The following is a 72,089-nucleotide window of genomic DNA, read 5'->3' as shown; positions in this document are numbered from 1 at the left end:
GAAACATTTGTGTTTTTGAAAATTGATACAGCCAATCCATAATCAGTTATGTCCTGGAGACATTGTATCGATCCTCTGGAGGAAGAAGCATTATGTTTACCTAAGTGCTGATTTATGGGCTTTACATTGATTCGTTTGTTTGGTTGGTTGTGTTGTTGTTATTTTTCCGTTCTTTTTGTGCGTTTGTCTCTGTGTGAGGGAAGCAGCTTAAACAGATGGGAGCCTCTCCTTTCCCAAATCCCTCTGGTCCTCCACCCTGCAGGACCTGCACAGGTGGCATTGTGGGGACTCGGGCTCTTTGTTCTCCCCGGTGTTTGTTGTTTCTCAATTTTTAGTCACTTTGTCTTAAAGGAACCGGAAACTTCAAGATCTTAATTTTCATATTTTTCCTCTGGTTTGTTTTCCTGTTTATCCATTTAAATGTGTTACGAGTTGCTCAGTTCTGGAGCGATCGTGTGCAGAAACGTCTACATTAACATAGTGGGAGTAAATGACAGTCCGTGTGTGGTGTGGAGTGCCTTCAGCTAACCTGTCATGTAGTGCAGTATATGACCAGTGAAAATGCGGAGGGTGTCTGTTGATTGCTGTGTCAATGTGTCTCGTGAAGGCCGGGTTAGATGTTGTCGGACAAGATGCTGAAACCCAGATTGTTGTCATTCAGATATCCAGGTGTGTTGGTGTGTATGTGATGGATAAACGCACTGTATAAATACTAGAGATGGACCGATCTGATATTACGTATCGGTATCGGTCCGATACTGACCTAAATTACTGGATCGGATATCGGAGAAAAATAAAAAATGTAATCCGATCCATTAAATATCACGAAAGCACCTCACAAAACTTGCAACACGCCGTAACTCACCTCAGAACGTTAGCACGTCGGAGCAGTATGCATCACGTGATAGAGCGGCTGTGGCATGCGGGACCTGTCGGTGGTCTGGATAGCATGTGGAGCTTCGCTAGCAACCCGGCATTTCATCTCCGACAAAGTTATCCCCGAGAGAAGTAAAGCAAGTGTGTAAGTCCATCTCTGAATGTTTGTAAAGCATTCCTGCGTTAAGCTTAACGAGCGACTGCCTCTCGCTCTCCGGCTGCTACTTCAATCATGAAACTGCTTAATGATCAGCTGATCGGCTTTTCTGTTGCAAGTCTGTGTCTCTAGTTTGCTTTTGGCCCACTTTGCACCAGAAAGAGGAAACCAGCGGCTGAACAACAGCAGCACGTTTAAGCTTGATAAGCTGTTGTTAGAATGTATTTAATATTACTTTCTACACCAGGATCTTTTTCTATGTAGCTGACGGCTGGTAACTGTGCAGGGGCGCATCTAGCAAAGTTTAGCCAGGGGGGCCGATAGGGCATGAACAGGGAAGACGGGGCACAAAGACATACTTTTCTTTCTTATTCTCATTTAAAATGTCGAGCTTTTAATAAATAATTATCTGACACCCAAAGTTTTAATTGTAAAATGAATAGAAGTCAATTACTGCATATAGTAACTGTTAAGTCTAATATACCCTAGTAAGCTATAGTACTTTTTCCTTTGGGAAGGTACCATCTGTGCAGTCTGCAATTTTGTTGAAGAAAGATGTTGAATCTATTTAATATTTCTTGAAAGATAATTGATCTCTGTGCATTTTTTTTTTTCACACTGCATCAAATTAAGGTTGATTACGTCGATTAAGCATCATGAGGTGGAGCGTGAGGGGTGGTTCCCTATTTTTTATTTATTTATTTTTGTTGTTGCTGGGAGTTGGAACCCTATTAGTTAGGTTGCTTAATATTTACGCTAGGTACTCTTTAAAATACCAGAATAGGGAGGATGGTGTAGGTTTAAGTTTATTAGATTGATCAGTATTGCTGAACTATGAAATATTTTTTTTTGCATACAGGTATAACAGAATAGCTTTAGTGTAGTTGTTGTTTTAAACTTGAGTATGAACTTATACAAAATGCAGCAAGATATTTAAAAAACAGTTTTGTTGATTAAAAAATACTATATCGGATTCATATCGGTATCGGCAGATATCCAAATTTATGATATCGGTATCGGACATAAAAAAAGTGGTATCGTGCCATCTCTAATAAATACCAGGCCATTTGTGTATGTGTGGTAGGAAAAAAACATGCATAATCTGTAGGCCTATTTCATTTTAAAAGCATGTATTAGTGTTTGTATACTTAAGGCTTTGAGTGGTCAGTAAAACTAGAAAAGCATGATTATAAAGTATCTGTTTAAAACCAGGAATTAAATCTGGCAACAAGAGAAAAAGTGTATGTAAAGATTTCAGAGCACCATCATTAAGACACAAAGTATCCGACTAAAATTACAGCTGTGTGTTTCACTGAGTTAATGAGATGCTCAGTGCATTGTAATGGTGTGTAAGACCAGCTGAAAGAAATTCAGCCTCATTCTTTCAGCGGGCGCTAAATGGTCTGAGAAATTAAAAAATAAACATCAGAACATGTTTCTAATTGGTAAGTAGGACCTGTGTTGGCATCGGGTCTTTAGGCTTTTAGGCTCACTGTACACAGAAGTCTGAGGAGTCTTCCAGGAATGAGGGGACTATTTTCTAGAGGACCGATTAGGGAGTAGATGGTTATTTTGTACTTGCAGCCCTCTTATCTGGAACATAAAGTTACGGTCGTGATATATCCTGCTGAGAGGTGAATCACCTTCACAGCCTCGCTTTACTATACAGGCCTCTGGCTCCATTATGTTCAAGAGAAGGCAAACATTTCTACAGCAGGCATCTCCAATAATGTTCAGCTCACACCAAAATAATCCTGACATGTAAACAGCACCACAGGAAAACCTGAGCGCTGATTGCACCTTGGTGAAACAAGCCTAGACACTGGCAACATTTTCTGTTTCCAGTTTTGTTCAAGTTTCACGTCACCTCTGAGAGTAAAACATGAGTGTTTGCATACAAGTTGGCGTCTTCCATGCAAACTACAGGTGACAGCAGCAGTCTGCTAGTGATCAAAGCAATGATGAGGTTTTTGGTGCGCCAGCATCTTTGCAACCTCCAGCAACCACTCGTCAATCAGTTGCCAAGGGGTTGCCGACCAGTCTCTAGGCCTGATGATTGAAGCCTTGCGGATCACCTTGACCTTAGTAGTCTCATTAAATTGACTTTAGTTCCCTTATAAAAAGAACAGCATGTGTGTGGTAGAGTTTTTACTATGCAAATCACTGACACAGTTGCTCCCACACCTGCTGGGACCCCAGAGACTGGCTGGGCTGTGTGCCGATGTCTTGTACAGTCGTTGCCTGGAGGAAGAGAGTTCAGTGTAATTACAATTGCATCACCAGGAAAGCTACAAGAAACATAATTAGTCACTGATTGGAATTTAAATAACCTGTCTCTTTTTTTCTGTTTATTTCAGTGTGGTGTTTTTATATGGACGTGGTTCATTACACTCTGTTTTTTGTCTCTCAGGTCATAAACACAGGGGTGAAGGTGTGGTCTCGCAATAGTGAAGGAGAGGAGTTTGGCTGTGCCTTTAGACTGGCTCAGGAGGTAACACACACACACACACACAGTTTTCAGGCAGTCACAGTTCAGTCCTGTATATAAATCTGTGTTTCCATTTGTTCTTTGGCTGTCATCTTGACTAAAAGCTGCATGATTTGGAGACTGTTCAGTCATTCATCAGTGACGTGATGCACAAAAACTTTATAGTTCTATTATTTTATCAACTTAAATATACTTTGAGGTTATAATACATTTAATTTAATGTTCAAATATGCAAGAAATCCTTCCTGCTGTCTTTACTGTTGCCAACGCAGAGCTGTAGCCGAATAACAAGTGAGCCAGACGGCCGATTTCACACTCAAACGAGTTGATAATGAATTCATTTTATATGCTGCGTGTAACTGGAAAGAGTTTCTTTGTGCCGATTGTCAGCCACATGTACTTTCTGTCCTACCAGGGTATTTACACTCTGCAGCCATATATACGCTCCAGGATCATTAGGGTGAGTGTGGAGGACATCAAAGTGCTGCTGACCCAGGAGAACCCCTACCTCAGCAAGCTGGAGGATGAAGCACATGCACAGGCCCAGAAAATTGGTACAGTCAAATATAGATATGCTCTCCAACTGTGTGTGTTCGGGGAAAATATATCCAGGGTGCACACTGGTCTTTAAATTGTCTTAGATATACATTTATGGCGTCAGCGTATTAAATCACGGGACATTCAGTTTGGGTGGGTCGGATCACTCTGAGAACGCAATTATTTTTGTTCCTCGACACATTTTAAGTCACTCGCCGTGGCTGAAGTTTTAGGGTCGTGCTCGAGAATCCCATCCATGCGCCGATTCAGGAGGCGACACCAGCAGGAAAACAGTGATTCACTGGTTCATTTTGACCCTGTTGAGTTCACAACTGGGTTTTACTGTCGACCTTTAAGTATGATTTTTATGATGTAATTTTTTTCCCCTTCCCAATGGAAATGATGTAAGTTAGGAAGCAGCAGATAAGTGACAACGAATGAAAGTGAAAATGGAATCAGTAATTCTCATCAAAAAAATATTTTTACAGATCAACTTTGACCAAATTCCCACTCCCACTCTAATATATCCCACCCACCCACAGTGTTACTCATGTCACCTGTCAGTGGTCATATTTTATGTACGTTTTCCTGCCGTATAACCTAACGTCACGGTAGGTTGTATCACTTTCTACTTCCTGTAAAACTTTAGTTTTCTCTCCACAGGAATGGGAAGCATTGTGCTGAAGTACATCCCAAACCCAAAGTAAGCGTGTAACATGTTTTTAGTGTTTCTGATGTTTGCATTTTGAAGTGACAGCCTGTTTTTTGTTTGGTTAAACTGTGCGACCCACCATCGTCCTTTATTTTTCAGTAACCCGGGGGAACCTCAGTGTCCCATCCAGCTGTGTGGCTGGAGGGGAAAGACGTCCATCCGAGCATTCGTCCCCCGCAACGAGAGGTTTCATTACCTCCGAATGTTAGGTGTGGAGGTCTTCAGAGACAAACAGGGCCTCGGGCAGAAACGGAGTGATGGAGAAAAGGACGGAAAGGAGGAAGCAGAGGATGCGGCAGAGAAGGACGAAGAGCAGGAAGAGGAAAGAGCAGCAGACAAAGAGGTGGATTTGGAGAACGGCAATGAAAATGGATCATCAGAATCAAAGACCGACTGTGGTGACAAAGAGACGAGTAGCTGAGAGTGTGAAGGTGATTGTAATGAGAAAGGACTGACTGACGTATCGGAGCTTTAAGAGCTGTTGACCAGGTCCACAACCACACGCCGTGGTACAGGAGGGTAACGCACCGCTACGGCTTCCTCTGCTCACCACACTGCCAGTGCACAAGGATTCCCTCCCAGAGATGCACTCCCGTGGGATTTTTCATTTATTGGAGCCTCTCTAGGAGTCAGCATTTTAGTTAAATGGCTTATATTATTTTATAAACTTTTTTTTTTTGCATTTTAACAAATATAGTCCACCGATAAGTGGAACAGATCCATTTCATTCAATTGCTCACATTTCAGGAGGTTTCTATTAATTGCTGTTTTATTTTTTACACCTGTAATTAAGCAGAAGTACGAAGCTGATTAAATGCTTAAAAGGTTCACTGTGTCACTAGTCAAGTGATTTCATTTTAAGATTAATGCGGCCCTGCTGATCTGCAAAAGGGCGCTTGAGCAGGGATTGGTTAGAAGTAGATGGTGAAGGTTGGATATTAAATAAACTCTTGCAGGTAAGTTACTTTCAGTGACATGCTTGTGGTTTCCAGCTATCAAAGACAATAAAAATGAACAAGTAACAAGTTTCCAGCTGGTTGTAGAACACAGGGCGCAGAGGCTGGGGCATAGACTGTAAATAAAAGATGGCCACATCCACCTTGTCGGTTTTAAGGAGCCACATTTGGATTACAGGCTGATGTGCCAAATTAAATCTGATACTGGCAAGCTTGGTGATAGCTACACATTCATTTATTTTATGGAGTGGAGAAAAGAATCCTTAAGGTTATATAAGATTAAAAGTTAGGTGGGGGTGGGATTTCACTCTGGTCCAAAATGGTTAAAAAAACAAAGTGTGTATGACATGACCAAAAAGCCTCCTGTAGATGTGTCTCAATATTATTTGAGAAAAGTATTTAAACACTGATGCATCATAATGCTGAGTTTCAACAACAAGTCCACTTCTTAAAGCGAAGGTCAAACCACATTTCAGGCAGCGGTTGCCACGGCGCCTTCACTTCACTGGCTGGCTGGACATTTCCTCCTTATGTTTATTACTCAGTCCAGCTGCCATGACAACAGCTGCCATGACAACCAGCCCCCTTACCTCTGTCTGGTGATAGAACAGAGGGACCACGGAGAGCATCCTGCACTCCTCCGCTCTTCTTGTTTTCTGCTCCAAACTGTCCTTAATCTGTTCTTCCCTTCTTTTTCATCTGTGACCCCTGAAGTGCAGAGTGCTGGGTATTACCTTTCAGGAAAGCAGCTTTCATGTCACTTCCTAAAGCTGTGGGTATGTAATAACAGTGTTTGCAGTGGTAAAAGGGGACAAGTATGGGATAGGAGTTGGTGTTAGATGTTAAGAACTAAACACTGATGCACTCACATTCCTGGGTAGCCGACTGAGTTTGGCAGCCAAAGCTAAACAGTCCCCACAGACTCCTGTTTTCAAGTACCGAACATCAGTGATGGACATGTTTAGCCTTGTACTGGTTATCTGGTACATTGTGGTCCTAAAGGATTGCACGTGTCTGACCATGTTGTTTACGCCAAATTCTTTCAAATGTTGCACCAGAAATTGAGACTCATCAGACCAGGCTTAGTAAATTTGGGTCTGGTGGTATTTGGTATGCTCTTCTGCTGCTGTAGCTCATCTGCTTTAAGGTTCAATATATGCAGTCGCAGATGCTCTTCTTCATAAGTTTGAAATGTTTGTTATGTGAACTTCTAATATTTATTTAGGTTATTAACTAGAATTTGCGATTGCTGGAGAAATTGCAGTGGGATTGTTGCTACTTGCAGACTGTGATTTTCTTGGATGTGTTTCTGTTAATCATAAGGTAATTTCATAATGAGAAACAGAACAGGTGTACCCAATAAATGTAAATGGCTGACATTGCAAAAGCAGTATGATTTTTTTTTTTAATTTTTTTTTTTTATAAATGCTGAACATTGTGCGATGTCGAGTAAAAGAAAAACAGCTCATGCTATACTTGAATCTACAACCTTCAGTTCAATAGAAGGGAAGTAGCAGTTTACCCACCGAGCCACTCATATCAGTAGGACTATGGCCAGACACAGGCCGACCAATCCACAAATAATACTTATATATGAGAAAAGCGCTTTCCACTCCTATTACAAACAGAACGTGATTCTGGTGGGTTTTAAAAGGTGTGAGCATCCTGACAAGATGCTCTACACATCTGTGGATTTTGGTGTGTCTAGTGCTTCAGTTGAGGTCAGGAGCGCAACTTCAAAACTGAGTTTATTTTCTTTCTCTCCAAAACTGGTTGGAAAAATTAAACAGGGAGTGAATGGGAGCACAGGATGGTATTCCTCTGAAACAAATGGCTCTGTTCAAAAAGTATACATTTCTGAGGAAGTGTTTGTGTGAAAGAAGGCAACTGTAGCTACATTTTGAGGCTAAAATAATGGTTGTAGGGTTGTAGATTTGAGTAAAAATAACAGAAAAAGTAGAAAGTACAGTGAAAAATAAAAAAGATGTGTGACATCGGTGTCTGTAGGGTCAGCAGTGTGGGAGAACATCGGCCCAATTTACTCCCACAGCAGAAAATTGAGAGAGGCTGGTCTCTCTATTCAAAGTCAATGTCAACCTACCGACAGAAAAAGTAGAATATTTCAGGAACTGTACAAAATTTCACAAATCTGAAGAAAAGCACGCAGTGCACGAATGGCAACTGGTGTGAAACTAGTTAGCAGAGGAATAATAATAATAAACAAAATGGCCACCGACAATAACACATAATGGGATTGTTAGCCAGTAATGCTAGCTAGCTTGGTAGCTGAAAATCGAGCACCTTATCTAAATATGGTCACTTCTGCTTCCAAAGAGCCAGAATTGCAGCAGCCAAATCGCTAACACTGTCTTCACAATGGAGAGTGTAGAAATCAGCGAGTGTCGCATTAGTTGCACTTCCATCCTTTATATACAGTGTGTTGGACATGAAATGTTTTATGGTAGTTTCACAGACACAGATCTACAGTATTAACAGTGTGTGTGGGTAAAGTGCTGACATTTAATTTAATGCGTTAGATGTTTGTATTCATTAAAATGCTATCAGTCAAGGATGAAAGAAGGGAAGGAAAAATGCTTCATTTTCTTCAGGCCGAGGCAGGATGGCACGTGAAATTGGAAAGAGTTTGGAAATGATAAGAGCCTTGAGAGGATGACGAGAGATGGGAGCATGGATGGAGGTTTAGAGAAAAGGTGGCGACGAATAAATTGAATCGGAGCGATAGCGAAAGGTTTGGAGATGAGGCAAAAGCCGTTACTGAGTCACAGTCCTGTGTGTGCGTTTTGGCAGCTTGAGGGATGCCTTTTAGCTGTGACGTTTACTGCCAGCTTAATAATGCTGGTAATAACATCAGCTGTGCTCAGGGACACACATTAACTTTACATCGTCTTTTCCTTCCTCTCCTACTGTAGCTCCCCACTGTTCCCTGTTTGCCTTTTACTTTGCAGTTAAATTTCCATTTAGTCCTTGTCTCAAACCTTATTCATACCACTAACCATGTCTTTCCATTTTGATTATCTTTCTCCCTCAGAGGAGCTTTGTAAAAACACTCGCGGCCTCCCAAAAGCTCACACTCTAAAATGTTCTCATACTGTCAACTCAGTTTAAGCTGCTGCTCTTGGTTTTCCCTGAGAACGCCAATTTTACTGAAGCGCTGTTGTGCTTTGTTTTTTTTTTTTTTTTTTGTGTGATTCACTGAGATTTTCTAGCGATGACTTTAATGTAACCCAACACTCGAGTTCTGTGGTTGTTTTCTGCCAGTCTCTCCCTTTTGTCTCATGTTTCTGTGTCAGAGAGGTCGATGGTTCCAGGTTTGAAACAACTGTCTGACTGATGTTTCTCATCCTCCACAGTTTTTGTATTTTCAGGGAGCATTTTAGTTTAGAATAGTTCTGTGAACCCTTCCCTTCTGCACTGTGGTGCAGATTAAAAGGTTTAGTAAAATGTCCTCATAGGAGTAAAGAAACCCTTCATCGTTTATTAATGATGTCATTTCTTAACCATACAAAAAGCAGGATAAGTGGTGGAAAAACTGCACCAGCAGTGCATCGGATGTGAAAAGTTGTAGCAGCTACAGAGACATTGTTCTGTTTCAGTTTTTATCAGAGGTAACAAGAAGCTTGAATATTAGGCTTTGGCTTTCTGTGAGTGGCCAGCAGAGGTGGGTAGTAACTAATTACATGTAATCAGTTACAATCACCTGACTAACCTTTTAGAAAAAAGTATCGCTACTCTTACTTGAGAAAAAATTCTGGATACTCTACTTAGTGTGAGTAACTTCAGTGAATGAATAAAAAAAACGTGTTTTAACCAAAACTGCATGCGACAGACACAAACCTACAGTTTATCTTAAAGTGAGACTTCTTGTTTGAACATGAGGTTTGTTGTTTTTATGTTATTCTAGCCACTGAACCTGTTGTGCCATTTGGAGATGTAGAGTAGAACTGGTAGGTAATGTATATGTACTCGAAATATTAGTTTAATAATGATGTGGAAAAGTGTTTCTTCTGCTTAGATTTATTATTTTGTAATCATGGTTTTGTTTTTCAGTCTTTAAAATACCAAAATTGGCGCTAAACTTTGTTTTTGTCTGTCTGATTATCTCATTTTTAAACATTAAATCAGACGTTATGATCAGTTACTCAGTACTCAAGTGGCATTTTTTACTAAATACTTTGCTACTCGAGTAATTTCTTGGCTACTTTTTACTTTTGCTTGAGTAAAACTGAGTTGAGGTAGTGCTATTGTTACTTGAGTCTAATTTTTGGCTACTCTACCAGTAACGTAAGTCCTCAAATTATAATGTGTGTTGCTATAGATCCTGTCTCCAGGACACATGGGCATACTGGGCCATCTTACTCACCCCTCTCTAATAATCTGATGGTATCTGAATGTGTCAGCTTCAGATGCAAATATCTGAAGGCATGCTACCCCATTAACTGCTCACACAGGATTTCAACTTTGCCACATTCGCTCCTGCATCTCAGTTGCTCAGCAGATCAAAAGATGGCCACTCTGTAAAATGTCCAAATAAGCCCCCCCCCCCCCCCCCCCCCAAAAAAAAAGAAAAAAAAACCAAACCCAAACTTTTGAGCTGCACAGATAACTGAAGAAACTTTGTATCACAAGTAACGACATAACTGTAATGTAATTAACACATTACTGTGCAACTGAAAAATGCAATGTGATTACAGTAATGCATTACACCCAACACTGAAAAATGAATCACTTGAAACTAGAGCCCAGCTGATGTTATAAGTCAATAAATGGTATCATTTATAACAGCTGATATATGAAAATGTAAAAAAAAGAAAATTAGTTATGATTTAATCAAACTACATCTGAGGAATATAATAAAATATCGACTGATCTATCAAAATATCATATTTTTAAATCAACAAATTTCGGTATTGGACAAATAAATCCTATATCTGTTCCACGGGCACGGTCAGTGATTGAAGGGTTGTTTTATTTTGAAGGATGCTGTAACAGGTTATTGCATCATTTGGCTGTTACACAATCCTTTGCATGTCACCTTGTACTAATTAAAGAAATGAATGATTTAAAACATGGCGGCTCCTCTGCCAACATGTAGTGAGAGCTTACATCAACATGAAGGGATTTACAGGAGTAAATGTGGGATCTAATCCAGATGGGAAGTATGCTCACAGTGTCCCTCCTTCACCTCTTTCTTTTCTGTCTTTCCTCCTCCACCTCCTCCTGCATGTCACCCTCACTTCATTTCGATGCTCTTGCATGCTTCGTGCCCTCTAGCGCTCAACCTTGTGGCCATGCATATATGTTTGGGATTATATAATCAAGCTGTTATGCAACACTAAAAGGGACTGAGGGAGGCAAATACACACACACACACACACACACACACACACACACACACACACACACACACACACACACACACACACACACACACACACACACTTAGAAGGAGAGAGAATGACAGAGAGGAGGTGGAGGAGGAGGAGGGCTGGTGTGTTGAGGGAATATAGTTTCATGTTTGGCTTAACCAAATCCCACTCATCTCACAAACTCACACACACATGCACACACAACTGCTCGCCCTTTTAAAATCCGCTGGTAAATCTCTGGTTATGGCTGTTGGCTCTGCCTGATAGTGCTATTGTGCAAAGCCGGAGTGTGACTGTGTCCATGTGTGCACGTGCACACTCAAAATACAACAATTTCACAGCAGGCTCTCGTCCCACTCCACACATGCACACGAGGCAGAGCCCGTCCCGTGCTATTTTCTTTCTATCTCTGATACACACTCTGTTCTTCAGTGCATGATGCTGCAGCTTTCACAGGTTTTAATCCTTTCATTTTTTTCTTCCCTCATCCTCTGTTTCTGTCCCATACGGGCATGTGGGCATGTCCTTGTATGCACATTTCTGATATGGCACGATTAATGCTGCCATATCAGTTTAAACCCTGCATCGCCTTAAATTCATCTCACCTAAATCCACATTGCACAGGGTAGCAGGAAAACTTAAGTCCTCCCCACAATTACTGGAACCAGCAGCTAAATAGAGCCCACACGCAATGTTTCTAACACTATACAAGGCTCCTAAAAGTAGCAACAAAAACGTCAAATGTTAGACAATACCATGTTATAATAATCAGAAATATACTGCTCAAAATAATAAAGGGAACACTTGGAGTTACATTGTGTTGTTTAAGTGTTTTTTAGCAGTATATATTGATAATAACATGCACTAATAATCGATAATTATTATGCATGTTATGTCATTAGTTTGTGGCTTTAAATATTCTTATGAATTATATATTGGTTTATGTAGTTTATGTTTCATCGATGAGAGAAAATAAAAATAAAAATCTGTTGACTTTGCATTTAACATTTTCTATATCATGTTTTGTGTTTGTTGTGTTGATGATTACCAAATGTTATGTAAATCAAATGTCTGTTCCCTAAGTTCCCCAAAACGTGTTGATCAGTATGTATGAAACATATATAAACTAGGGTACCAGGATTATTAACGTCGATTATTTTTTATTTTATAACATTCAAATCCTTAAAACATATAAATGTAATTACGTTTAGAAGCTGATCTCGAACAGCAAAATCACGTCTACGTCGCTGATGTTACGTGTACGTTACCTTACATATATGTTAGATATATTAAGTAGGTTGTGTTACATGTATGCGTTTGACGTTATGCATATGCTACATTATATTATGCATGTTACAATACATGTAAGTTGTTGATATCATACGTATGTTATCTGCACATTGTATTACACTTTTTACATACGTTTTTATTTATTTATTTATTCGTGTTTTTCCATGGTTGTCAAAGTTTCAGAATGCTTATCCAAATTCAATAAGTGACGCCACGTTGGATACTTTACACAGAGCACAGTCTTCTCCTAAAACTAACCAAGAGTCAATCGAACAGGGGTCATTTCTTACAAAATCTTTTCTAAGCCTGTCAGGTTGACTGATCTTATACATGGTGCCAAGATTTATCCTTCTCAGCAGTACAGCGAGAAAGATGGGGTAGTACGTCAAGATGACAGTTTGGGGTTAATTTTTACCTGTCGGTACCCCCTGAAGTGAGCCTGCTTCATCTCCAGAGCCCCAGAGCCGTCATCCCGTCTCTGCTGATAAATCGCCAAAAGAGAACTGCTCATAATCTCAAGTTAGAACACGGGTGGGCAGTTCATTTTACCAAGGGGACCACATGAGAAACTGGGACTAGTGTGAAGGGCTGCACATCTCTTTATAAGCTTATTGATACGGCCCTCCACAACAGTCCCAGTTTTTCATGTGGTCTCTTGGTAAAATTAACTCCCCACCCCTGAGTTAAAGTCAATTAAAATGCAGGTGAGGGTCAGGGAACCTGTGAACTGCATGCTTTTTAATCCGTGCATGCTCATGGGATCCTCCAGAATTAAATTAGCAGAAACGCCTCCATTCAGATTAATCTTTCCTAACAGGTACAGCTTAACTTTTCTACTCTTAACTTTGCAAAAAGAGGCACATACAGCCTTTTGCCATCACTTAATCCTTTAAGAATGCATGAAATGCTCTATATATAGCTAAAAGAGAGAAAGCTCGAGAGCATTTCTGTTGATGTCAGTGGAGGGAATGTATTGCAGAGTCTGATGCACTTTGTATGCAAATAATATGCATTCAAGAAAAGAAAAAAGAAAAAGCCTCCACTGTGTTACAAATGATCAACTTGTAGGCTTTAATTCAAAATCAGCCCACCTCAGCACTCTTTTCCTCATAGTTGGCTTCTCTGCGACTGCAGCCACTATCGTTTTTCTTTGGTGCGGGCCATTCAATAAAGCATTTCATGGCTTTTCTTTAAAAGTGCCTTGAAGCACTTCCTGCAGCGTCTCAGAGGCAATCTAAATGTGCGTATGTGAGTCACAGACTGTGGGATTTTCATTAAGTCTTCATGGAGGTTCCATGTCTATTATTATCAGAACTGATTAGAACCAATCGACCTGGCGCCAGTTGCATTTTTCCATGTTCAAACATGACCTACTTATAACCAGGAGGATTTATACAATATCCAGAGAATGCCAAAAAGACCGTTTAAAATGAAGACTCAAAGAAATTAAATATGAATGTTAGATAAAGTGATTGAAAAGTGATGTGAAAAGATTCAATATTTCATAATGTTACAGCACACCTCAGGTTATTAAACTGTGATATTTTGCTAAATGACCCAGTGACAAACCTTTCACAATATATATATATATATATTTTTTTTTATTATAAAAGATTAACTTAAATTAAGCTGTTTTTTCTTAGCAAATGTAGCCAATATGTTTAATTGGTGCACATGGTGCTACTGCTAGCTACAACATAGCAAGGATTTATCTCACAGGTGTCAGACTCCAGGCATCGAGGGCCGCTGTCCTGCTTGTTTTCCAACTAACCTGCCCTTGTAGCTTGTTATTGGCAAAGCACACCTGATCCAAGTAATCAGTAGCAGGTAGGGCAGGGATATCTCAAAAACAAGCAGGATGCAGGCCCACGAGGACTAGAGTTTGACACCTTTGAAGTCTTAACACTAGTGTTTTGTAGCCAGTGGTGGAGTTGAGGCCTAGCAGGCAACTGCTGCCTGTAGCCTTCTGTGCTAGCACACATGCCAATCAAAGGGGCCACACCCCCTGCTTTAAAACTAAACAAAATCCAACAAGGTGACTATTGACTAAATCATCCATTCGTATATAGTGGTGTGACACTAGCTATAGAGACCAAAATTAATTTTTGCATAAGGCTGTAAACATGTTTATTTTATCAGTGAAATTGGCCTTTTTAAGAAGTCACTTTTCAAGCCAGCCTCCAGTGGGCATTGAAGGAACTGCAGGGTTTTTTTTTTTTGCAATTTTTGTGAGATTGCTTTTGAAAAACAACAATGATCTTGATTGTTTAATTGATCAATTCAATTTTATTTATATAGCAACAGCAGTCGCCTCTAGGCGCTTTGTATTGTAAGGTAGATCCTACAATAATACATACAAAGAAAAACCCACCAATAAGCAAGCACTCTAGCAACAGTGGGAAGGAAAAACTCCCTTTCAACAGGAAGAAACTTCTGGCAGAACCAGGCTCAGGGAGGGGCGGGGCCATCTGCTGCAACTGGTGAGAGAAGGAAGACAGGACAGGTCCTTAATGATCCTTAATAAGGAAATGCAAACTTTATCTTAGAAGCATTTTTTTTTTACAAGGTGAGTTATTTTGTTCCTCTTGATTAACCACCTGCAGCTGAAGAATGAGTAACTTAATTTCAACACTGAAAGAGGATTTCTTAAAATCTAGCACCAGCACCAGTCATATAATTCCCTTGCAATCTGTGTCCTTAACCTTTTTTTATTTATTCATTTTCTTTGAAACATGGAGTTCTGTTGTTCCTGCTCAATGTCAAAATAAAAAGGACAGAGAGAGACAGTGAGAGGGTGAAAAAAGCCCAAACTCCAGTACAGTCAGGAGGTGATGTAGGAGGAAGAGGATGACATAAGAAAGAATGGCATGTGCAAGAAGGGCTGAAATATATCGGCGCTGGGATGATGGGATGGAAGTTAGGGGTTCTGGTGAGTTAAGGGATAAATGAGAGAAGGCAAGATGGATGAGGTTGATGAAGAGAGAGACAGAGTGAGAGTTGGAGGCAGGGGGAGTGGGTGGTGGGTGGATGGGGGGGGGGGGGGAGTGGTGGGGGAGTGGTGGGGGGGGGGTGAATAGTGGGTACAAGGCTTTATTTAGTGCATGCCTGCAGGTGTTGCCTAGTAACAGAGAGGAAACAGATCGAGGGAAGAGCTGGAGAGCACACCTCCCTTTATTTTCTTCATTCTTTCTGTTTCTGCTCCTGGCCTTAGTCTGTTCCAAAACCCCAACACAGGCACGCACACAAACAAAGACACACAGTCGCTCTCTGTGTGTATGTGTTTTTCTCCCTTAGACACTGTCACAGCAAAAGCCCTATCCCTCATTAGCAGTCAGGATGGCTGCTGTCCTCCTGTCACGAAAGAAGACGAGGAAAGGAGGGCAAGGAGAGGCAGGAGGAGAGAATTAAGGAGAAACAGACAGAGAGGAAAGAAAATGCAGTGTAAAACACACACACAGACACAGACACACACACACATTCATCAAGGTTGTTGCCATAGCATTTGTTGCTCTGTTCCTCATTTTGCTGTTTGAAAGAGCGTTTCAGATGGGTGTTCTTCAGTTCAAACACTCGTCATATCTATCCAGCACGATGCGTCTTAATGAGTCTGTTTTATATTCTGCATGGTACTGGAGACCTAATAAAACGAGCGAGGAAAGCAGCTCAGTAGACTGATCGATGTGCAGTTGGATCTTCCATCCAATCATGGCTCTTTCAAATTATTTATCAGGGTTTGACCAGTCTAGCTACCTGTAGCCTTGTAATCGAAGCTGATCAGGTATAATGTGTTTAATGTACACACACACACACACACACACACACACACACACACACACACACACACACACACACACACAGACACACACACAGAAATGTGGCCACATATTTGAAAGAAGTTTCCTGATTATGTCTAAATTGAAAAATCACGCTCAGAAACACACAAATTGCAGCCGTGATGTGCTTAATGATCCAGGGATAAGTCTAATGTCTGGACTACTAATGAGAATATCCTTTTTTTTCTTTTTAAATATTACTTCAGTCTTTCAGATGTAGCGAAAGGCTACATCCTCTATGACTGTCTGACTGCCGTCTGCTGCTCATGTTCATGCATGCATGTCTTGGTGGCAGGGGAAGAGTGTGCTTTGCATTTTAACATCCCACCGCTCACTGCAGACATGTGCAAAATGCACAGTGTGCTATCATTTCTCTGTCTTTCTGATTGTCCTCTTGAAGACAGAGGCATCATCCTGTGTTAAATCCCTGAAGTGTTGAAACACAGCTCCTTAAAATGCAAACTTTATCTGCTTTAAAGCTCACACAGGCACATCCCGCCCTAAAAGACATAATTGAAAATCAATGTAACCACCGCCAGTGGAAAGCAGTCAGGATTGATTGAATTAATCAAGGCTCGACCTTGATGCAAATACACGTACGCGTGCAGAGTCAAACGAATCCACACCAAAAAGCTGTCTGGCTCCACAAAAAGCTGGCTTCTTGTGAATACGCCGAAAGAGGCTAAAAATACATTTTTCCCACATGCACTGTGCCATATAAAATATTTATAGTGAGTCCTAGTCTGCTAAGTATGGCAGAGATGCTACACAGAAAGAGAGGGAGGAGCTGCCAAAGCTCGCTGTAGCTTCCATCTCGGCGCCAGAGCTTACATAAGAGCTAACTGCAGTTTGAAAGAGAGGAGTAGAGGCTTTACCCTCTCTATCTGTATTTAACACACACACACACACACACACACACACACACACACACACACACACACACACACACACACACACACACACACACACACACACTTGTTTAAACAGAGAGTGACTGAAAAAGACAGACAGGAAGGCAGAGGACTGATTCTACTATCTGTTTCTACAGGAATCTATTCTTGTCAGATCCCTTTTTATACACTACTATGCACGTCCTGATTTTGCCAAGCTTACAGTATGTGGGCGTAATTCGTCACCCAAGGCCAAATATAACAAGGGAAGAGAAACGTGTATGAGAAGCATCCAAAATCATAACTTGGACTTTGTCATTAGACAAGAACTAACAGACTTAAAAACTCCTTTGTCCCACACGCCATCAGACTGTTTAACTCCTCTCTGGAGGGGAGAGGGAGGGGAAACAGGAAACAGGAGGACAAAGGAGGGGGGAACAACTAAGCTGTAGTGCCTCTTCACCTCACTGTACAATACCTTGTGCAATACTTTTTGTAAATAGTCAACAGTGCAATAGACTCAATACTTGAAATGTGCAATTCACTTGTATTTTTATTTTTTATTCCTATTTATTCTATTTATCCCCTTTGTATATTTTATTTATATTTGTCTCTGTATTTATATATGTATGTGTGTGTGTGTGTGTGTGTGTGTGTGTGTGTGTGTGTGTGTGTGTGTGTGTGTGTGTGTGTGTGTATATATATATATAACAATTCTGTAACTGTAACTTCGGTCGTTGCTGTGCTTTTTTTTGGAAGTCGAATTTCCCAGAGGAACCCACCCGAGGGATTAATAAAGTTCTATCTTATCTTATCTTATCTTATCTTATTACTACATTATTTACATTGTTACATATGGATAACATCAAATCCAGGTCCTAGCTTGTAGCCCTGCACAGCAGAATATGCTGCTCTTACACTGGAATGCAAATGCAGTATTCAGAGTAAAATATTGTAAATAATACATAAAACATACTTTAAAAGATATTCATTTACTAAGTCTGTATCTGTCAAAATGATGATGCACAAACTATGTTTCAATAACTTGCAGAATCACCTTTAACAGCAAGAACTCAACAATAGAAATGATTTTCTATTTACAGACATTCAATGATGCACAGCTCATCTTAAGTTTTCATTTGTATCAGTCTCTCACATCATTGTGGAGGAATTCTAGCCCACTCTTCTTTACGACATTGCTTCAGTTCGTCGAGGTTTGTGGGCGTTAGTTTGTGCACAGTTCTCTTAAGGTCCTCCAATCTGACGTTGACTGCTATATCGTAGCACCTCGATTCTTTTTTCTTTTTCAGTATTTCTTTTGTAGATTTGCCGCTGTGCTTGAGATTGATGTCCAGTTGTAAGATCCAAACTGGATCCAAGCTACAAAGCAAGCTGAAATCATCACTCCACCACCGCCGCGCTTGACAGCTGATGTGTTTGGTTTTCTCCAAACTTGCCCAAGAACACTTTGGCATGATGTGGATCGAAACACTGACCTTCTGATTAGTACACAACATGCTTTGCCTCTCACAGTGAACCAGCCTCAGCTATTAAATTAGTTATTTGAACATGAAACATTTACACTCTTTAGAATGCTCACCAGGACAAAACTGTATAATTTGTGCTCCTCAGGTTCTATTTCATTCAATAAAATTGTACAAATTGTTACTGTTAATATTTTTGTTCTTCCAGATGCATGTGCAATTATAATATTTAACTGTAATTAAAGGTAGGAAAGGTAGAACACTACAAAATTACCTGACGATTTACACCAATCTACTTAAGTGTGTCTATTGTCTGGACAATAATGGGCTCCCATGCCTCATGAAAGATTACTCGTCAGAAACCTGACATGCTGGAATTCATCTAAAATAAAAGACCAGTATGCAGCTAGAAAGCTTTACAGTAGAAAACCCTTTTCTCCATTAAAAAGTATTGAATTATTTCAGAACAAACAAACAAGCACAACATGAAGAAGTCGAGACTTTCTGCCTCAAAGAGCCAAAAATAGCTGAATCAATGACTAAAAGTGTTTTTCAGATGTCAGTTCAGAACAATCCAATCTCTGCTAATGTCCTTCTCATACTCTGCCATAATTATGTAAAACAATTGACACTGATATCGGCTGTCTCCTGCGCTTGTCAATGTCAGTCTGTGCAGATGGTCTCAGTTTGGACAACATTTATGCCATGACTAAACGTGTGTTCACACCGAACGCGATGGACGCGAATAAAACGCCCCAAACGCCCCTAATTTGACGCGTGCACATTCGCGTCTCAACGCGTGTCCAAGAAAAATCCATCGCGCGTCAAAATATGATATTTTGACGCGCGTGAACCGGAAATGTGGGAGGAATAAGACAGGAATAAAAAGGACCCAGCTGCTCTCCAGAGCAGGAACAAGGCTGAGGAGGAAATGCTCCATTGGAGACTGGTGTGGCCTCTTCAGGGACACCAGGATGGCCAGCTCCACCGCCGATGGACCGTCCTGGGACCCGTCCCTCATCTGCCTCGGAGCCGTCCTCCCCTGTGGGCCTGTAAAACAGCACAAAACACAAAGAAATGAGAAGGCTGCTACTAGATTTTAATTTCAACATTGAAAAAAAAAACAAAAAAAAACAATAACAGGATATAATCAGATTGGTTGTAGATATTTAGTAAAGGTGATCACAAGGCAATCCCACCGACTAAAAAGGTATCAGTGCTTGCTGTACATACCTGTGGGTGCAGCAGCAGGAGCTCAGGGACTGGGGAGCCAGGAGAAGCAACAGGGGATGCTCTGCTGCAGAATCAGTTGGCTCTATCAATACAGTATTAAATGTTAACAGGTTGAATATAATAATCGTAGAGTAGACAGTTGTCCCTCATTTATTGCAGCAGGGGTTCTCAGAATAACTAGCCCCTGGCCACACACTTTATACACTTTTTTCCCTACACACATGAACATTGGTCACAGTTCTCACAATTGATTCTCAAAGTGCAAACCTTTGTAGATTGCAAAACGTAAAAGTATTATTATGCCGCGGTTTGTCTTCATCTGCCCGCCACTTTCGTGCGCCTTTTTCCCTCGCGGTGCAGGTGTGTATTTCCGAATGAGGCTCATAGTTATGGGTGTTTTTGTGCTGTTTTTTCTATTGGACGTGATGGTTATCAAAACCAAACGTGATAAATTTGGCAAGCACAGGAGACACGACACGGAGCAGATTTGTCAATCAGGCTGCAGAATGCAGAATCCTATCCATACATCTGATACACTGACAGGGGAAACAAATCCATTATTTAACACCACATTACCAAGTGAAACACCAGTGTGTTGGACATGGAAGGATAATGTGTGCAGCCTGCATCAAATAAAATCCGATCTCCAGTGTCTCGGCACTGTAAAGCTTCATGGATGGAGCTGAGCATCACTGAATCTCGCTGTACCTCCTGCTATTTTTCCTCCTGCTGTGGAGGAGACGCCTTCTTCATCTTTTTCCCCCAAGAGATCATTACACCCTGTGGGAAACATGATCAACAGATAATATATAGTGTTTGATCTGTAAATCATTGATGCACTTCCAATAGTTCATACTTTTTGAAATCATGGATTGACTCACGTATGTTGAGGCAGAGGTGATCTATAATTCAAAACAGGCTTTTTGATGGCATCTCCCCGCAGATTTCTGCTCCTCTTCTTCTCTTTTCATTCTTCTAATTTCAGGCCCTTCCCTGCCTCTCTGGATCCTCTTGACAATAATGCCATCACTACTTCAGCAGCAAGTGTTTTTGTGCACGCTGATAGAGTTTGATGTACTGCCCATGTGCCTAATAGGGTGTATTTGTGTTCTCTCTCACATTCTGGGAAATTTACTCAGTACTGTGCGTCTGAGGATGGAGCAGAGGAAGTGGAAGAGGCACAAATCATATTTCATCTAATGATGCTAATATAATTGAGATAGAGATGAGAAGCCAAACCCCTACACTCCTGGCTGTCATGATACGTTGTGTGGCAGGCAGGAGAAGGACCCAATAGCAATATTCACAAACACGGGGATGAACTTAAGAAACACAGCTTTAATGCTGGCAGGACAGAATACAGGACATGCAAAACTAAACCGGAAAAACGTAAACTAGTACTCGAAGGTAGACACAGGGAGATCCACACAACATGAGGGAGAACACGACGCCGAACAGAGGGAGACTCAGACAGAAATACCCAGAGGGTAAACGAGGAAAGTGGGCACACACGGGGAACACAGGTGACACTGATAATCATAACGAGACAGGGCGGGGTGAACTGAACATGACATGTAGAGGCACAGAGGTTCCGACAGGAGGAGAGAGAGCACGGGGAAAACACAGACATAACGGGCTGGGGAAACATGAAACAACCACAAAGGGAGACGAGGGCTCATCAATACATAGAGGACACACAGGGGGGAGAGAGCCATGAAGGGAAAAACACTTAGGGAACAACACAACAGGGCAACGCAGAAGACATGGCCTAAATAAGGAACGAAATACGAGAATACAAAGAACTAAGAATACTGGGCCCACATGGCCCAGGACCATGACACCACCCCCCCCCCTAAAGGGCTGGCTCCCGACAGCCCAAACCCGAGAAACAAAAACAAAAACAGAAAACAACCCACCCAGGGCGGGAGGCGGGGGACCAGGACGGAGGGACCAGAACGGGAAACAAAATAAACAACAGAAAACACGGGAGCACACGACCATAGTCAAAATAAAGTTCAGGGGGCCGACCCAGAGCCCACAGGAACAAGAGTTCACGGGTCACACGGTCGGGGGGCCGACCAGGCGGGTGGCACAGGTGGCAGAGCTGGTCCGGAGGCCGGCCGCGCGGAAGGCAGCGGCGGCGGCGAAGGAGACGACGGAGCAGTTCAGGGGGCCGGCCGCGCGGAAGGCAGCGGCGGCGGCGGAGGAGACGACGGAGCAGTTCAGGGGGCCGGCCGCGCGGAAGGCAGCGGCGGCGGCGGAGGAGACGACGGAGCAGTTCAGGGGGCCGGCCGCGCGGAAGGCAGCGGCGGCGGCGGAGGAGACGACGGAGCAGTTCAGGGGGCCGGCCGCGCGGAAGGCAGCGGCGGCTCTCCAGTGTCAGGCGTGCTGGCCATGGCCCGGTGGGCACAGGACCAGACGAAGCACAGGCCGAAGCCGTGGCAGACGAGGCTGAAGACTCGGAGGCTGCAGCGGACGAAGGCTCTGAGGCTGCAGCGGACGCAGGCTCTGAGGCTGCAGCGGACGAAGGCTCTGAGGCTGCAGCTGACGAAGCACAGGCTGGACCAGGCGTAGCAGAAGGTGGCTGGATGGGCTCCTCGGGCCCTCCAGCTGATGTGGCATGGTGCTGGACGGGCTCCTCGGGCCCTCCAGCTGAGACAGGAGGCTGAACGGGCCCCTCGGACCCTCCAGCTGACGTGGCATGAGGCTGGTGCGGTTCTCCCGAACCCCCAGCTGACGAGGAAGGTTGCTGAGCGGGCCCCTCGGACCCTCCAGCGGAGACAGGAGGCTGAACGGGCCCCTCGGACCCTCCAGCTGACGTGGCATGAGGCTGGTGCGGTTCTCCCGAACCCCCAGCTGACGAGGAAGGTTGCTGAACGGGCCCCTCGGACCCTCCAGCAGAGACAGGAGGCTGAACGGGCCCCTCGGACCCTCCAGCGGAGACAGGAGGCTGAACGGGCCCCTCGGACCCTCCAGCTGACCCTCCAGCTGACCCTCCGCCAGGACTCGGCGGTGTGGGAGCCGCCGAGTCCTGGATGAGCTCATCCGAGCTCCCAGCAGGAGCTGATGCAGAGCCAGAGAGATTTGAGACCCCTGGCTGAATGTTAAGCCGACCAGCGGACCGTACTGCTATCGGGGACTGGGCTACAGGAGGTACTGGAGCTACTGGGGCCTGCGCTACAGGCGGCACTGGAGCTACTGGGGCCTGCGCTACAGGCGGCACTGGAGCTACTGGGGCCTGCGCTACAGGCGGCACTGGAGCTACTGGAGACTGAACTGAGGGTGGCTGCGAGGGAGCTAACTGAACTGAGGGTGGCTGCGAGGGAGCTAACTGAACTGAGGGTGGCTGCGAGGGAGCTAACTGAACTGAGGGTGGCTGCGAGGGAGCTAACTGAACTGTGAGAGGCTGCAGACCCTGGCGGCTCCGAGGGCCCCCGAGAGCCAGGCGTGTTCCCCGAAAGATGTGCTGACAATCGGGGGTAGGCCACGGCTTTCTCCGGAGCTCCTCCTCTACGTGGGTGCAAGCTGCTTGCTGCTGCTCACAGAGACCGGGCTCCATGATTTCCGGAGTTAATGCGGTGCCACGGCGGCGCCGGCGCCGCCCCCTTCTGGTAGCTGGCGCGATGGGCGCTGATGGCACCAATGCAGGGGGTGATGTAGCGGCGATCTCCCGGTCGTCCGCCCACATCCTTGCCAGAAATGAGGCAGGCGAAGTAAAGTCTAAGTGGATTGGAGACAGCGAGCGGCTGGTAGGCTGTGCAGCAGGTGAGAGGTCCTGCTCCGAGATGAGCCAGGGCTTCCACCGGAGCTCGTCCTCCCGATAAGCCCGCAACACCTGCTGCCGCTCCTCCTCACCGAAGTCAACAGCCTCGGGCATCTCCGTGCAGGCAGGCGGTGGCGAAGATGCGGAAGCTGATGAAGTGTGAGCCAATGGTGTGTCCGTGGTGAGCCTCACCGTTCCGACTCTGACCGCCACTGGCTCATGAGGCGGCGGGGCAACGGCGCGATGGCACGGCTCTGGTGAAGGTGCACGCCCACCGGGCCGCTGCTGCTGCGGACGGAGTCGGAGAGCGGAGACGAGAAGGTCGCTGACGAGGGGGTGCAGCGTCTCCCATAACCAGGGGAACACAGACACGCACACCCCTACCTGGCGGGCGAACTCCTCCCGTTCCTCCTCACTGGAACAGTGCAGCCACTTGTCGCATAGCGACTCCACTGTCCGGACAATCTCCAGTCTTTGTGTCGCTGGGTCCGGCATGGTCGCGTCGTACTGTCGGTCCGCGGAGGGGTTGTGAACTGCTGGGTCCATGTTGTGGTCGTGTTCTTCTGTCATGATACGTTGTGTGGCAGGCAGGAGAAGGACCCAATAGCAATATTCACAAACACGGGGATGAACTTAAGAAACACAGCTTTAATGCTGGCAGGACAGAATACAGGACATGCAAAACTAAACCGGAAAAACGTAAACTAGTACTCGAAGGTAGACACAGGGAGATCCACACAACATGAGGGAGAACACGACGCCGAACAGAGGGAGACTCAGACAGAAATACCCAGAGGGTAAACGAGGAAAGTGGGCACACACGGGGAACACAGGTGACACTGATAATCATAACGAGACAGGGCGGGGTGAACTGAACATGACATGTAGAGGCACAGAGGTTCCGACAGGAGGAGAGAGAGCACGGGGAAAACACAGACATAACGGGCTGGGGAAACATGAAACAACCACAAAGGGAGACGAGGGCTCATCAATACATAGAGGACACACAGGGGGGAGAGAGCCATGAAGGGAAAAACACTTAGGGAACAACACAACAGGGCAACGCAGAAGACATGGCCTAAATAAGGAACGAAATACGAGAATACAAAGAACTAAGAATACTGGGCCCACATGGCCCAGGACCATGACACTGGCTGGGTGCCCTTGGATCACTGCTTAGCTAGATCGGATCAGCCTTAGGGACTGCGGCGACTGATTGTAAGAATTAGGGTAGGTTTGGTTGGACAGCATAGCCATCCCATCTTCTCTTATATCTCTTACTTCCTTTCTTGTTTGCAAGCCCCCCCCCCCCCCCCCCCCCTTTTTAAATCATGCCATGCCATTATGTCATTTGCCCTGGATAATCCTCTTTTCTGTTACTTTGAATAATCAAAATATACAGAATAAAGTTAGTGTTTTTTTAGTGTAACCCAAAATGAGTGACTGAGTCCATAAACTCATCAGAAAAGTGTTCACAGAGGTCAAGAATGAGGGCCGTCCCCATAGACTTCTAAATAACTGGAAGTCTTTTTGCAACCACAGCTATCGCCCCCCTAGTGGGCATGAAAACAAATGTGTGGGCTTCATTACTCAGACCCAGAAGCCAGGCCTATCTTTTATACCATCTATAGTATGGATCAGTCTAAAATCAGTGTGTCTAGTTAAAGAAAAAATGTTTTCATGTCTGTTTATTTTATTGGACCATGAATTAAAGTTGACCTTTAACCCAGTTCTTAGCTTGACTCCACCACTGAATAATTTGGAAAAATACTATAAAAGTTTGCCCGAGGCAGAGAGTTGGTGCAGGTAGAGGCTGAAGTGTGAGCTTAGTGCCATTATATAAACCCTGTGTGGTACTTTGCAAACTCTGCAGGTCATGCACCTCTTGACTTTTGTAACCCGTCACTTTGTGAGGTTGCTGCCACACTTGGGATAAAGAGACAACTGTGCTATCAGTCGGCTTTTATCCCTGTTTTAATTATAGATCAGAGAGATTCACAGATTATACAAAGGGAGATGTTTTAATGGTTTACGTGAAAAGGGAAAGACCATCCCTGAATCGAGGAGGGGGCCTAAGGGTACATCTGTCACCATCGTACAATGCTGTGATTGCAGCCATTCCCCAACTCTCTGTGAATGGTACTCATGGCCATTGATTAGTGGTCTTTGATCAGTGGTTGTTGATCAATGGTCATGAGAATTTGCATAATTATGATGAAGGTGACCTCCCAGCCCATTGTTCCTCAGTGGGCTGGTTTCAGTCATTATGCAAATGTACTGTTTATAAGATTGGAGAAACCTGCAGTCAGCTGAGACTGAAGAAGTCACTTGGATGAGTGACGAAACGTTTCTCCCACTGAAAACGCTTCGTCCAGATGAACAGAATCAATCTTTTAGAGTTTTAATGGTTTGTTAACAGGAGTATTTGTCAAAAAAAATTGAAAAAATATGTTGGCTTCCCTCAAGTCAGAACAACTTGGAAAATCATCAAAACCAAAAAACAAAACCATACACGAGTCATCAAGTTGTTAAAGTTAGAGGCAAACACACTTTGATCAAAGTAAACTGGTGATAAAAAAATGTTTAATAGATGATCCAGATACTTCCTATGAGTGTAATTTAAATAATTTAATATGTGGTATCAGGTTAGTTGCAGACCACACAGAGTGACTTAAAACACTCTGCAAAAGTCCTGAGTCTACCCTCATTTTTTTATATTCAACTTCCAAGCAGTCTTTAACAATGGTTTTCCGGGCTTTTTGAAGACTTGAAGGTCTGAAGAATTTCTTTGGACATGGGCTGCTTCTTCCCCCATTTTCAGTCCAGTCCTTGTACCTGATCATTTCCAGGTGAATATTTTTGTTTGTTTGTTGAATCATTTCCTTTTCTTTAGATGAATCTTTGAAAAATGCAAAACATAACAGGTATTCTTGTGCCAGCAGGATGATTCCCAAAAATCTATTAGCTGAAAACTTGAAATATGGTGTGTATGATGTGTCCGTTAAAAATTTGGGGAAATTGAACTGTAAATGGTAAATGGACTGGTTCTTATGTAACGCTCTTCTACTCAAGCACTCAAAGCACTTTATACACTTGACATGCCTCATTCACCCATAGTCATACAAGACATTTTTTCTACACCTATGTGCTTTCTATCTAGCATTCACAGTCCCACAAACACATCTGAGAGCAACACAGGGTTCAAACATAGGTTTGTCTTGCTTAAGGATACTTTGGCAGGCAGACTGGAGAGGCAGGGATCACACAACCAACCATGCATTTAGTAGATGACTGGTTATATCTCCTGAACTACAGCCAGATGGACTAAAGAAGAAGAATGAGTAGCAGGCCTAAAAAAACTATCTACAGCAGTGAACAGTATCTTAAAAAGATAGAGCAGGTCATCTACTAATGGGAAGGTTGGTGGTTTGATATAGTCTGCATGCCAAATATTCTTGGGCAAGATGCTAACCCCAAGCATAAGATAGAGTTCCAGATGGGATGGCTAAGTCAGGACTGTGTGAGATCGAGGAAAGTGCAGTTTACTGAGTATACACAGCCTCTTCAGTTACACCATCAGGAGTGTCTACTGGTACTTGTTAGGTTTTGTATTGTTGATTGTCATTTATGCTTAGAAATATCTACTTATATAGGCTTAGAGTTTTATAATTAGTTGTAGATTGGTAGAGGTTTGATCCTTAATAGTCTGTAAACTTTGTGCATTCCAGAGCACTCTGGGAGCATGGGAGAGGTCGTACCTTCTCTTATTGTTTTATGGTAGGATAAACGTATCTATATCTGTTTTAGTCTAAGTGCCTTTTGTTTAGATGAACTGCTGGACTTCCAGACCAGCAGGTTTAGGGAAGTCATTTATGGGGTCACACTCTGACCCCACACATACACACTTACCCAACGCACAGGCAAGGTACTCTTTGTGTGTATGTATACGTCGTATGTTAATGAACCTATGCATATTCATGTAACCTCAATAAAAGAGCAGTGTTACGGGGGAGCGGACGAGAGCAACTGGGGTCAAGTGAAGGAACAGCGTTTGTCCGGTTCTCTCCCGTGCACGAGAAACATGAAGAACTTTGCCTACTTTGTGTCTTGCTTTGCTGTGTAATTAGATTGTCTTCAACGTTCCAGCGAATAGGTTCAAGCTACAAACCTATCATTAATAATGGGAGTGAAGTTATCAGATTAATGTCTGTGAAGGTTCTCAGTCATCCAGGTCATCATAGTCAAAGGAGCTTGCAAAGAAAAGCATCTGGACTTCTTTAAGTTGCTTGAAGACGTTTCACCTCTCATCTGAGAAGCTTCTTCAGTTCTAAGGTCAAATGGTGGAGAGTCCCAGATATAAACCTAGTGGGAGTTTCCCCCCACAGAGGGACAAAAGGACCCCCTGATGATCCTCTAATCGCCTGAGCCAAGGTGTGAAACTGGGTGTGGGTCCCAATCAGCCAGAGTTTCGGGTGTGTTCATTGTGAAACCTGGCCCCACCTTATCATGCGATTTCCTGAGGTCAGATGGCCCAGGATGTGAGTGGGCGTTAAGGCGTCTGGGAAGGGATCTCAAAACTGGATTATAGATGGCAGAGAGTTGGTGTCGTAAACCACCGCCTCTGTTCAAAGATGGTCGCTCACAGTGGACATAGATGGCTTCTTTCACTCCTCTTTCAAACCATCTGTCCTCTCTGTCCAAAATGTGAACATTGGCATCCTCAAAAGAGTGACCTTTGACCTTTAGATGCAGATGGACTGCTGAGTCTTGTCCTGTGGAGGTGGCTCTTCTGTGTTGTGCCATGCGCTTGTGAAGTGGCTGTTTGGTCTCTCCAATGTAGAGGTCTGGGCATTCCTCGCTGCACTGTGTGGGCTTCCGGTAAACTTCGATGTTGAGGTTGCCATTCTCTTCAATGTGCACAGCGCAGTCCAGGAAAGGCAGCTTCTCGGATGGGAGGTGAAACGTCTTCAAGCAACTTAAAGAAGTCCAGACGCTTTTCTTTGCAAGCTCCTTTGACTATCAGATTAATCTTAATCTTCTTTCTTTTTTCTTTCTCTCAAATTAGTCACATAATTCATAACCCTCAACTGATACAGCAGATCATAATTGTAGTTCTATTTAAGATTATTTCCAGGAAGCATTTTTGCAACACAGAAAATATCAACCAAACACAAATTTCCTTACTTTTTGTGCTTAGTTTGCATAGCTGCTACTTCTATTCCTATACTGGCCTGGAAATTGATTTCGTGTATATATTTAGGTTACACTTATACATGAAGTATACATAAAAGAGCTTTAAATAAAACAGATAAAAGCCTTCTTCATACTGAGAAGCAAACTTTTTTTTTTCTAACATAACTATATTCCACTATCCTTATTGCAGCGATATATCCTCTTCTCCCACTTTATCATAAAGATTTATGTTCACACAGAAAAGCAAGGTAAACTAGTATGTGGCTGGACTGTTTCAGCAGTGTTACCATCACGAGAGAAACGAGAGAAGAATGGCGCTAAGCTTGCCGTAAGGTCATAATGATGGTGAAGACGGCAGCACTAAACTGGCTGATACAGTCAAAGATGAAGAGCTGACCGCATTGCACTGCACCCATAAGCCTAAACAAAGCTGTGACACCACCCATATAAAACAGCTTATCACTGTGTCCTTCCTCCTATTAAAATCTCATTCAGACGAGTTAAACCATGAAAACAGCTGCAGCGTCCAGATTTTCATGGTGTTACTTTAGCTTGTTGCACGCTGCCTTTACAAATAACACAAACACCCCTCTCTCTCTTTCTCCTTTTTGTTTTGTCTCCGAGCTTGGCTGAGGTTGTTTTGAATGTTTTCTGTGTCAAGGTAACCTTCAGGGGATTCAGTCTTCTTGTCTCGCGGCTGAATAATGAATGTTTTTGTCTTTTTGTTTTTGTCACTCAAGCAGGAGTGCGCTCAAACACATACACGTACATTTTGGACGTTTGCTGTGTTAACTAATCAGAAAATTAAGCTCCTTTGCTCGCCTCTGTGTCCTCAGAGTATTCAGCATCGTGTCATCAATATTGTGCGAGCTCTCTCTGATCTGTGCGCTCCAATGTGTTTCCCTCAGACTAATGAGCAGTGGGGAAATATCAACCAGACAAAAACAAGAGAGCTGAGGGATCAATTAACCACTATATGTCAGTAACGATGATAGCAGTGTGTGAGTATAAGGCATATATGTGCTCATTTAGTTCTTGTCAATTTGCATAAATCAGCAGGTGTGATTTCATTTTTTGTGCTCTTGCACATCATGTGACAATTTGACACTTTGGGTTTTGTGTAATGCAAACCCCATGTTGGCAGGTCAAGCAGTGGATTGTTGGTTTCCTGTATGTCTGGATTTATGTTGGTGTTTTGTAGCCAGAAGTGGCCATATTTGGATGAAAAGATCACACAGACAAACATCCATGCTAATTAGTGTTTGGCATCAAAGTACTACCAGAATTCTGTGAAAATGTGTGGAACGGTCTGAAGGCAATATTACCTTGCATTAAAATGCTCCAGAAGGTACCAAGAGGTCCACTTTAGTGACTTCAATGAGCTGAGGTGAGACCCGGCAGACAGCTGTTTGGCAAGGGTGCCAATCAAAGTGGCCCTAAATATAAGCCTTATCAAGATCCAGACACACGATACTGAGTTTTAATGAAATGCACCCATATGCAGTTGTTACAAAGGGTGAAATTAGACATTATAAAAAATGAAATCTTGCTTGTGTCAGGCCTCTAAACATGTTTTGCAATATTGTAAAGTTGGGCATTTTAAAAAGGGAGCTATGGGGTCTAATTTGGTTTTGGAGCTAACCTCTAAGCTTCAACTAAAAACAGGAAAGAAATAAGGAAAAAAAAAAGTTTCAGTTTTTTTCATACACGTTTGGTCCGATTACAATCAGGACTCGAAATCTAATGTTGCGTTTTTATAAATTCATACTTTACGTCATTATTCTGTTGATGGAGAATTGGCCTGCAGCTGAGACAGATCTAGGGTATTTCACTACAGATCACCTTGATAATGTACAAATTTTAGTGTGCTCTGCAGTTATTCAGGGCACCGTGTTCAACGCACAGGAATGCATTGTGGTTTCTGGAAGCATCATTGTTTGTCAATGTGCATTTTTCCTCTATGCTGTCCACTTTTATTGAGAAAGCATTTGTAACATGATCTTGGAAGTTATTTTGTATCTTTTGTTTTTTTCTTTTTCCACCAATCAAATTCTCACCCTGCTCAGTCTGGGGTCAGTTTTAATTTTATGGATATATCCAGGTTCACTAAGATCCGTGAAATGGCCTTTTATACTTCAGCTTGAACTTACTCCTCATTTCCTCAGATACCTCTCTGTTCTTTTTCTTGTACACAAAAACATATAGATACGCATGAAAAAAGATAGTTTCAGGAAAATTAAATATCAGTCTTTTCATTTCATAAATCACAATTGTTTTGATTTTCATATGTTTCATTAATTTCATCATCCCTCTGCAAATGCTATGTTTAGTTCACAGCATTTGTTTCACATGTCATTTGACGTAAATAGCTCACACGTAACTTAATGACATGACAAAGTTTTGTTTGACTCTGTCATGGTCCTGGGTCGGTGACCCAGCGCTTTTAGTTTGTTATCATTTTCTAGATGATTGTTTAAGTTCTGTGTTATTTTCGATCTGCCTCTGAGTCTGCGTCTGTATCTGTCTGTCTATGGTGTCTCCCCATCTGTTTGTGAATCTGTCTGTTTAGTTCAATGTCTTGTCTGGTTCCATGTATCTGAGTTTCCTGTTTTATTGTGAAGGTCCGTGTCGTATGTGAGTGTGATCAGTTTACGTTTCCCCTGTCCCGTCAGCCCAGATTCCTCCCAGCTGTGTTGCCCTCCTGTCTCTCATCCCCTGATTACTGGTGTGTGTATTTAAGCCCTGTGTGTTCTCCTGCCTGTTGCTGGTTTGTCTGTGTTCCTCCGTGTCAGTCTGTTACGCTGTGTTCCACGGTGTCCTGTTCCTCGTCTGCGTCTCTCTGCTATTCATCATCCGTTGTCATATGCTCCCAGGTCTGTTATTTTTAGTTCTCCCAGTTTAGGTGTCTTTAGTTGTTTGTTATGCCCCACTGTTTGTTTGCCACTACACCTCTGTAAATAAAACCACCGGTATCTCATCCACTGCCTGCATCTTGGGTCCTCCTTCTAAATCCACACGGCTCGCCTCGGCAGCCGTGACAGACTCACTGCTAAATATGGAATAAATAACTGGCTGGTATGACTGATTCCACTTATATCTATCATAAGAATCCAGAATCCTCAAACTCAAAAAGCTAACTTGAATTCAACAATCATACATTTTACACCTGTGCTTTCTCTGGTCTGTCTGTCATGAGAAAAGTTAGTGCAGGTACATCAAAAGAAAGTCACCTTGGCTGTATCCCAATTCAGGGTCTGCAGTACGGGTGGGTTTTTATAATCGATTCATCGATTAAAATCGATTCTGGCTTGGATAACGTAAAATCGATTCATTAAAATCCTGAATCGATTTTTTTTAATATAAATTTATTTTGCCCGAAATGCCAGAATCTCTGGTGACATCTCACAAAATTTCAAGAACCACCAAACAGTTAAGACAGTAAATGAGAGCAGGGTCCTGTTTCAGGAAGCCGGTTTGGAAAACTCAGAGTGAAAAACGATACTCAGGGTTGAGTAACCCCGAACTGTCCAACTCGGAATATTCGGTTTCAGAAAGGCTGATAACAATTAGTTCAGTCAACGCGGAGTTGCTTTAACCCCAAGTGAAGCGCGCGGACGAGGATACATAAAGCCCTGATAAGCGGAGCACAGATTAAGCGAGTCACCATGGAGACGGAGGGAAAGAAGGCGCGGTCAATGTATTTCACAGCGCTTGAGGCCGAAATTCTGATGGCAGCATATGCTGATAACATGCAAATTCCGCGGAAAAAAGTAACACAGCCACAGCTGCAAAAGCATGCATGGCAAAACATAGCCGACAGAGTCAATGCGTGAGTGTTAATTTAAACATTGATCGAGGGATTTCCACCTATTTAACACGTTATTTTATCATATGTTATTTTATTTGTTATTTTATACATTTTATTTTGTGATGTGATGTGAGCGCAGGTGCAACCCAACAGGCCCCAAACGTGCCTGGCAGCAAGTAAAAATGAAATATAAAAATATAGTCCAAACAGGTATGGTGTAATTGTATTATGAGCCATAGTGCTTGGTCTGTTTGTCCGATGTAAATCAATTGCAGTTAGAGGCTACATTAATTTTCTTTCTGTAAGCACTTATTGAAATTATCTGAGCACATTACAAGTACATATTTGCTTACTCTGTATGCTCAAATGTGGCCCGTTATAGCCAACAGAAAAAAAGCGGAGGCCCGAAAAACAGGTGGGGGTCCTCCACCACCACCACTCACAGAGGCTGAGCAGTTGGCCCTCAGCCAAAACAGTGGGCGCCCTGTGGCTGAAGGCATCTCTGCGGGGACATCCTCTGAGGCAATAACCCCGCAAGACACAAGTGCCTACATAAGGGGTAAATTCAAAATAATACATGATGTGCATACATCCTTTCTTCACAGTCACCTTTGCAGTGCGACACATTCATTTGATAAACTCTTTACCATAATGAATTATTTTGTAGTGAAGTTATTTTCCGACTGATTTTGCCTTCCCTCAGCCTTGGTTGTCTTTGAGAGCATAATGACAATGAAGTGTAAGGTGCTTGGTATGTTTGTTAATTGCCATTTGGTCCCTTGTAAGTTATAAGTGACCTGTATAAACCTCATATTCTATCAGTTGATGGTGATGGTGTACTGCATCTGGTGCAGCCTCCTGTTGAGCCAGACCAACATGCAGTTATGAGTACTCTTAATACTCCACAGATTATATGAGTTTACAGTAGAACAGCAATGTTGTTTATTTCTTTACTACAGGAAAATAATGAAGAAACATTGACAGCTGTTACAGAGGAGGAAGCAACAGAGACACTTTATGAGGTTTACATCTTTTAATACTTTGTGTACAGGAAATACAGGCGACCAATAAAGCCAGTTGAACAAAAAATCTGTTTATTCTTCTTTCAACATGTTGAGGTGATGGGTCAAAAGAAATGATTGTGACATATGGCGTCTCTGACTGCTCTTCCATCTTGTATGTCCGTGGGAGGGTCAGGATGTTCATGGTTTGGATCACTGCTGATGTTTGGTTCAGAAGGACAGTGTTCTCCTCTAATTGTGGCAATGTTGTGAAGAATCACACATGCTACAATAATGTCACATGCCCTTTCTGGGGTGACCCTGAGTCTTTGCAGGCACTGGAACCGGGCCTTAAGCATTCCGATAGTCATTTCAATTCTGGCTCTTGTCCTGCAATTAGCCAGATTATATCACTGCTGTGGGCCCGGGTCAGGGTAAGGGGTAAGCAAATAGGGTAAACATGGATACCCCCTATCACCAAGCAAGTAGCCAGTGAACTCTCCTAAGACAGAAGGATACACTTCAGTTCAAATGTCCCTGAAGCAATTGGTCTTTATATATTTTAAAGTATTCTCAACTCACCATGTCCAAATTTTGTGCTCAGTGTACATTCACGGAATATTTGTGAGTCATGGACAGAGCCTGGCCACTTGGCTTCCACATTTGTGATAATGTTGGCAGCATCATGATCTTCACAGTGCAGAGAACACAAATTAGCATCCATTACTATAATGAAATAATTTGTTAGTTTGAAATGCTACAGGGAACTATGTACCTGTACATTAATGCTGTGGAAAGACTTCCTGTTCACATAGTCTCCTTCATTTACTGAAGGAGCAATGATTGGAATGTGAGTGCCATCTGTACAGCCAATCACGCCTGGGAACCCTGAAAATAAATGTGCAATTTAAGTAGTAGTCCAAGTATCACCACATCATGAATTAAGTTTTGTTCATCCTGATACCTGCAATTTTGTGGCATCCCTCTTTGATAAATCTTGTGGGTCTGTGACCGGGGAACACCACAGACGAGTACAGGAGACGTTTCAGTGCAACTGTAACATTCCTGACTGCCCGACAGACGGTAGCCTTGGAAACGTGCTCAGCGTCACCAATATTATACAGAAAGCTCCCGTTTGCAAGAAACCGAAGTGCAATACAAATAATATGTACAGAACTGAGAGAATGTCCGCGATGTGTCACATGCGTAATATATGGCCTGAGGATGTTATCCAAATAAATTATAGATTGTGCTGAGAAACGGTGACGTTCACACAGAAAATCATCAGGAAATGATAAAATGTCCAAACGCGCTCTGATCACTCTCTCCCGGCGGAGAGCTCTGCAGAGAATTTGGGCTTCACGATCTACTGGCTCTTCAAGGAAGGGACACGCCATGTCCGACACTTCCTACAGTCAGGTTTCCGACAAAGGGGCGGAGACAGTCAGGGTTAGTTGTAGTAAACCTGCTAGGGGGCAGGTTAGCTTCACGGAGTGTGTCGTCATAGTGACTCACTCAGGCTTCAGCTGAACTCGCTTTGTGAAACCGAAAACCCAGAGTTTTCGTTAACTCAGGGTATACTTACTCAGAGTTTGCACTAAACCGGCTTCCTGAAACAGGGCCCAGGTACACGGATTCTGCACAGACTTAAACACACAGCGCGACCCGCGGATCAGAATCAGTGAGATGTCGCCTTTCTCACGGTCGGGGCTGAAAGCCGACAGCTCGCTGATTCTGATCTGTCGGTGGGTCCGCGCTTTTTGTTCACGCCCTTTATGAGCCGATTCTAAAGCTGTTAGTTTGATCTCTCTCCAAACAATATTGACCGAACCAGCAGCAGAAGAAGATCCAAACGCTTCACATAAACATTGTCATGAATTCACTCTGACTTTTACTGTTTTGCTTCCACCGCGATGCACAGCTCTCTCTCTCTCTCTCTCTCTCTGTACTTCAAGAACAGTTTCCCTTTCTTCATTATTCGCTTGCTTGTTACACAAATGGTAAATGGTAAATGGCCTGTATTTATATAGCGCTTTTCTAGTCCCTAAGGACCCCAAAGCGCTTTACATATCCAGTCATCCACCCATTCACGCACACATTCACACACTGGTGATGGTAAGCTACATTGTAGCCACAGCCACCCTGAGGCACACTGACAAGTCTACTGTTGCTTACAGCGCTGTCAGCCGCTGTTTTTTTCCCTTTTACATTCTTCCGAAAAGAAAACCTCATTTCTGCTGTTCAATACTGAATAAATTTAAACTTTTTAAAATTATTCAAAATGCAAAACGCTTAACCGTGTCTCTAATAAAACCGCTGTAACTTCAGAGGTAATGTTCATATGTTGATTAATGGTTTTCTTTCGTTTTTGATGTACTGCAGAATATTTTTATAAAATCCCAGGCCAGGAAAATCACCTTCATGTTTTTCTGTGTTTTATCTTCAGCTACTTTGACACAAAAGCATCTGCTGTAACGCTCACACCTTTGATAAAGTCTTGCGAGTGTCAGCTTCCTTTTTATTGATACAAAAATATGTAAATGTACTGATCTGAATTATAATATTTCTGACTGTCAAAATTTCCCAGATTTAAATCGAATCGAATCGAATTAAATCGAATTAAATCGAATCGTGGATCGAATCGATTCGGGACCTTGTGAATCGGAATTGAATCGATTCTAGAAATCAGTGACGATACCCAGCCCTAGTCTGCAGCCTTAAAGGCTGCATTTTAAGACCGATTACGTCACAGCAACGCAACGAAGGCTGTCCCAATTTGAAGGCTGCTCGAAATGCGGCCCTCAAATGCGTCCTTCATTTCCCTGAATTTCAAGGATGTGGCGGTGTAGACTTCGTGGCCCAACATATCCCAGAATGCATAGCGCAGCGGTGGGTGTGGATAATTTTGCTGAAAAAAACGGTGGAAGAGGGGCACCCGAAGAGTAAACTTTAAGTAAGTACTGAATATTATGTCATTTATTTATGTGCAAATGTTTAATAACGAAGAACATTAAAACATTACTGTTCGCCACATGTCTGCAAAGTTGGCCCTTGAGGATCGTTGAGGCTGCATACTTTGAGGCTGCAGACCCTGAATTGGGATACAGCCATAGTTTAGTTAGCTGTGTGAACTCACATACTTCCATAGTTAAGATAATATTTCTAAATGTATAAATGCTAACAACTATGGCTACTCTCTGTATGATTACTACAATATGCAGTAAAAAAGCCAAGCGTGAAAAGCTATACACTTTTAATGGTAACCTCAGCTGCTACTATCTTGTCTACGTAGTGGAAATAGAGAGACCGCCAACCAATTTTCAGATGCAGCAGAAAGAAACATCTTCCTGCTGCATCTGGTACCGAAGCTAGCTAGCAAGCTAACAGTGACAAGCCTGTTTTCTGTTATTGAAGGTACAACCACACATTACACTGGGTTGGGTGTTTTTGTATTAAAATTATCATCTTCATTGTGGACAAAGTGAGCATCATGTGCAGTTAAAGGCTTGGCAAGTTGCAAATTTTCCCGAAAATCAACTAACTAGCATGACAGTCAAAGTTCTGGTAATTGCAAAATTTGCTATGTTTGATTTGAAGCTCTACATAGTCAAAATACACCATACATGGTGTCGTACATAAAAAAATCTACTGAAATAAGTATCTGAATTGAAATACACCATGAATATTTATATAAAATTTGTGGAATAAATATTTTGAAAAAGAGTTGAAATCAGCTAAAATGAGTAACATTTCCTGTTTGTTTGAACTAGTTGTGCTGTATTAGTTATTGATTATTGCAATAGATCAGCTGTTTTACATGGGGTTTTAACTCACTCCTTTTAATTAATGTCTTTGCTCTGCTTAGCTGTGCTTTCTACGTTCTTTGTAAGAGAAAGTAAACGTGAACACACCAAAGATAGGAATGCTATTATTTTATCACTGCTAAGAAAACGTGGCTGCACAGCTACGATAGGTAGAGTACAAGAGGTCAAACCCAGGCAGCAAAATTGTAATGATAAGCGAATTAGGTCTGATTTTACGGTTAATTTGAATTTGGCTAACACTTCTGCTTTATGGTCTTACTGTCATAAGCCCAGAAGTGCAATTTCTGATCATTATCACAACTAATGATCAGGAATGAGATCCAGTGTAAAAAGTAAATAAATAAAAAGATTTTTTTAACCATCTCACCTTAAACAAACTTTGCACTGTCTTTAACACATCCATCTACAGATGTCCACTACCCGCCATATGCGGGTAACCACACTTGGCCATACAGAGGGAACACTGTGTCTAGGAACTAGCCGAGGAGACAAGGATGGGTGATTACAGTCTGTCCTTACCATGAATGTCAGCTGCAGTAAATGAAAGTAGGCCAATGCAGGGGCCAGGCTGAGGACACAGCAGATGGAAGTGTGTCTTTAGGATGTTTGAGAGCATAGCAGGGACATTAAGAAAGCTCCCAGATGTGACATTAGCTCAAAAAACAAACCAACAAATCAGCAGAGGTTGAATAAGCTGTAACTTTTATTGCACATTCCTGTTTGGTCTTGCAATGACCTTTCACCTTTTTGAACTTGTAAGACCTCGGTCTGGACTAAACACTCAAGTCAGAAGTGGGACGAAGTGACCCAGGGTAACTCATCACAGGTCAGATTCCCTTAAGAAGTTTGATTTGAAGCATAGGGAGGTCACACTGAGCTCCGATCTGTGACTCGTGGGACTTCAGATGTTTGTGTTGACTGCATTACCCACAAACCAAATCGCTGTTTAGAGAGCAGGATCAATGGGGAAAGGGACAGTAGTGACATCATGGAGGGCACCAGAAAGTATTCAAGGGAGCACCATGTCACTTTCTTGACTCCACTTTGACACACTCCCAAAAATACTCCCTTTATAATCTCGAGGCTTCACTGCCTTCTGTCCTTCTTTGCTGCCTGTACCCTCCACCCCAGCCCCCTCCCCAAATCTCTGATCACACAAATACATAGGCTATCATTCTTAGTAGGTTTTTTTTTTCTTCTCGTTTTCTTGTGACAGTACCTGCAACATGCTTCAAATCTTCATTTTGGCAAACCACAAATAAATTAAAACACAAACATTCATATAACACAATGTGACATTTTTAGGACGCTTAGAAAGAAAAGAAAAATACATACAGTACAGAACCAAAAAGAGAGAGAGAAAAAATATATACCAAGAAAAGAGAAGCATTTGCATTTTTTTGTTTTTTTCCCCATATTTTTCCTCACTTTTCTTGAAAAAAAAAAGAGATACAGCAGCTAGCTACCAATCACATCACATGCAGATATATTACAACATAATCAGTTCACCCAGTTAGTGTCTGCAAACTACCGATCTAAACTATATCACAAAAGTATTCTCTTGAAACCAGCAAACACTCAGCTGTTTGAGATATTTTGTCATAATAATTCAGTTTACAGTTTTCTCTGCTGACAAAGCCGAGAGATCACTATACGACCGACCCTGAAATGACTAGCCAAATTCAAAAGAGGACTAACGCGCTTTCGTACATGATCACATACCAGATGGTGATGGTGATGTTTCTGTTTCTTTATTAAATTTTTTTTTTCATGATGGGAGTGTGACACACATATGTGCTCACACGTGCACTCAAACCCAGACTTGCTGTCGACCGCGACTCGAAGGGAGCGTCGGGACGAGATATGACCTGATCCGAATCGCAGATGGCTCTGCGATTTTTGAAAATCCCATGGTCGAGGACCGCTGAGCTGGGAGCTGGCTCCAGTACCCCTCACCTGCCTGCCTTCACCTTGCCAAACCCCCATCCCTCCAAAAATTAAGGCAGGAGAAGAAAATGACAAAATGTCAGAGCCGAGCGGGAGCTCTGACATCGTCCATCCATGTGCCCTCGCGGTCTCCTCTAATGACGCTCTGCTGAAATGTCAGACCAATTAGCAGCCTTCCCTCTGACATTTAACTGGCGGCAAGCAAAACAAACAGAGCTCACTGGACAGAATGGAGAGATAGCTAGTCTGCGGCTAGCGGGCCCCCTCAGCTGATTGAGACCGACGCTGTTGCAGCCGTACAGTTAACAGTAGATATATACTAAGTCCTTTTAAAAAGGTTGGAGCTCTATGCCTCTTAAGTAATCACGGCCGTCTTCGGACATTTTCAATCCACCTGACATTTCCAAGAAGCAGGCGGCGGTGATCAAAGCTCTCGCGATTGCCTCCCATCCCTCTGTTCTCCTGCCTTCGGTCTCTTGCTTTCAGCAGACATCAATCCGGCGGGCTCTCAATTTAAAGCACCACCCCAGCACGCCATCCTGTCTGTCTTCATTTCTAGGTGTTACCGCCGAAGGCCGCAGGTGTACGCTCCAAGTGTGTGAGCTGTGCAAAACGTCTGGGCGAGGCAAAGCGTATTTTCTGCCGACCTTTTCTCCATCGCGTGAATCCAATAGAGAGACGAGGCTGTGTGCGCGCAGATATTTGGTCACAGCTACACGCGTGTTTTACGCTAATAACAATCGGGAGCTGACGTCGACGGCGGGACAAGAAGGCAGGTAATCTAGCAAAAAGCCAGCACTCCCTTCAAGTCTTAGTGTCATTCACAGTAAATCATATTTTTCTCTGTTAAGTGTTGTCTCCCTTACTCAAACGCGCACACATACACACACGTACTGAGGTCTAGCCTTCAGCTGTACCATCTGGTATCTAAATCGCGAGAATTATAGTCTTCATTCTTCTCCTAAACACACACACACACACACACACACACACACACACACACACTAACAAGAACATGAGAGAGAGAGAGGTGACTGAGTGTCATTCTATTTATCATACATACAGTAGTTACTGCATAAAGCAGCATGTGACTCTTTTTCTCCATTAAAAATCAATATCCATCTACGCAACAGTGAGCTCTAAATTTAGCCACAAGAGATGGAGAGAAGGAAACAAAGCGAGCTAAAGAAAGAAACAGATAGAGAGAGCGAGAGAGAAAGAGAGAGCACAGCTCCATGTAAATTACAATCTTCATGTTGCGTTGAACTGTGAGCAACGGCACAGTCAAAAGAAAGGGGAAATGAAGGTGCGAATGAGTGAGTTTAAACGTCAGTGCGCTGCCCTTCTATAAAACATTAACAGCTTCATTTATATGTAAATGACCCGACAGCTACAGAGAGAGAGATGGCGGGACGTAATGCCAGTTCAAGAGAAGAAAGGAATGAGGGATGGAAAAGGGAGGGGAGAATGGGGGCGGGATTGCAAGGACAGGAGAGGGAGATGAGTCTCCTTCATTCAGTAGTCTTTCACATGGGTGGAAAAGTCCACACTGTCCGATTTGTCCCACTGCACATGCATGCGTGTGCATTTCAAAAAAGAAAAAAAATCCACCCACAGTAGAGCACACTCCGATGCACGTGCACACACTCCCAGCGGATGTCCAATGCAGCGACACACACACACACACACACACACACACACACACACACACACACACACACACACACACACACACACTCGCAAGCAAACACTGCCCTCTCAGGTCTTTCCTAAACAGGGGAAAGAATCCCTGGGTGAGAGGGAGGTGAAGCAAAAGTTGTTTTCTAGGTGTAGGTGGAGTGACGGCGATGAATGGATGTCAGCTCTTCTGGAGATGGTGATCAAAATCCAAAATAACAAAAATAATTAAATAACACATAAAACCAGAAAAATAAAATAAAATCTTGAGTGAAACAGCAAAAGGTGAAAATGAGAGATTGTTGAGTTAGCGTGGTGTGTCGTTTTGCGTGTCGGGGCTAGCTGGGTTTGTCCGGCTAGCGCGGGGGTCGGAGGGACGGTGCCGGGGCATTCAGCCGTCAGAGACGGGCGGAGACACCCAGCCGTACTTCTCGTGGGTCTTCACCAGGGATTTGAAGGTAGCCTCGGCTTCCTTGCGGCTGAAAGCTTTCTTAGATTTTCCGGCTTTCCTACATATACGGCCCTGCGACAGATAAAGAAACAAAGGAAAAGGAAAGGGTGGGGGACAAGGTTAGCTCCATGTGTAAAAGATTAGTAAAATACAGAAGCAATTAAACAGCCGACTAATGAGGAGTCTGAACACATGACGTTTGTCGTTTCAGGCATGATGGACACAGACATTAGTGTTGTGTAATTTAATTTCAGTGAGCGACACCATGATAGTGGTGTAGCAAAACTTTAAATTGTCTTGGTATTAGAGCTGGGGGGAAAAAAACTTGATATAGCATAATAACACAGTATTTTGTGTGGCTATTTTGTATACTGAGACACCAAATATCGACATTTTAATAAATAAATGAAAATATGCTGGGAACACTACTAACAAGGGCTCATGTCATGCACCAAATTTAAATAAAATTAACTGAAAAAGCATCCAAACGGGACACACTTAGCTTAAACATTACCTCCTAGTTTAGAGCTAATTGCTCAGTCACACAAGTAAAACAGGAAAGCAACATTATTGAAAAAAAAAAACAAACCAAACAAAAACCAAAAATAGCAAACCGGTGGCTACTGGTGATTTTATTGAACATTTTCACATTTTGGTATCAGTTGCAGCTTCAAGTAAATGGTTGCCTAGAGCTTGAGGGTGTTGCACACTTATGACCACTTTTGATCTCAGGCGATTGCAGAGGTCATCTGATTGGAAACAACCATTCTGCAATCAGTTGACTTGGAGTGACTACAATTACCCTCTGAGAGACTGTCAAAGGTTTGCAAATAATTGCTGTCTGATTTTCAAATGCAGACAGATAGCCAACGTGTTGCCATCAGTCTGAATGAGTCTTTGTCAATAAGCACAACCGAGGGGACTTGAGTAGCTGTTACCTCATTGTATTCTGTCTATATTCCTATAGAACAGATGGTTGCTCAGTGCAAATGTAACAAGTCCATGTAGACAGCAACAGATGTGATTTTCAACAATTTATGGAAACATTTGATGTGTCTGTGAAGGTTCTCAGTCATCCAGGTCATCGTAGTCAAAGGAGCTTGCAAAGAAAAGCGTCTGGACTTCTTTAAGTTACTTGAAGACGTTTCACCTCTCATCCGAGAAGCTTCTTCAGTTCTAAGGTCAAATGGTGGAGAGTCCCAGATTTAAACCTAGTGGGAGTATCCCCCCACAAAGGGACAAAAGGACCCCCTGATAATCCTCTAATCGCCTGAGACAAGGCGAAACTCTGGCTGATTGGGACCCACACCCAGTTTCACACCTTGGCTCAGGCGATTAGAGGATCATCAGGGGGTCCTTTTGTCCCTTTGTGGGGGGATACTCCCACTAGGTTTAAATCTGGGACTCTCCACCATTTGACCTTAGAACTGAAGAAGCTTCTCAGATGAGAGGTGAAACGTCTTCAAGCAACTTAAAGAAGTCCAGATGCTTTTCTTTGCAAGCTCCTTAAACATTTGATGTGTTTTACTGACAGTGTTGGTATGCACGTCTGTCGCATTTTATATCAAAAAACTCAAATAACTTATTGGACAAAACAGATATTAAAACAACTACATATTTTGAACCCAAATCACAACATTTTCCTAAATCTAATCAAGCAGTTTTTTATGCCTACATGTTACCAACATGTGAAACCTAATTTAATCAATAAATGAAGGCAAAGTTGTGACTTCACCATTCCTCTAATTAAAGTAACTCAACGGAAGAGGATTTGGGCCTCTGGGAAAAACAAAGAAAAGTGGGCACATCTTTTTTTTTCTTTTCCAGAATTCTGAGATTAAAGTCAGAAAAAAGGGTCAAATTCTGAATTCGGACTTTTTTCTCAGAATTCTGGAAAAGAAGAAAAAAAAGACATGCCAACTTTGTTTTTTTCCCCATGGTCCTAATCCTCTCCCGTGTAACTCTGCCTTTGGCGCTCTTCAAAAGAAAACTACTGTGTATCTCTGTGATGCCAGCAGCAGTATTTCCTGTCACAGAATGAGAACATTAATATACAAGATATATGGGCCATATTTTAGCCATAATTGTGAACAGAAACAGGCTTGCTGCTGTTTTGTTTGATATTTTATATTAAACTAAGCTGCAGCCTCACACTGTATTTAACGTGTTCGTGTTATTTTGTGTCCCGTTTCACACTCAATGCCAAAAAGTAAATATTTATTGGTACCTGCCAAGATGTGCTTCTGATATTATTTTGTCATAAATGTAGACTATTAAAAAGGTGTGTCTTCAGATGTAAAGAAATTATAAATTTGGCAGTGTGGTGATTTTTTTAAATAGCGATATTGATTTACAAGCTGCTGGCAAAGGTTGCACTCATGTATTCACTTTCTGATGGCTAAAGTGCAGCCTCTGCCAAAGACACTACTTTCATGCAGTACATTTGTTTGACTGGCTCTCTGTCTAGAGGAAACACCCAAATTATGAATTCCTTTTCACTAAATTGGATAGATCCAGAGCTATAAAGCTATTGATTAGACGTCAGCCATGATCTAAATCTAGGATCTTTGCCATTAGGTGGCAAATCTATTTTTTTCCCGCAGTATAAAACTTACGGAGACAGAGGCTTTCTTCTTTCAATGTATTTTGATAGCTGCTATTTTTTTAAATAAAATATTTTCATGTTCTTTTTTTATGACAAAAGTTCTACATTACATTTTTAATAAGCATGCGCAAGCCAAGTGTAGTGCCACAAAACCAGCCTTGATGACACTGACGATAAAATTCAGAAGATTGTTGTAACATAATAGACATTTACATATTTTTTTTGACAAAGTTAAAAGAAAAAAATGATTTAAAGCTAAAAGATTTTCAGTTTATGATGACAGAAAATTTAAAAAAGCCGCGATTAGCAGAATGCAACAGTTTAATATGTCAGCAAACTAAACTCAACATCTAATAAATAATACACATAGGAAAAAAAGGACTTTTAGGAATATCAACAAAAATCTATGTGAAAACTGACGTAAACCTTTCAGTTTATTTCCCTCCAGCTGTTTGTGGTATTATCGCAAGTCCAATTCATTGCAGATGAAAAAATCCTTGATTTATGGTATAATTTTTGCCTGTGCACATTCATTTTGATTTTTAAAAAGCAGAATATAATTTTGCAAAACTTCAAAAGGAAGCACATATCAATACTTTGTGGTCTGAATATTCAACGTCAGATCAAAAGGTTCATAATTGTCAGCAATCTTGTCAAACGTTTTATGAAAACAGTTTTTTGAAATCTTTCCAAACCATACACAGAAAGACAGAAACGCAGCCCACACATGCACATGGATGAAGTTGATGGTGAATGCACAGCCGCAGGAGGGATGTTGACAAGACAGATAGTCTGAAAGCAGGTTGACCAACAACAGATCAATGTTTAAAGGCGTGCAAAAAAAAAGCTTTTAAGACGTCAGGTTCAATCAGAAGTAAAAATACACCCTCTGGTACTCGGAGAAATGAGGAGATAAGTGAGGAGCAGAAGCACCTATGGCACTAAATGATGAAAAAGTGTGTATATACGTCAGAAGAGCCATTTAACTGCCTCGTGCACAATGAAAAGCACTGTGATATCTGACTTAAGGATTTTCACCAGGCACCATGCTGCTGAGGCCCTTCCTCCTTCACACGACTAATAATAAATGTGTGTGTGTGTGTGTGTGTGTGTGTGTGTGTGTGTGTGTGTGTGTGTGTGTGTGTGTGTGTGTGTGTAAGGGAGGATATGGAGGAAAGAAGAGTAGGCGTCAACTGAAATGATAAAGCTGCCTTTTCTGTTACTGGCAGTAAGTCTTCCCTGAAGAAAGCTGTGTAGGAGGATGAATGGAAAAAGAAACAACTCACTTAATGCTGAAAAACAAATATATAGGGAGACATTCAATGCCATGACACCACAGCCTGGACAAAGGTGTGACTCATACCAGTGTCACTAGCTTTTTTTTTAATATAATACAATCACCTGAGAAACACGGGAGAACCACAAATTTGACTGCACAGTGGCTCTATGTACACTGGTCAAACTGTAGGTTAAATTTTGTGGTGATTCACAGGAAAATACTGGGTACTCTACACACTATGACACACTGCACCACTTCCCTTTACCCGTAGCATTGTTCTTGGCAGGGAGGCACCGAGGCTTTCCACTGAAACCAATACTAACACAATTCCCTCACTTGGTGAGCGCCTCTGAATGCTGCAGTGCAGTGCAGAAAAATTATACACCCATAGCCGGAACATTAATCCGTCAGGTATACTACGCTTCTGTGGAGTCAGTTTTCTGCAGTTAAGGACGGTTGTCATTGTTGTAGGAACATGACATCTGAGAGCCTGAACAAAGTGGCCGTTATCTTTTTTTTCAGTATTCCTTTTTCAGTCTGCTGCTTAATTGAATAGTTTTGGGAATTGGGCTCGTTTGAGTTCTTTCCAAGAGTAAAAAAAGAAGATTAATACTTCTCTGCATACAGTTTGTGAAGCAACAGCTAGTGGCTAGCTAGTTTAGCTTAGCACAAACACTGAAACATGCTAACATGCATCTTTAAGACCTCAGAAACTCACCAATTATCTTCCTTTTAATTGGTACAAAACATTAATAGCAGGGGTGTCAAACATAAAGCCCGGAGGCAGAATCAGCCTGGTGAGCACTCCAATCCAGCCCAGTGGACAGCTTAAGAAAATGTGACGTGCATAGATTTTTGAAATTGTATTTTCTTGCCCACCCAACCCCGTTGCCAGTCATACTACACAACATATAAACAATAAAAATATATTATAAATGTGAATATAATAACTACAGGACAGTCTGAGCAATAAATTACCAGAAGTTAGAAGTTAGTACTTGCAATAAACAGTCATTTTTGTTAGGGAATATGTTAGGAGTTGGGCCATACTATGCCAACACTTCATAGTAATTTACCTACACAAACACACACAAACCCTCTATGAGTTGCTTCAGTTAATATGAGTTACATGATTAGTACTTGTGGTGCTTTTTTAACTTGTGTTAGGGGCGATCGTGGCTCAAGAGTTGGGAGTTCGCCTTGTAATCTGAAGGTTGCAGGTTCGAGCCCCGGCTTGGACAGTCTCGGTCGTTGTGTCCTTGGGCAAGACACTTCACCCGTTGCCTACTGGTGGTGGTCAGAGGGCCCGGTGGCGCCAGTGTCCGGCAGCCTCGCCTCTGTCAGTGCGCCCCAGGGTGGCTGTGGCTACAATGTAGCTTGCCATCACCAGTGTGTGAATGTGTGTGTGAATGGGTGGATGACTGGATATGTAAAGCGCTTTGGGGTCCTTAGGGACTAGTAAAGCGCTATATAAAATACAGGCCATTTACCATTTGTGTGTTAGCAAAAAACATTGAGAAAGATAAGCATTCATTTTTGGAGCTTGCATTCGACATCGTGTTCCCATGTAGCACCGTCTTACTCAAGGAGCCAAAAGATATCAGGTCGTGCTACTTTTTCTGCCTCATCACCAGCATTTAAATTTAAAGGGGACCTAATGGACCTTTGGAACCTGTGAAAACAGTCATGTCCTTAAACAAGATGCTGAATTTAGGACTACACTTCTAAATTGCAAATCCAACATTAATTCTCAGCTCCCCTGACATCTGGTGAACCGTAACCGTGCGCCATGCATACTTGCTCGGCTATTCTGGGTCAATAAAGAATAGCTAAAAGGAGGTGAGGTGGTAATGCTGAATGATCTGGAGATTAGGGTTAGAGTTTCCATTCATGTAGCAACAGTGGCCTCATTTCACTGCGAGGCTTAGCGACACTCACTCTGCCTCTACGTTTGTCACTCTGTCTCTCCAGCAAACACGTTTAAAAAAACCTCGTCCGATTACTTTCATCAGTCTTGACATCGATCCCAATTAGAAATGTCCATTATGACAAGTCATTTAATCTCATATTGAAACACTTGAAATGAAGTCAGACAGCTGGAACCAAGGAGAATGCGGCTGATCTCATCTGAAGATTGAAGACAATCGTGAGTTTTAAAGCTGATTAGTGCTTTGGTAGAAGAAACTTTACCATCACGGTGAATTTTTTTTCATTCCACTTGTTTTGAAGAACTGAATGCATGACTCACCGGGTGACTCACTCAGATGAGATATTATACGCAATGTTGCCTTGGGATTTGTTTTCTGTTTCTCTTTTACTAAAAAACACACTTTAAAGGACATTCTCTTCTTTTCTCAGACAATGGATCAACACATCCTTTAAAATGTAAAACAAACCAACAGGGTTTCACCTGATCAGCTCTCCCTGAAACCTGCTCAGCTTCCCTTTGCTGCCAGAGGCCTGAACACAGATTACCCAGGCTGACAAGCACAAATAATGTTCCGGTTGGCTTCTGTCAGGGAGGTGAGAGGTGTTATTCTCTTTGAAATCACATGCAGACTCATTATCCATGCGTCCCGCCATATAGTTGCTGTCACCACATCAAAATGGCGGGTTACTTCCTTGGATGGATATGTTAAAGGAAACCGGCTATTGTTAAAGAGGTGAGATTACCATGGAGATCGATGGCAGAGCAGAAGCTATCCCAAAGTGAACTGATTGGCTTGGATGTTATGTGGAAGAATTTGTGAGCAAGTGAGCTGCTTTTGTGTGTCTGTGCGAGACGAAATAAAGAAAGTCTGCAGCCGCCAGCCTGAAATACTCAAAGCGCAAAGAGGAAGTCTGTGAATGGGAGACTGTGAAATGTACACTGGTGCACAAGCCTGTATTAAAGGTTTTTGACTCCAGTATGAAACGGAAATTGAGTATCAATTACCTCTATTGTGCTTGCAGTCATCTGGGAGAAAGTCACAGTGTGACACAGGCAACGATGGACGGAGAGAGGAAGTAAAGAAAAGTCAGCTCGTGAGAGAACCAGTGGGCAATCAAATGGGTGTGTGCCTGTCTGGGTGAGTGCCCCGGGCCTATGCAGCGCCATGTCAGTGTTTATCTATTTCAGCTAAGCACTCGCTCATTGAGAGAGACACACTTGTGTAGAGTGGCTGCCGCGTAATAGAGATCAGTCAATGGGCAGACCAGGGAAGGCCCCAGTGATGTTGGGAAGCAGCTTTGAGGCCTGGGGGGGGATTACATAACACAGACATGTGCTAAAAAGTGTTGGGATAAACAAATGGGGATCAGTGCCATCAACATCATCCTCAAAGGGGAGCCCAGTGGGACTGATGGCGAGGTCAGTAAAGGGTAAATGATTGCTAGTTTCACCAGTCTGGGTTCCTCAATCTGCACAGAATCACACACTACGTAATGCAGGCAGCAGTGGAAGAGCGCAAATCACAGAAGACGGGATGTTTTAAAGGGGAATTCCCCTGATTTTACACACAAAGTTACGCTTTGTCATCACGGCGATGATGACGGATTCTGTGAAAACAGCATTTTCAGATTCCAGAGGGCTAAACAAACAACCTGGCGATGTCACCTGTGCTATCTGAGGGTTGTATAAGCCTAACACGGACAGCGGAGTAAAATATCTCTTGCTTGGAGAGTTCTTTTTCATAAATTATACATTTTTGTAAAATCCTGTGGTTCCCACATCTCTAGTAAAATGACATTAACAGTGAAACCGTTGGAATAGTCCTTTAATCAAGGTCTGCAAGTGAAGACTCTTATCATTTATCAATTATGCTTCAGTCCAATTAATTAATTGTCCAACCTTGACTGATTTAGTTAAAATAATGCAGGTTAAAACTAAATTTGGCAGCAAAATAACCAATCCTCTTTTCAAGAGCATGGAAACTGTGTAAAGGTAAATCCTTCATTCAACTGAAAAACCAGGGTGAAAAATAACAAAGAAATTCTCTAAACTTTTAAAAATGTATCCAGTACGTATGACCAGTACTGTGACACCCCTTGTTCCCCTTGTTCCTTTTTATTTTGTTTCCAACGAGCCAGAATTTCTTATAAGTTTTTAAAGAGCTGTTGAGCAATAGTTCTCTAGGATTTCTGAAGTTCGTTTAAAGCTTTTCTTTGAACATCGGCCGCTTTTTTACTTATTTTCAGTCCACTTCTTATATCCGACCATTTTCAGAGGAATGTTTGTTTTTTTGTTTGTTAAGACATCTAACACTGGCCGATATAAATGCACCGTCGTTGTGTCTAGAACCAGTTTTAAATTGTGTCCTTAGGCACTTTGCTGCTATTAAAAACACAGCAATTTGTACCAATTTTTTTTAGTTAATGCTATTAAAAAATACCAATGGTAGCACAGATTGAGAGGCATAAAATGCTATTTTTGTACCAACAAGGTGATTCCCAAAGATCTATTAGCTGAAAACTTGACAAAGTTTGTATTGTCCTTAAAAAAACTTGTGAAAACTGCGTAAGTAGAGGACAAAAGAAGAAGTGACGGGCCTAAAAGACTATCTACAGCAGATGAACTGTATCTGAAAGTCATGTCCTTAGAAACTGGAAAAAAAAATCCAGCAAAGACCTGACACAGGACACGAGGATTCAATTCATCCATCTGCTCTTCACTGAAGCCTGGTCAGAAATGGTCCAAGTGGAAGGTTTAGGCTGTCTTGAGGTTTTTTAAAATGATACACAAAAACAGTTCTGAAAATCAGTGAGAGCAGGTCCTATGTTGGTTCAAATCATCATCAACATGTACAGAGGTCAGGAGAGACAACAATGAGTCTACAGCCATGTGTAATTGTGGAGGCTCTGTTGTGGTTTGGGGGCTGCATTTCAGTCAGTGTGTGTTGGGAATCTTGTCAAAATTGGTGGAATTATGAATGTGGAAAAGTCAAATGAGATTTTGATTTGCGTTGCAATGGCCAGGCTTTCATCTGATTGGCAGTGACTTCAGTTTTCAGCCTGACAATGACCCAAACACACTGCCAGTGCAGTATAAGTATACCTTGATAGACAATGGAACAAAATCAGGTGTTGGAGCATATGTGTTGTTGTCCAGATTACATCCTTTTTCAGGAAAGGTTAAACGTGCCTCCAATCCACGCCTGTAGGTGTAGTTGGTTAACACATTTGCCTTCCACGTAAAAGGCCCCCTTTTTAAATAATGGGAGGAAACACCCAAGAGGTCACAGGTTAGTGTACTACTCGTCCCAGTCCCAAGTCTTGATAAATGGCAGGGTTTCATCGGGAAATGCATTTGCCATAAAAACTGTGCTAAATCAAACATGCAAATCCATCGGCTGTAGGGACCACTTGGGAAATAAAGGAGCAGCTGAAAGGACAAGGCTTATTATACAACAAAAAAATAAGGAGGCCATGAACTGCAGAGGAGCTGACATCTTCACTTTAACCAAGAATGGGAAAACAACGGTTCACTGTCAAAACCACAGCAGTTGTTCTCCCCAGTTCCCAAACACTTACACAGCTTTAAAAGAAGACATGATGCAAAAACTTTTTCAAAACTTACTGCTTGCTTTAAAAAGAGACATATTTTAAAAAAAAAACCAAAGTTCTCTTTTTATTTTTGTGTGTGCTGCATTTGGTTTTTCTTTACATTTTGCACAGTGACCCAGAGAAAGAGAAAATTTGGTGGAACTGCAGATTTTCTTGCAAATTAAGAGTAAAGGCATGTCTGCTTTGAGAACTTGCAAGAGAATGGATTATAGTACTATCGGTATACTGCCTGAACTCTACTACACAAACAGCAACATATCATTTACAAAATTGGATGTCATTACAAAAACACCTATATTAAGCTCGATTTCCCCCCATCCCAGCTGGTGTGATGGTGTGTGCGTGTGTGTGTCTATGCTTCCTCACGTCTGCAGGTGGAGACACATGTATCTCTGTTGACTCTCAGCTCAGCACCGTGTCATTCGTGTATCCTCTAACACTAAAAATAGGGAGGAAGCTTCTAAACTGGCCTCATCACTGTTGTTACAGGGAACCGGTGGCCAAGGACAAATAAATATATCCTGTGTGTTTAGTTATTTATAGACACGTGTGCGTGTGTTCTGTCTGTCATGAGTAAGAGACCATTACACCTCTCTGAAAACTAGGACGGGGTACATGCGAGTGCCTGTGGAGATGTACAAAAGAGGAGAAGACACACACACACACACACACACACACACACACACACACACACACACACACAGGAATAATTAATCAATATTGTTTCCATTAGCAAGCCAGATAAGGATGACACTGCACCATAATTAGGAACTGCAGGCCTTTTTTTGACCTCACGACCTCTCTTCATGACAGATTCTAAATGACCACAAATGACTCAGGAATGACGTTTTGTTATGTCATCAAAAAGGGGTTAGGGCAGGCCAATGCAGTGACAGTTTACATAAGGTTTAATACATCAGCAATGCCCCACTGCTGATTCCAAAACAGCCCGAGTCAGCGAGAAGGGGGGGTAGAGTGTACAGATGAAAGAGCTGAAACGCATTAAAGAAAAAACCGAATCTTATCTGGGAGGAGAACAGAATATCTACTCAAACTAAACGGTTAGAGCAGGCAGATGCGTTTAGAGAAGCAGCCATTTCCGCTGGAATTGAAGAGCTGCTGCTGCGGTGCACTGAGGATGTAAAAAAAACCCCAGATTTGACAGGATTACATAATCCAGACACTCTAAGTCACTCAGGTCTACTAGGCAGGCAACCTGCCGTCTCTGTTTTGTTCATCCACTTATCTTCCTGCCCACCATCGCGAACGATAGATTAGAAAAGCCTAACAGGACTACAGAGTTGAGTTAGACCGCGTTAGAGCATGCAAAGAGACTTTTCCATCGCATGGGAGCGGGTCTTTGTTGTCAAAGGGTGCTATCACGGAGGTGATAAAAAAAAAAGGAAAAGGAAAAAGGGAGAGCACGGCGCAACTGCAGACGGAGAGCTGATGCATAAAGGAGAGACTGCGTGAAATGACCGCAGGAAAATCACATAAAGATGAATAATATTGACAATGAGGGGTTTGCTCACAGCAGAGAGGAGGGGTGTGAGGATCTAAGACATCACAGCCATGCATTGACAGAAAATGACAGAACATGCTATAAATAGGCCGGATGTAGAGAATGAACACTATTTTTAAATAGAATTATATTGTAGTTCGGTGGGATGTAGTTCCACGACGCAATTAAAAGACAAATGTGCTAATTCAGCAATCTTTGTGACAAACATGCCTCGAGAAGCTGAAGCGGAGGCTGTTTTACGTTAGAAAACAAAGAATGGCCAAGAACACAGATTTTAAACTCTCTCTAAGTCTAAAAGCTGCTGTACCTGCGTGTAAAAGTGCCACAATTACGCACGAAACATCAGCATCAGTAATAGTAATAGATCTGCTACAGATGGTTGATGATATTCCAAGCAAGGACCCTCACCCAGCAGCCCCTGCTTCTCCTCACCTGTCCTTTTACGAGGCTGGCAGCAAATTGTCTCATGACGGCCTCCACCGTGTAGGCACTGGACCATCCGCGGGGGGTCAACAGCTCCATGCATATGGCCCCGCCGTCCAGCACGTAGCCGTTCTCCAACCGGGGCGTCAGGACCCGCATGAACGGCGGCGAGAAGGGGAAATTATCGGGAAAGGTGACGTTGAGCAGTATGAACTCTGTGCTGGTCTCCTTCATGTCCTGCCACAGCGCCGAGTCCTTGTCCACCTGATGCAGCTTGACGTTCCAGTCGTACAGGTTGTCCTCCACCAGCTCCACCGTGATGAAGTTGTCTCCTAACCTCCTGATCTCCTGCAGCTCCTTCATCAGCCGTCGCGTCCGGACCTGGGTGCAGTGTTGCCGATGAGGCGGCAGCGGTGGTATCGAGGAGGCACTGGTAGCTTTACTGCCGCCTCCTCCTACGCCTCCTCCTCCTCCTCCACCGCCGCCACCACCTCCTCCCGTCTGCTGCTTTTCCTTCGCATCCTTGACCTGCTTATCCTTGCCGGACGGCTTGTCCTTGCCGTGCTGGTCCAGCTTCCTCGCTTTAATCTCCGGAGTGCTCAGGATGTTGGTCTCGTTGGCGGTCTGACAGTGTTTGCTGGTGTTGTTTTTCTGGTTTCCTTTGCTCCCCTTTAACGAGCCCTGGTGGTGCTTTGGGTCCTCGGTGTCTCGGTCGTGCAGACGGATCAGACCGATCTTTCGCAGTAGGGTGGCCATAATTTTTTTTACACACTCACGTTGCTCCGCCGATCCCCCCGCACAGGGGCGAGATTCACCCTTTCGATTGTGTTCCGGGCTAAAAGAGACGACCTTTATTGATGCCGATTATTAACCTTCTTATACCGCAATCCCCCCTCCTCCGTTCACTGCAGCCTCAGGATGAACACAACCGGGGGGAGCCTGTGCAGTTCTCTCCTCAGTGCTTCATCTTCGACTAAAATTTAAGAAAAACAGAGAGACAACAAATGAGTCCAGATGGACAATCGAATAAAACAGCTTTCCTCACACAGACCAGAGGAATCCAGTCATGTTTCCCACAAGTGGACGGACATCACGTCTGTGACTGCAGTTGTTCGGTGATAGGACGATGCGTTACGCAGAAGCACAGATGTGATCGTGTGGGATATTTTAAGAGAAAGCTGCATAGTATCCATATTACCATGTCAAAAGCAAGAGGCTGTATAAGGAAAATCAAAAAGCCGCAGAGAGCAGAGGTAGAAAGAAAAAACACGCCATTGCATTTCAAGGTTGCTATAACCTGATGTAATGGACACACTGGATCCCCACAGGACATGATATAGAATAGCGACTGTGGAAGATCAACACACACACACACACACACACACACACACACACACACACACACACACACACACACACATATAAGTAAATATATATATATATATATATATATATATATATATATATATATATATATATATATTTACGCACAAGCTGGTATAAACACTGTGGAATATGTTACCCCTCAGGCTAATTACCATGTCAACCAGATACAGGTCTCCATAAAGCCGAACCTGGGCACACTTAAAGTCCCGCACTATGCATAATAAAACGAATTTTCCTTTATGTGTGTACTCCTGCCCACAGACAAACCCGACACTGCACACACACACATACACACAAAAATTCAGCCTGTTCTTACCGTGGTCTGCTGAAATTTCCGTTTAATGTCCCGCTCTGTGTGCGTAAAAGAACGGAAGAAACAAAAATACCAAAAAAAGGAGAGAGGGTTATACCATCCAGCTGATCCGCTGTCTGCGAGAGCTGCAGCGAGGAGGAGAAGGAGAGCCTTTGATGTGTGTGTGTGTGTGTATGTGTGTGTGCAGCTGCGGTAGCTTCGGCTTTAATGCAGCCGAGGACGAGCCAGCCCCCGGTAATCCTTCTTCAGCCGGTCTGCTCTGCACCGGCGACGTTACATTTCAAAATAAAAGCCCAGCTTGAAGCAAACCGTGTGTGATCATGTATGAAGGGGTAAAGGCACCGTGTTCCAGCTGACGAGTGCCAGGTGCAACACAAGAAATCCGATGAACAACCTCGATTTCTTATAGTCCAGCTTATCTGCTTTTCATGGGGAATTCAAAAGCAAGGGAATAAGGTGTGTGTGTGTGTGTGTGTGTGTGTGTGTGTGTGGCAATCCGTTACAAAAATATAGGGTGGGGTTTGAGGACAGTTTTCAAGTTACTAAATATTCATATTTTTATTATTATATTCCAAATTTAGCCACTGTTATGCAATGCGCCGTATTTGTTATCACAATATTGCTTCTATTTTGATGGAAAATGGATTACTTCCTGGTTTATTCTGGCTAACTTGGTGTTGGTGCTGAGAGAGGAGAGGTTAAGGAGAAGGAAGATGCCAGGATGGTGTAACGCGCTGCGTCACTGGCCTTTACTTTCACTTTATGGATGCCTTTTGTCCCCAGCTAAGTCAGCGCCAGGGTACTTTTACTCTGGGTAAAATTGCCCTAAGCGGAGCTCAGTATTATTTCTGAGTGTAATCAGAGAAGACGAGAGTTTTTAAACAGCTTTCTTTCGCTGTCTTCCTTTTTTTGTGTGTGTGGAATATCTGGATCATGAGGTCATAGTGAGGTCAAGAAGATTCTTGTTCTTTCGCAAAAGTTTTAGGACCACAGATTCTGCATCGATTTGTTGAATGTGGTCAGATCTTTATGTAAGGGTTAGTTTTAGACAAACTGCCTGAGTGATCAGTGACAGCTGATTCTGGAAAAAATTAGTGAACCTCTGTGCTAATGATTTCTCCCAAGGCAACTTGAACTCAGGTGTTCCAGTTAGAAAGATGAGATGAGCTTTTTTGAGAAGCTCAAGTGTAAAATGAAATTAAAGACTATTACAGTGAAACAGAACAGAGCTGTTTTCAATGGTGTTAATGGTGTTGGGATCACTGTCTTCTTCTTCTTTTGGCTGCTCCCTTTAGGTGTCACCACAGAGGATCATGTGGCTCCATCTCACCTCATCCCAACCATCTTTTTTTTGTCACACCACCCCTCTGCATGTCCTCCTTCACTGAATCCACGAACCTCCTCTGTGGTTTTCCTCTTTTCCTCTTGCCTGGCAGCTCCATATTCAACATCCGTTCTCCAGTATATCCACAGTCCTTCCTCTGCACATGACAAAACCATGTCAGTTTTCCAAAGAAAATTATCCCCTATTATCCCCAGTTCCACTATTGGGATCACTGTGAGGAGTCAGAAGTATGAATTTTATAGGTGCATCATAAATGAAGACATTAAAAGACTTAATCGGCTTAAAAGAAAATCGTCTCAAACCACAGAATTTCTGTGACAATATTCCGTTTACAGATGAGACAAAAGTTTGTTTTTATTTGTTTGGAAAAAAATGCACAGCCCTTTGTTTGCATGGAAAAAAAACACCTACCCCAAAACCTCATCACCACTGTGACGCATAGCGGAGGTAGCATTGTGATTTGAACTGCTTTGCTATCTCAGGAAGATCTGCAAGAAGTAATAGCCATTTTTTAAATGCTTATTATGGGGCTAACACAAAGACACAGATAACTACTCACACCTACAGCAAAGTTCGAATCACTAACAAGCATGTTTTTGGAAGCAAGCTGGAGTACCCAGGGGAACACATGCATTCACAGGGACAGAAAGCTCCACACAGAAAGGCCCCAGCTGACTCCAGGAAAGGCTTGCTGTGAGGCAGCACTGCTAACTGCTGTGTCAGGCTATTTTACAGTGGAATAGAATGCACAAAATTGAGTGTGAGTCTTTCTTACCATTAAGGAACTCTCCTATGCAGTAACAGGAAATGTTTTAAGAGTTTGTTGTTCCTAAAGACGGTTCTCTGTTATTAAAGTAGTGAGCTAAATTGCTTTTTCCAGCCTGTGCTGTGAATACTAAGTCATATATATGTAGATTGATTTGATTATTATTATTTATTTACTTTGTATTTTTGGATACCTGGGATTTTGGTATGTTTGCCTGAATATAAAGTACTTTGGGTCAGCTATTGTTGTTTTAAAAAAGGTGCATCTTTTTTGTTACTTTCAGTACCAGAATGATATGACACAGCAAAAGTACACCTGATTATTTGAGAAAATCTACAGCAATTTCAGTATACACTGAGCTGGGCAGGTACAGTATGAACAGAGGACATTAAACATCACAGAATACACAGCACTACATGCACCGAGTAAATGTTGTGTTTACCTAGTAGTGTATAAACTGTTTAAACTCCACTAAGATAATTCATCTGGTTTTCCTCGACAAAGAAGCTAGTCTCGCGACACTTTGACGCTTTGAGCGTCATTAAACGACAGTCTGCCATTGGTTGTTACCTAGGTAACGGAGCAATAGCCGCAGCGATTGGCTGAAATACAGCCGTAAAGCACTTCAGCGTTGAGGATGTTGTAGAGTTGTAGCTAACAGTAAACAGAGGTTATCTAATAAAGACAGTAATTTAAGCGGAGGCATTTTATGTGACATTTTGGTGGTTTGGTAACGATTAATTACAATGGCGGAAAAGTTCGATAACCTCGAAGAACACCTGGAGAAGTTTATCGAGAATATTCGACAGCTGGGAATCATCGTGAGCGACTTTCAGCCTAGCAGCCAGGCAGGACTCAACCAAAAACTGTGAGATGTGTTTCACTTTGCTGCTTCCACCGCTAAGATTTCGCAAATAAGCTGTTTACGTGTCCGGTCGTTTTTCTCTGCAGAAATTTCATGATATCTGGGCTCCAGGACATCGAGAAGTGCCGTCAGCAGCTTCATGAGATCAACGTACCCCTGGAGGTCTTTGAGTGAGTATAATGTGTGCCTATATTATTGTGTATGTCACCTTCTGTTACGTAAATATCTGTATTTTCGTTATATTTATGTTACTTACGGTGCAGTGCATACTAGGTGCCGACCACCGAGCTTTAATATCGCCGTTTTTGTAACTGGGCCAAACCCTATTTAAAAAGTCCTTGATTTTTAAAATGTAATCAATTGGTTGTATTTTGGTTTGCCTTACATGCTTCATATGAGTAATTCGTTATTGATGAGAGCCCCTTTTACATTCGGCATAATCTTTAAATTATTTTTTCAGACCCATTGCCACAGGTGTATAAAGTCAAGCACCAGCTGTGCAATCTGCCTTTACAAACATTTGTGAACAAATTTGTCATTCTCAATAGATAGATTAAACGTCTCCGTGGTCAAGCAGGTGCATGCAGGCCTTACATCAGCAAACACAATAACAAACATCAGGTGAATTGGTGTACAGCACTTAGCCACTGGACTCCACTGTAGCAGTGGAAACATGTTCTGTGGAACAAATCATGCTTCTTTCTTGCAGTCGTATAGACATCCTGATTTTGGTGAATGCCGGAAAAACAATACCCAGCCTGATTGTTTCGTGCCAATTGTAAAGTGTAGTGGAGGAGGGATAAGATTGTGCGGTTGTTTTTCTTGGATCGGCCTGGACCCCTTAGCTCAAGTGACAGGAAATCAAAGTGCTTCAGTTTACCAGCATATTGTGGACAATTCTCCATTTCCAGCTTTGTGAAATTTTTTGGAGAAGTCCCTTTTCTGTTCCAGCATGTCTGTGCCCCAGTGCACAAAGCCAGGCCCTCTCATCTAATATCCAAATCTGACACACTCCAAAATCCTGATGGAAGCCTTCCCAGAGGAATGGAAGCATCCATAGCTGCAAAGGGGCACCACCTCCATATTAATACCTGTGGATTTAGAATGAGATGTCATAAAAGCTCCTGTAGGTGTAATGTGTAGGTGGGCCAGTACCTTTGTCCTTATAGCGTTTCAGTTCTATGCATTTGTTTTGATGCCGCTCTAATAACGAGGAATTTTTGATTACTAAAGTAAATACATAAACAAAAACATCTCATTGCGTCATTAAAAATGTGTCACATTTATTTGGCAAGTTCCTGGAGTTTTATCAAAGAAGGCTGATATATTGTATTTGTATTTGCAGATACATTGACCAAGGTCGGAACCCTCAGCTGTACACAAAGGAGTGTCTGGAGAGAGCCTTGGCGAGGAACGAGCAGGTCAAAGGGAAGATAGACACTTTGACGGTAAGAGATAGTTCCAGGGGCAGTGAGATTCCTCGGCCAATGACTTTTCAAGAATAAGCAGAGTCATCAGCACGTTTCACTGATTAAACAAGTGTGTTTAGAGTGTTTTAAAGATAAAGGTCCCATTTCATTGTACAAACAACCCTGTACTTGTTATACTGCTGTCTGTTAAGGCAGCCTTGCTGATCGTGATAAAATGATATCCTTGGACAAAGTGCTTAAAAGATTTTTTTTTTCTGCTTCAGTAAAAACTCTGTCCCAGTTATTTGTTCACATAAAAAGACACGAGACAGATTTACTTTGGACAGTACTTGTTGGGTCGTAACTCACTAGTTATTCTTTATACATAAAGTATTTATACATCAACACTAAAGCAACTTCCACTGTCATATTTCTGTTTTATTACAGAAGTTCAAGAGCCTTTTGGTTTCCGAGCTCAGCAAAGTTTTTCCAGAGGAGATGGCCAAGTATAAGGCTATACATGGAGAAGATGCCCCCTCCTAGTGACTACTGTACCATGCCAACCCCCTCCTCCGACCTCCGACCTGTGACTGTTGAGATGAAAAGCCGGAGTGAAGATTTAACATGCAGGATGTGGCTGCCCGCATGAATGCTAATTGTTACTTTATGTATGATGTGATGCTGTCACCGATCCCGAAGGAGAGGGTGTAATTTTTGCTCGGCACCTTGATTCAGCCATTCCCCGTCCTTTCCTTACATTTAAACTTCACATTACAAATCAAAGGCAAGGGGAAAAGAATCAGTTGCTGCAAAGGTACACATTTATTCTCAAGCCTAATATTTTTCCAGGAAAAATAAACACACTTCCAAACCTCCTGCCTGACTCTGCTTTAGGGAATTTATCCCATCAGATGTACATATGGTCTATTTATACTCCAACTCTCTATGTTTTACAGTGCATCCTAAACGTTGTTCAACATCTCTTTGTACCACACACAGTTCATGATGATTTGTATTAAGCTCAGGTTTCTACTGGCCGTGATAACTGAATGCAAATGCAAGGTTATTCTATGCCTGATCACTTAGAATGGTCAGAAATGAGTCTGCTCTGTATTTGTAACTTTGTATAATAACATTTGTAAATAAATGATCCTTTTGGATTTTTCGTCTTTTGTCTGTTTTGTTAGTTTGAGACATTTTGGGTTATAATTTTGTAGAAAATGTTGGAGCAAATTATGTTTTTATCTTTGAAATAAAGCCATCTTTATTGATAAATTTAAGTGTCATGAATACATTTTTTTTTTTTAATTGAAATTTTCTCATTAATCTGTAATCAATCAGCTTTGTGGAATTTGTCTTAAAATCCTGGGACTGCAATAAAGTACTAAAATGTGAGCAATTGTGTCAGTGGGACACGTGTGTGCACCTGTTAAAGTATCAGTGACGTCTTTGGAGTCATATCAAGTATCACTTCCAGAGCATCTTGTGCAACTACACGGCCTGGATAGGAGTGTCTGACACACGTAGACATGCTGTAGAAGCAGACGGGGTGTGTCATGTGGCAGGTCGCAGCCCGACACGCCTCCTCCTGCTGGGGCTTAACCACAGCGTCACACCCTTGTGCCCCTGGAGGCCAATACTCTGAGGCTGAAGGAGTGAAATGAGCTCTGCTATTGGTTTGTGATATATGCTGCGGGGTAATACTGCCAGCCCTCTTTCTTCGCCAGCCATCCCTGCAGATTTTTCAACACGTGTCTCATTTACTCAGCCTCCACCTTTTCAGGGCAGACAGTATTGTTATGCTGAGAACCCATTTCTGTTTGGTTTCTCAGCTTAAGATTGTTGTATTTACTGTAAGAATGACTATGCAAAATGCAATTTTCTCATCGCAAATAATCATTGTTAATTCAGTTCAGTTCAGTTTTATTTATATAACACCAAAGCACAACAACTCTGTGATCTAACACTTGGCAACAGTAGGAAGGAAAAACTCCCTTTTAACAGGAAGAAATGTCTGGCAAGAACCAGGATCACACACGTTTGCTGAGGATATTGTAAAAACAGTAACATACGACGAGAATACAAAGGAAAGCATTAGTCACTTTATGCCTTGTTTAGCCAGTATTAACACAACAGTAGACAGATGATAACATAGTAAACTGTGTTGTTAAACAGATCCACTTATAATTGAGAAATGAATGTGTCCAAGGTTAGAAACTGTTATTACAGGTCTTTTATTTTTTTACTTTTTACATTTAAATAAAAGAAAAAATGTGGCTAAGGGCTTAATTCCCATGTAATTAAATGGAATTTCAAGGCATTTTATTTGCAATTTAAGTATAATTACATTCACCTACACATGCTTTTTTTTTTTTGACCTTTGTCAATTTTATTTGATAGATACAGTGGAGAGAGGACAGGAAAGCAGGGGCAGAGAGAGAAAGGGGAAGACATGCAACAAAATGCCGCGGGTCGGTTGCTCTCAGCCATATCACTAATATTAGTTAAAATTTTAAGTAATGTCTAAGTTACTATACATGCATAAGTAGTACGTTTTGCATAACTTAAGATATTTAACAGGAAAGGAGACACAAATTCTTGATTTCTTCTATTTTTGAAGAAAAAACAAACAACATTTCCCCATCTTACCTGGTAAGTACGCCGCAATATGAATCTCGCACATTTACATCATTATTTAACATTCGTTACTTTAATGGTAGTCTCGTTACTACTTTATAGTACCCATTTAGTAAGTAAATTTACTTAAATGTACTTATAGCATAATTTTATTTTTGTTTCTTGTAAAAACCTGAAGTGTTACCTACTTATTCTACTGTACTACTACTGTACTTTTGTAGGTAAATATAGTTAAATTTTAATTTCAAATAAAATCAGTGAAATTTGATTTAATTATAAGGGAATTACACCCCACATCAGGGCCGTATTATAAAGTGTTCATCTATTGAGTTTATCCAAACAGGCCCAGATTCAAAACACAGTCCACTTGAACGCCACCAATCAGCGAGCAGCCAAAGACCCAAACAGCTGAAACGTGTCCCTCTCCACAGTTCACACTGTCTTCTTCCCAATAATGAATATTTCTCACCACATGATCACAGCTTGTTCTCATATTATGAGATATGCTGAAAGCAAGTCCTAGGACCCAGCCTATCCTAACGAGGCAACACCTTCTCATCCCCGGATGTCACATAATGCAGTTTTGTCAGATGGTCCTGGCGGGGTCACTTCTGTTTGCTTTCACTTTCCCCCCCAACCTGCTGCTTTGTTTCATTTTCACTTGCTTTTCAGTTTGGCTTTCATTCTCTCCTGAGGTTTTAGCACCAATAACTACTTGATTAGGAAAAGGCTGTGTAAGCCCTTTGCACCAGTAACCACTTGTGGTGAAATACGAGTCACACACTCCTGTCACTCCTGCACATCATGCACTGCTTCCTCATAACAGAGACCTTATTCATAAACTGCATTTCTTTAGGATAAGACAAAAATGAAATTTGGCCCAAACCTGGCTTATCCCCCAGGCTTTGTCTCAGTAACCCAAATGGACATCAGAAAACAACAGATTTCATCAATACAATGTATAGTAACTCCCTTTTCCCTGTAATTATAAAACCAAGTAGAATAACAATTGATACAGCTACATTGATAGATAATATATTCACAAATAAAATTGACTATGAAATAGTAGGTGGACTTCTTGTAACTGATATAAGCGATCATCTTCCTGTTTTTGCAATTTTTCAAAATTATTTTGGGATCAAAACGAAACAAAAGAATCAAATATTTGATATGATACGACATAGAACAACAAGAGCCATTGCTGCCCTCCAGATGGACTTAAAGGAACACAATTGGAAGGAGGTTTTTGCAAATGAAGATTCAAATGGTGCATATGATGCATTCCTATCAACTGTAATTTCACTATATGAAAAACATGTCCTTTAATGAAAATCACTAGAAAGCATCACAGATCAAATAAGCCATGGATCACAAAGGGGATAGAAGATGCATGTACAAAGAAAAAAAAAATCTATTTAAGAGATTCATAAAACAGAGGAAAAAAGATGCTGAAATAAAGCACAAGTTATATAAAAATAGATTAGTAACTATTATAAGAACAAGTAAGAAAGAATATTAACACATTATTGGAGCAAAGCAGAAGTAACACACAAGAAACATGGAGGATATTAAATAGTATAATCAAAAAGGGCTCAAAAAATAAGAATTATCCAGATTATTTTAAAAAAAGATGAAGATATTGTGCTTGATAAAGCTAAAGACATTGCAAATGGATTTAATGATTTCTTTGTAAATGTTGGCTTTAATTTAGCAAAAGAAATTCCAGAGTCAAGAAATAATAACGATCTAAATAAACATATTACTCAGAATGTGTCCTCCATGTTTATTGGTGCTGTAACTCATAGAGAAATAATTAACATTGTGAAGACATTTAAAAATAAAAAGTCCACTGACTGTTATGGTATTGACATGATATTAGTTAAAAGTATTATAGAATATATAGTGCAACCTTTCGCATACATTTGTAATCTGTCCTTTCAAACTGGTGTGTTTCCCTCACAAATGAAAATAGCAAAAGTTATTCCAATCCATAAAAACGGAGAGAGATGTCAGTTTACCAATTATAGGCCAATATCAGTACTCCCAAAAGTTATTTGTTAATAGACTTGATCGAGAAGCATAATCTCCTAAGTGATAACCAATATGGCTTTAGAGTGAAAAGGTCCACTTCGATGGCAGTGATGGAACTTGTAGAAGGGATATCTAATGCTATAGATAATAAGGAATATACTGTTGGTGTTTTTATAGACTTAAAAAAGGCGTTTGATACAATTGATCATTCTATATTAATGAATAAACTAGAGAGATATGGCATAAGAGGGATAGCAGACAAGTGGATGAAAAGTTACCTGGATGACAGATATCAATATGTCGAATTCAATAATGTAAAATCTAAGCAGTTGAAGGTAGCTTGTGGTGTTCCTCAGGGCTCTGTGCTGGGCCCTAAATTATTCATATTATAGATAAATGACATATGTAATATTTCCAAACTGTTAAAATGTGTATTGTTTGCTGATGACACCACTCTGTACTGCTCAGGTAAAAACCTAGAACAGCTTCTGACTACAGCGGAAAAGGAGTTAAATATATTAAAAACCTGGTTTGATGTAAATAAGTTATCGTTAAATATAAAGAAAACAAAATTGATTATTTTTGGCACTAGACAAATGAAAAATGTATCTAAAATAAGGGTTAATGGAATTGAAATTGAAAGACTGTACAAGAATAAATTTCTTGGAGTGATAATTGATGATAAGCTGAGTTGGAAGTCTCATATAAACCATGTGAAAACAAAAATGTCAAAAACCATTGCTATTCTCTATAAAACAAAGCATGTCCTGAACAAGAAATCATTATACACACTTTATTGTTCTCTGTTGCTTCCATATATGACTTATTGTCTGGAGATGTGGGCTAATGCATATAAAACAAATACTGTTCCTATTTTCAAGTTACAAAAAAGAGCTATAAGAATTATAAACCAATCAAACTATATAGAACAAACTAACATTTTGTTTATTAATCTGAATACCCTGAAATTTTATGATTTAGTTGAATATAAAATGGCACAGATAATGTGTAAAGCACAAAATAACTTGCTTTGCCACAGTACTCAGAAGCTGTTTAAAGTCAGAGAGAGTCAATGTGACTTAAGGGGAAGAGATTTCTTTAAAAAAAACAAGATAAGGACAAATATAAAGCAGAGATGTGTTTCTGTTAGAGGAGTTAACCTGTGGAATAGTTATGACAGGGATTTAAAAAGGTGGAGTTCATTTTCCTTGTTTAAAAACAAGTTTAAAAATAAAGTATTAGAAAAATATATAAATCAAGAATGAAAAGAGCAAAAATAATAATACTGGAACTCTTGATTGTTTTTCTTTGATGTAGTTACTTATCTAAGGTGGAAAGTTTTTGTTTGTTTGTTTGTTTTTGCTTTGCTTTGTTTTATGCTTTGCTTCGAGCCCTGTGTACAGGAGCTGCATGCTAAAAGATGTTTTGTTAAAGCGTAATAAGCAAATGCTTCAGCCAATACCTTTTGATTAGCCTTGTCTTGTGCTTTCTTGCTTTGTGGTAATCTTTATTCTGTATTCACTGAGATATTTAAATGCTAATCAATAAATCAATAAATCAAATCAAATCAAATTAAGTATTCATAAAGGTAATCGGAGCACTACTTATATAGTGTTTATTGATTAATTCTATTTATGCTCAAAGTCACTAGAGCAGACAGAAAAGCCATAACTCTATCTGTCAAGTGCAACAACCTCAGGTGCGTCACGTTAATGATGTTCAAACTGTGTCACTCAAAGCACGCTGATCATCACTGAACAGCCTTCAGCTGCCTGTGTTCCTCCCCTCTTTGCTTCAGGCTTCTTCTTCTTTTTTCCCGCCCCACTCTCTGTGTGCACAGATGACGAACATCCTCACTGCAGTGGCTGCGGTCAAGGGCACCTTTTCAATCCAATAACGAGGCAGTTTGGAGAGACGAGAAACTAAATTAAATGTTTTTTTAAAAAAAAATCCAGTTTGTGTTTGTGTCTGTGCACCTTGACATCTCTTTCATTGGGTGACACTGTGTGAGCGTATGCGTGTCGTGATGCTTGACTAACCAGAAAAGGGGAAAAGCAGAGGCAGAGACTATTGTACTGTAAATATGTCTCTGTGAAATACTGATGTGTGTTGGATGACTCACTGGAATTGACTTTTTCTCCTTTTTCTTGCATCAAGGTCTTCTCCTGCAAAGGTCTTCCCTCTTTTTCAGCGGACACTAGTTTTTGTATTTTTGATGGCTTGACTTTCTGAATTAGCAGAGGAGCAGCTGTGTGTCTTAAGAGTATGAGAGGGGTTTATTGAAATGATTCATGTGGAGGTGGATCCTCTTCCTCCGTTACCATGTGTCATCTCACAGCCTGAAATGGTACTTTAACACTGAGGACATTGCTCATGTAGCACTCTGGGTGGAGTAAATAGTGTAATTGCCTGTGATATTTTATTTTGTCTCCTGGAAGAGCCCTCAGCTCTCCAATTTCATGGTGTAAATAGGATGCTCAACAAACTGCCTTCGAAAAGCTAAGAGGTCAGTGCTCCGTGCCTTTGATTTAGTCCTGCAGGTATCACATTGTTAGGGTGTTTGGCATATCACATTCTCTGTGGCCTTTGCAGTCTGTAAATACTTAACTTGGTTCCTTGAAAATCTGAATGTTGGTCAAAGTAAGGTGTTAAATAATGACGCAGAGTCAGTGATCATCACAAGATAAAGCAACAATTTCTTAAAGTCTGCAGCTGTGGTCGGAGGCTTATATGCACTCATCATGAGCGTGAATATCATAGTAATTTAGAGCCTTTAATAATCTATTTGAAGAGTGATCGTACCACATACATCTTTAATGACTTTAAAAAAGAAGAATTTGGTGTACAAGATTTAATTTATTTAAGATTTTTTATTATCCACACAGGGTCAAACTATACCTACAGGCTCAGCTATACACATACACTGAGAGTAAGTGGTGCTGAGAGTTCTACACTATCTTTACTTGACAAGGTCAAGGCTATCATAGGTCAAGGGGATCATGATTGACTACGACTGGCAGTTTCTCTCTGTAAGCATGAAAAACTTCGATTTGTTTGACAGCACTAACTGGATTAACCAATACTCAGAAGAACAGGTAAGTCCAAGGAACCCAGTGAAGATATAAGAAGAAGAACGTTCTCATTTCATTACTGCGTAAATGAGAGAAAATCTAAAATAAATTCAAACTGACCCAATTCATGTTTTTTAAGCCATTAAAGGCCATTAAAGGTGGATGTTGTACAGTCATCTCGATTAGCGCAGGTCACTGATGCGGAGCTCTTCACTGTGTTAGTGGTGTTAGTACCCTTTGAACAACAGTCCATCCAAAATATTCACACTACAGTTTTATTCACTGTAAGTATTATTAGTATTTAGTCTTGTCTTGTCTTTGCAGATGTACTATATGTTAATGTTACAAGGGGCAGCGTCAAAAATACACGGAACAATCAGTAATGTGGGAGGATCAAAGAACGTAGGAACCGTCACAGTACTGCAGCCAGGCTGAGCCTTTTTTAGCCTCTCCTCGAGCCTGTTTCTGCTGGAGGTTTTCTCCTGTTAAAAGGGAGTTTTTCCTTCCCACTATCACCACACCAAGTCTTTGCTCATAGGGGGTTGTGGGACTGTTGGGTGGTAGAGTTTAAAATAAAACGCCTTGAGATGACTGTTGTTTTGCAGTGGCCCCACATAAATAAAAATGGTGAACATGGTGAACTCATGGTCATCTTGCTTAAGTCAACTTTTCAACCAATCACTAGTCAACTCTTATAAAGTGTCATCAACACAGGAATTGTGCTTTTTGGCTTTTAAATCCAGCTTTATTGTGGAATACCAGATTGTTTAACCTAAGCAAATTGTTTGGATGACATCACATTTCTGAGTATCTGAATCATAAATAGACAAAAACAAAGCGATGCAGAGTCATGGTAAAAGAATTTTGTCTTATCAGGAAACAATAAACACTCATTTGAGCTTCAGCAGATCTTCAAACTACATGAATAGAATTTTAAATGAACTACAGAACATGACACCATTGTCATTATTTGTTTTAACAAAAATCAATCCAAAAGAAATTAAGAGGAGCCATGTATTGCTCATCAAATCCACTCGGTTAACTCATTATCAGCAAGTGTCAGGAACTCTAAAAACTGCTAAAAACTGAAGCTTTGTTTGCAAGCCTGAAGCGTTCATGTGTCCATTTACATAATCAAATCAAGGAGGAGAGACCTCACAGCGGTGGAGGGTGATGACTTGGGAACCTTGCAGTCGTTGAGGTTACCATGAACTCCTATATGTGGCAAAGTACTTTAGAGTCAAATATGGGGCCATCTGTCCAACAACTAAACCTTAACCAGAACTGGATAATTAAACAAGACAATGATCCCAAACAGCCAATCAGAATGGCTGAAAAAGAAAGGAATCAAGTGACCATGTGTAAGTTGAAATTTTAGAGATTTTAAAATCCATTTTCCATTTCTTCATCTTAATTCGAATCACTTTTCCATCTTCTTCTGTAGAACATTTAGCATCTGTTGTGCAGCCCTTTCCCTTTGTACCTGTTGACTGTTGAGGCCTGCAGAGGCTTGGTTGTGCTGCATCATTTCTGCAATGTATCACATTTTTCTCTTTTGCTTTGTGTGTTCAGGACTGGGAAGGCAGTTGAAATGTAAAATCCTCCTGTGCCCTTGAGTTGGTGCAGAAAACACAAAGGCGGAGGCTGCTGCCTTTGATGCTATTAGCATAATGTCTTTCTGATGCTAATGCTAAGTGCCTCGGACTGACCGCCGAAGCTTACACGCCCCACGGCCACGATGAGCTTACATGGCTGTTGATCGCCCTCTCCCTCGCTCTTCTCGCTGCTATTGTGATCACTGCCTGTCTTGCCTCAGCTTAGAGACATTCACCTCTCACCGAGGGTCAGGAGGCGGATCCCCTCTTCCTTCTGTTGCCCTGGTCACCATGGAAACACCCCTCCCATTTGCCATCACCCACCCTGTGCCCCTCTTCTCCCTGGACAATGGCCTTTGCGAAGCGTGCGCCAGCGCTGTATGCTAAATGTTAAAAATGTGTACTTGTGCTGGGGGTAATAAGTCTTTCGTCATCGTGGCTGATTGATGCCAAAGTCCTCCAGAGCTCAGATGTGAACTGCAAAACACAGCGGGACAGCCACGCTCCTTCATACCGCTTTACGAACATCTCTTAACTCCACGCAGACACACAAATACACACACACACACACATACAGAGTGTGAGTCAAGTTGAGGAGGTGAGCGAGGCCTCATTGTGTTTTAGATTGTAAAGAGACGCAGCAAACAAAGGCTGCAGAGGAACACGACTACTGAGAATCTACAGAGATTGAGCTATTGCTCATAGTGGTATGAGCACCGGCAGCCACACTCAGGGGCTGCCGGTGTCTGCTTGAATGTGCACATGTGTGTGTGCATGTGTGTGTGCGCATGTGTTCAATTATGGGGCTGTAAAGAGACCAGATGAAATCCATAAAGTTACCCAGTGATGTGTGCTGCATGACACTGTCACTCATTGAATTATTATGCTATTAAAGATGGAACTGAATAGATGGAGAACCTTTCATTTTTCATTCATTTTGTGTCCCAATTGCTTCTGTGTGTCCATTAAGGTTTTTTCTTTTTTCAAAAGAAATTGTGGCAAGGTTGATTTGCTAGCAAGCAGGAAGAAGCAGAAAAAAGAGCAAGAGAGAAGAGAGGGGAGGAGAGAATTTAGAATTTCCCTCTGGTTTAATTATCTGAGCCAACACCCCCCCCCCCCAACACACACACACACACACACACACACACACACACACACACACACACACACACACACTCTCCCCTGCTGTTAAATGTTAGAGGTGAAAATACGAGCAGCGTGTGTGTAAGATGCATGTGTGCGAGCGACTTTTCATTTCCCTGTGTGTGTGTGGCACGCACAACAATCCACCGGGCATGGCAGCAGTGCAGAGCAGGGAATAAGTGTCATCCCACTGTAATGTTTAAATGTTGCTCATTACACTCTGAAAAGAGCAAATCAATCAGTTTCATCACCTGCTGTCAGCGTGTGATTACTCAACTCAGTGAGCATCATATTCATGGTTCAGATTTACAATCCACTTGTGTGAGAACCCCTCCCCACCCCAGTGCACCGTTTATCGTATGAGTGGAGCATCTAAAACTGTTCTCTCTGTTTAAACACGGCATGGGAAGACTTTCTGTGGAGATTCTCACACCGTCGCGATGATGACCATTGGCAGAGGCTGTTTTAGCCTCGGGCTGTGAATTTTCAGGATGTTGAGGAAAAGCTCTGAAGGTTCTGTTTATCATAAACTGTGTGTTTTGCAAAGGGGTGGCTGCATTAAATTGATAGAGCTTACCTTTTCTCACAGCAGACATTTTGGCTCTTGAAGCAGCACAGCTGTAGGCAAAGACATCAGCGAGGGCACAGTCCAATTAAATGTTCCAGTTTGCCAGAGCATGGCACGCCAGGATCTTTGAAATGGCTAACCCAAATGCACCTGTGCTCCTTCTGTGACATTACAGTTTTTACATTTTTGCTGTGAAAAGGCTTCAGAAATGATTTCTGATTGATGACCAATTGTGCAGGTCTGGAAAGTCTCGATCCATCTTTTGAAATTTTGAGAAAATAACTCGATATTTTGAGCTAGCTCTTCCATACAGGAAGCTCTGTGAAGGAACGCCATTTCTTTGTTACGCAGAGACAGAAGGTGGAAAGCATCAGCTGTCCAACAGTTTCATATGATTCAATACCTTTTATGCAGTTATCGTTAACTAGAAGATAAAAGTTCAATAAGGAGAGATTGTTAGGATGGATGGATGGGTTAATTGATAAACAGAATTCAGCCAAGTTATTTGGTGATTGAACTTTGATGGCCCATCATGGCTGAATGGATTCTGCTCTGATTAATGTGAAAGAGGTGGAGATGGGCTGCTTGAGGGAGTCTGCAAAGGAGAATGACAGACGAGCAGTGACAGTGCTGTGGAGTGAAAGCTGATTGGCCTGAAGATTGGTGGGCAGAAAGATAATTGGATTAGCTTGGACTAGAGCAGTGACGTTAGCAATGAACTTGACAGTGTGGGAAAGTGGAAGTGATGAAAAGTGCAGACTAGCCATAAACACCTGGGTATCAGACAGAATTAGCTTCAAGATGATCCTTCTACCATACCTTTATGACAGAAGACAGTCAAAGCTGGAGAACCTGGTGCCCATTTGATCACATTTGCTAAACCTTGGGAACTCATTGATGCTGTCGCAAAGCGATTTTGAGTGCACGTGTCTTCAACATCTGCTTCTGGGTAACAAGGAAATAACGTTTCTCGGAGCTTCCTGATTGGCAGAGTTAACTCTAATATTTCAATGTATCAAATAAATATTTTGCGTTAGTAAGTCTTTTTTTTTTTACATTTTGAAGCTTCCATGGAAAAGTTTTTAATTGCAGCAGCGGAAGTTTCCTTTGGTCTTCTGGTCTATGACTTTGGTAACATTTCTCTCACGGGTTTATCATCTTGAGTACAAGTTTTGAGTCTTCTTTAGCTGAAGATGGAGCTCATTTAGTAAATTAAGGTACCACATAAAGAAAAATAGACAAAGTGGGGTATGATTATTGTTGGGCTTTCTTGTGACTGACATTATAGTGACATTTAGACTATATGGGTCAAGTACTGGGCCATTGACACATTACACAGGAGCTGTTTGGCCATGAAAACCATACCATGAAGCTTCCAGCCGCGTTACGTGCCTCAACACATGGTGACTGGGCTCTGTAATTTCACCCAGTCTGTCGCTGTGTGGCTGAGTTGCTGTGGTTCCTACATGCTTCCACTGTCTTGACTGACTTGTTATGAACGATCTTGTTATAATAGTGGTATCCTATTACAGCACTTGAATTGATGCTATGTATGTATGTAATAATGGTTATATTCACCTGTAGCTATACACTGTAAAAACTGTGACTAGAGGTTACTTAAAAAAGTTATGGCAACAAAGTGACACTTGAAATAATTAAGTAGATTTTAATTTCAAAAGATTTATGTAAAATGTAGAGAAAATGTTAATTAAATTCAAATAGAAAACAAAAGTAGATATTAATAGAATTAAACTGTAAATATGTGTTGGATTTAGGGTCAAAATCTCAAACTGAAGGTTGAAATTGCCCAACTTTACCAAAAAAAAAAATTGATATGAAATAAGTCTCTGAGAAAAATTACTTTGAATTTACTAACTATCTGGCAAAGGTTTAGTAAAAACTTCCTAAAATATCCATTACAAAGAAATGAAATCTTCTTGTTTTTCAGTAAAACTCAAATTGGATTCAATAATTTTCCAAATAAACCTTAAAAATAATGACTGAATAATAAGAGAAAATGAAATGAATTTTACTTATTTTCTGAGTAAAATGAATCAATTTCACAAAGAAAACATCAAAACAG

At 41.8% G+C, this 72,089-nt stretch overlaps 3 protein-coding genes and 1 long non-coding RNA gene across 5 annotated transcripts in view; 2 read left to right on the top strand and 2 right to left on the bottom strand.

Moving 5' to 3' along the window:
- Positions 1 to 5,598, top strand: part of nsun2 (NOP2/Sun RNA methyltransferase 2) — a 14,179-nt gene extending 8,581 nt beyond the window's left edge. The window contains exons 16-19 of the mRNA XM_085446011.1: positions 3,444 to 3,524; positions 3,937 to 4,075; positions 4,722 to 4,761; positions 4,870 to 5,598. Of these exons, the coding sequence (XP_085302137.1) occupies positions 3,444 to 3,524; positions 3,937 to 4,075; positions 4,722 to 4,761; positions 4,870 to 5,191 (582 nt within the window). The 3' untranslated portion in view covers positions 5,192 to 5,598. The remainder of the gene's footprint in view (positions 1 to 3,443; positions 3,525 to 3,936; positions 4,076 to 4,721; positions 4,762 to 4,869) is intronic.
- Positions 5,599 to 38,117: 32,519 nt separating this feature from the next.
- Positions 38,118 to 54,827, bottom strand: ube2ql1 (ubiquitin conjugating enzyme E2 QL1). The gene is made up of 3 exons (XM_085445953.1): positions 54,580 to 54,827; positions 52,887 to 53,850; positions 38,118 to 41,579 (listed from the first exon to the last, which is right to left on the bottom strand). The coding sequence occupies exons 2-3, from the start codon at positions 53,631 to 53,633 to the stop codon at positions 41,448 to 41,450; spliced, it is 879 nt and encodes a 292-aa protein (XP_085302079.1). The 5' UTR covers positions 53,634 to 53,850; positions 54,580 to 54,827; the 3' UTR covers positions 38,118 to 41,447.
- Positions 54,828 to 57,253: 2,426 nt separating this feature from the next.
- On the top strand, positions 57,254 to 60,121 carry med10 (mediator complex subunit 10). Its single transcript, XM_085446629.1, has 4 exons — positions 57,254 to 57,555; positions 57,639 to 57,722; positions 58,898 to 59,000; positions 59,409 to 60,121. The coding sequence occupies exons 1-4, from the start codon at positions 57,434 to 57,436 to the stop codon at positions 59,502 to 59,504; spliced, it is 405 nt and encodes a 134-aa protein (XP_085302755.1). The 5' UTR covers positions 57,254 to 57,433; the 3' UTR covers positions 59,505 to 60,121.
- An 11,959-nt stretch (positions 60,122 to 72,080) lies between these two features.
- LOC146683688 (uncharacterized) overlaps positions 72,081 to 72,089 on the bottom strand; it is a 3,268-nt gene continuing 3,259 nt past the window's right edge. For both annotated transcript variants that reach the window (XR_014917633.1, XR_014917634.1), the window contains one exon: positions 72,081 to 72,089. This exon is cut by the window's right edge and continues 1,120 nt beyond it. This is a non-coding gene — a long non-coding RNA (uncharacterized LOC146683688).

This window comes from Copadichromis virginalis, linkage group LG22 (genome assembly GCF_057382275.1).
Source record: "Copadichromis virginalis isolate Kocher_CV1m ecotype Utaka linkage group LG22, C_Virginalis_male_GT1.1, whole genome shotgun sequence".
In the NCBI taxonomy this organism is placed as follows: domain Eukaryota; kingdom Metazoa; phylum Chordata; class Actinopteri; order Cichliformes; family Cichlidae; genus Copadichromis; species Copadichromis virginalis.
The sequence above is the reverse complement of the archived record's forward strand: the minus strand, read 5'-3'. Positions and strand labels throughout refer to the sequence as shown.

What these genes read in the sequence shown, in the direction of transcription:
- ube2ql1 (XM_085445953.1), bottom strand. Translation starts at nt 53,633, where the DNA reads ATGGCCACCCTACTGCGAAAGATCGGTCTGATCCGTCTGCACGACCGA. An exon ending in CCAGCCTCGTAAAAGGACAG is followed by an intron (nt 41,580 to 52,886) that starts GTGAGGAGAAGC and finishes TATCTGTCGCAG; the next exon opens with GGCCGTATATGTAGGAAAGC.
- med10 (XM_085446629.1), top strand. Translation starts at nt 57,434, where the DNA reads ATGGCGGAAAAGTTCGATAACCTCGAAGAACACCTGGAGAAGTTTATC. An exon ending in GCAGGACTCAACCAAAAACT is followed by an intron (nt 57,556 to 57,638) that starts GTGAGATGTGTT and finishes TTTTCTCTGCAG; the next exon opens with AAATTTCATGATATCTGGGC. An exon ending in GGAAGATAGACACTTTGACG is followed by an intron (nt 59,001 to 59,408) that starts GTAAGAGATAGT and finishes GTTTTATTACAG; the next exon opens with AAGTTCAAGAGCCTTTTGGT.